Below are 72,089 nucleotides of genomic sequence, written 5' to 3'. Positions count from 1 at the left end.
CGAAAAGCTGGCAGTTAAGTAGATTAATTCGGGCACTTCATGCATGGGAAACCCCAGTTTCATGAGTTTTGTGTCAAACAGATCTTTTTATAGCACCTTTTTTGTTATGTAGAACTCACTTTTCGTTTTCCACTGGTATGCACAGGTGTAGGTGATAATATCGAACCCGTTGATACATCATCATCATCATCATTTTCAGCTGTAATAACCGCGTGCTTGTCGTACAGTGATTTTAGCTGCCGCAGTTTCGTTCATGATGTTTTGGGGGGGATAGGTACAGTGGGCCTTGTAGTACATTTTAGCTGCCGCAGTTTCGTTCATGATGTTTTGGGGGGGATAGGTACAGTGGGCTATCAAGTGGGGGGTTGGGAAAGGAAGGAGCATTGAAGGCAATAGTTTGGATGCACGAGCGCCATTGAGGGCGCGACTGGGCCATATTTGACAATGTCTCTAGCCATTGATGTGGCCCGTCTCGGGGTCCCCATCTAGGAAGACGGCAATGACCAGCGCAGCTGAGTTTGCTGGTAATTGCATTCATACTTCGCTGCCAAGTCATTGGTTGACCGCCTCTGGCTCTCTTCCACTCTTCACTTGGTGTCAGACATACGAGTTGTCACAAAACCATTCTGCCCAGTAAACGGTAGACTGTCTGCATAGTGCGTGTGTTCTCCAAAAATGCTGGTTCATTCAATGGCCAGTAAAATCCTGCCGTGCAGCTCAGAAAACAGAAACCCTAGACTGGATTAATACGGCAATAAAAAGAAACTAGGAGGCAATACTTCGCCCTGTAGGATCAAAATCGGCGTCAAGAAGACAAGTAAACGCAGGGGAAAGATGTAAGGGCACCAATGCTGTGTGGGGTGTCACTTCAAAACAGAATCACCTTTAGTAGCAAAAAACTGCCATCAGCGCACCACCGGGAATAATAAACTACTTACTTTGTCCTGTTCCAGACACAACAGACTTGCAAGGCTGGCATCGAAATAGGATAAACGCGTACATCCGTTTTTAAGCTCCTCGGAACCATGCGAGTGACTATTTCCTCACGTGATCACGCTGGTGGAGGACACTTTCCCCGGCCATCAATGTGCACAATGTTACTAGCCAACACAGTTGACATAAAGGCTCACTTACTTCGAACCGAATGAGCTCCAAGTACTGTGATGTCATGAATACAGATCTTGTCACAATATAATGCAACTTCCTTGTGCATGTTGAGGTCCGTGTCTAATTCACCAAAGGAATTTCAACTTGCTGGCCAATAGCTAGAGATTCGAGGCCTAGCAGAGTAATAACAATGAGTGTATTGCGTTATTTTGTCCTTGATAGGGAACTGACTGCAGGTAGCATGGACAGCGGCTGTAATATCATATGGGTTGTTGTGGATCATTGCTTCAGATCGCCAATATTTGAACCACGACTGACTGTGTATTTACACGGATAGAGTCGAGTGGAGGCGAGGTCACAAGTGACATCAACCTTCTATGCACGGGATTCACTTAAATACACGGTTGGAACAACTCCGAGGATGAAACAAAGGACTACGTAACAGGCAACTGTTGATTCGTAACAACCGTCAGTCAGCTGATACGCATTTGTGGCGTATAGGCAGGTAAATGAATCGGATGGTTCCACGTCGAATAACATATAACACGAATGAATATAAAGAATTGAGACAATAAAAACGGATATGCGAATGTCGGGTGGGAATAAAAAACACTCACTCGTGTCGCCAAGCGTCCAAACCCCCGTCGACCACGTTCAAGTAGGTCTGACAAATTCGAGCGTACGTGACTTGGAACTCGACTGATACAATCCTCGAAATCATCTTGATGAATCATTCCCAAATCGGAATTCAATTCGGCCAGTCGAGATTCAATGAACTAGAATGGTGGAATGGAAGGTACGGAAAAGATAAGGAAAAACCAACCTAAAAGCAAGCAACACCAGCTGAATTCTCTTACTCATCACTTCCACAAAGACGGTTTGTTGTCGACTGGGACACTGAAGGCATTACTATTTTGGTAACCAGATAGCTGAGTGTGTCGCTAGGTGCATTCCTGTGATAAAACTGACAGGGTCCTCACAATAAACTCGCTTGTGGTCAGTTATAGTCGAACGGAACGCAACATTTACGTGTTAGCCGCATAGTGGCATTACGGGGATGAATGAACCGCCATCCTCCACCTCAACATCATCATCAGATGTCAAATGTGGAAAGTCTGTGTTGGCTGTGCTAATAGGTTTGTGCACTTAGACAGATGAAGCGATTGAAAAGTTTACTCAAGTCAGAATTGGTAAACATTGTAATACTATACCCCAGGAGGGAAACCTCATGAATACAAGCCGCTCCTCGGGAAATTCAACAGTGAGCAATGCCCGTCAGAGGTCAGTGGCTAGAGCAGGAATTTACTGACCAGAAGATCCGTGGTTCGGATCTGACCTGTGCATCCCTGTCTATGCCTGGGCAACCTGGCAGTACCCCCACCCCCGTGCTTCCTTCGGGTGGCATGGCAGCTAGGTACCGAAAGGGTGCCACAGGTGAACGATTTAATCTGAATTTTGATACCCCGTCAAATTCCTGTGGAAATTCGTGTCAATGAAAAGACCGCTCACTACCTGTTTACAGTTCGCTACTATGTGAATCGTGAAGTGACTTCGTCCTTCACTCTGATTAAATACCATGACCACCAAAAAACGCAGAAAGAGGCCACGAGGGCGTATAACACTTGTGAACGACATGAAAAATAGTTCAAAAGTTGAGGTTAAGGCTTCTAAACTGTTTGGCACTTGTGTAACCGAATTGACTTCGAAAAACTAAAACTGCGGACGGGAATGTTACGATGCAGTAAATATTGGGCTTTATCTTACACTGCAACAAACATCGAGCTTAACTTTCTTTGCCAACGTTTTGGTGCCTTTCGTCATGTAACGGTTGGTCAACGTGGCATATCCGTGTGCCAAACACTGGAAGAGACAGATTGCAAGTGCGTCGATGCAGAGTTTTGATACACCGTAGTGTGCCATTATATGGTTGATAGGTGATGATGAAAGCTAGCTGTGTGAGATATCAGTCATGCAAATTTAACCTTGGAAATATGAGTATCAGTAACTCACATGACTTCAATGAATTCCCAATAAACAAACAAGTTCTCCTATTTACCTGATGAAACATTTGTGATTGAAGTAATTCACGTAGGTAAGCCTGACATTCACGACCGCGGGTTGCCATAAAAGCATTCGGATCGAAAGTCCAACTTGACGGTATTAATACGTGGGTAAATGTGCCACTCTTGGCCCCCCTGGTCATTGCCTCACGATAGCCGCCTGAAAAGATGAATATTTAGCATACAAACGGAGCACCGGATAAGACGGATTCATACCTGAGTATAATGTGAAGAATTTGTGCATTAAAAGCTCATGGTATGTGTGAGAGACGTACATAACCAAGAAGTTCGTGTCGATGGCTGGTTTCAGACTATCCCAGAAACAGCCTCAAGGACGATGGAGGATAAACGTTAGAAAATATACTGGTTGACCAAAACGCGGACACTTCTCCAAGAAGATTGCACGTTTCTAACCAAAAGTGATCTGTTTGGTAAAGCGTCCCCTCCCGATGGATTCTATTGTATAACGGCTGTCGCGGTGTACGAAGTGAGCCTAAAAGACTTTGTTGTCTATCATAAACCTTATATAATTCAGAAGACGACTCAGACGGTCACAGAGGTCATCAGAGAGCTAGTATTCTATGAAATTATATATCCGGTCCGATGTTCTTGAAGCATGTATAGTGCAAATACGCATACTGGTGGGAATGCTACAACTAAGAGCTTCCAGCAAAATAGGCTTCGACAAGATACCGGATGAGACTCATCCTTGGGAAATTCCCAACAGTCGGTCTTTGTGTGACATCCAACTTCAGGTTTCAGGGAACAAGAGTTTCAAGAGTACATTAACCCTAGACGAACTCATGTCCATGTCTGACACGTTTAAACTTAGACTGTATTGCGGCCAGGTCTCATTGAAACTACCAATGGAATGCAACGCTCATAGGATAATGAAAAGAAAAATTCTGAACATAATCGAATGTCGAACACACACAATGGACAACGTGATCCAGTCTTTTTTCTCGTGGGCAAGCCATGTCGACCATGTAGGAAAAAGGAAGAATCTATCGAACAACCTTTTCTAACATAACTGGCGCTACACTATGAAGCTTTTGGGTAAAACATACGGGAATAGTCCGCTGAATTACACGAGTTTATATGACTTTACTCCAATCAGCCACACCACCCTACGGTGTTTGGCCCTACATGCATCACGGCCTGTTTTACGGATACTGTATGTTCAACCTACGCTCAAGGGACGCGAATATCAGACAATCCATCAACTGTGTTTTACAGCAAACGCGGTAAAATCAGCCCAATCCTTGAATGCCAGCGCGAAGGTTTTACACATTTGTTATTGGCCAAGTCCGTCACGTGTTTATCAATTTGCTGCTCGAATGAACGGAGCAATTGATTGTCTTCATTCTTTACCATAAAGTTAGGATCATCCTAAGCTGCAAACTCGAAAAAAAAACTATGCTCAAGTAATACAGTATACAACACTTTATTTGGACTTGTGACTCTTGCCTACCACAGTGGTATTCCACATCCTGTCTTTTTCATATTAAAATATCTTCATTTCTGACCTCGGCTATAAGAACGTAATTTTTAATCTTGACACCGTTAGCTTGATCTACTTTCAAGTGCTTCTAAACCTTTCTATCTTCATAACACGAAAAAATGTGCTGCCTATCAGGAATGAACTGTTTGAACCACCTTGAATATTTGGACTCGAACCTGGTCACCACCAAAAGAAAACACGCTCTTTTATTACAAATGAGGATAGAACGGAATTGGGGACAAAATAAGAGACTAAAAATTTGGAAGCCACCAGAGTAGAAGGTGAGCATTTAGGCTCCCACAATGTGTACTGTAAAAGAGGAAGACGAGCAAAATCTGATGGGCTTTATTGTGTAGCAGTCACTCACTAGACCACACGTCACAAACAGTCAAACCACGCGACAACTCCTGTCCCACTTGCAACCTTAGCCGACAACATGTACACTACAATTTATGATTGATTTTCGTATACGCGGCTACCACCCGCGTCACGCGCCAGACTTACGAACTTCAATATATCAGGTCAGGTTTTCGTGCAAATATCAAACACGAAGGGATACCCCTCTCTTCATACTGCACAAAATAAATAAGCATACATCTCGACCCAACACACACACACGCTGGCGCACAGGACAGGAAGTAAACCGAGATCCACAATTCTCCATGGTTAACTACGGAACACGTGTAGCAGTCATATTGCAGAGAAAACACGTTCCCACGTCCGGAACTTCACTCAAGAGCTCTCAACAGTTTTCATTTTTTGGCTTATTCCACTTTTTGCATTGTATCCATATCTATCAAAATGCACTTAACTATTGAATTTATCATCATTCTGGTAAAACAGAATTTGTTTGTGCTTGTCACCTTCTGCAAATCAACCTAATTACGTTAAAACCAGAGCACTAACAAATGCTTTTGACTTCCCTTCTTACAACGTAGGGTCCCAGCTATTGTGACCATTGAAGGAACAAGACTAATCGTAAAAAGTTGTCACTGATATCATCGTGCACTTTGTCCCACAAACCACTCACGGCGCGGCTAGTATCATCAGCGGGAAAGTGCGGTAAATCGGACATGTAGCAAAACCCTATGCCCGTAGGAGCAATTTTTCAAGGTCGTTGGTTGCTCGTCAGCGAAATGAGCAAGCCAGTTACACCGCTGCCATGCTGTCCTGTGACATGCTCACCTCACATGTCAGTTGCTCGAGATTCAAACCCAATCAAAGGCTAAATACACTGACAGTGAGTTTAAATAAGGACTAAATTCGGGTCCAACGCTTCCTCTTATTCTCCATCGATTCACCAGGTCAGGACTGCTCCAGCGACCGTGATATGAGGGCGACTTATACTAACCCTACAATCACCTACAACCAAACAAAATGGGGGTAAAAACTGGTAGTTTGAATGTGTTTATTGAAAAGTTAATGGACTTATCAGGTGGAATTTGATCACTGTGTCCTCAAAACTCAGGTATTCTTTGATTTGATATATCTGTCTCAGGTCAGGGTTTCCTGGAGAAGACAGCACTCAGTAATATGTAAGCAGAAAGGTGCCAGGCATAAAGGCATTTGCTGTTTAAGAAAGTCGGCCAAATGAACCTCCGTTTCTCCTGCTCGGACCGACGGTCTTTCTACTCTGAACTCTTTTGTCCGTGAGTCAAACACTTCCAGACCTCCACTTGGATCTCGTTCCACTCGGAGCTGTGTAAATAGCCCCAACGACTGAAAGTATCATGAATACCAAAGGTTTTTCTTCAGAATCTGTGGCTTTGATAGTCAGTTTTCCTTTATCTGTTTCTGACGTATCCACTCTGCGACAAAATATTTTGCAACGTTGGCTTTGCAGAGCACATACTATGCTTCAAAGTCCGAGAAATTGTGAAGCTTTAAGAAAGAATAAGGTTCTATGGCAAGTTGAAAATAAATTGCCGTAGTCATCTTACATTATCGCAACGCCCACGCAAACCAAAGACTTCTGTCCTGTTCCGGCAAACTATAACAAGAGATTCAGGGGAGGAAGTTCTCAGCTCCGCACAGCAAAATTACAGTTTTACTACTTCCAGGTAGGTGGACTCTAATTTTTAAAACCCGAAAAATACGACACTTTATTTGTAATGGCAACTGTTTTACTTGGCTCGCCAAGTTTGGGGATCTTTTTTAGATAAGCCCCACCACTAAGGGCAAAAAGCGCATGTGCGAAAAGTTGAGCTACGCCAATTGTTGCCAGCTCCAATTCATTCTGCGCACACCTTGGCCTATTTTTGATGAAAACAATTCCTTATCCTACATCTAGGCTCATTTTGTGCACAAATTTTCTCTGTTCGGACGTAAAACCTTAAATGAACTTTCTGACGCTTTCAACTCTCCTTCATGACAAGGAGAAGGCAGTACGTTTTTTTTTCAAAGCCTCGGAGTGATCCATCAGCAACGCTTAAGCAACAGTTGCCACTAAATAACACTTTCAACTGTTTCTGACATTTGGAGGTGTAATACCCTACAGTGTCAGCAAGAAATCGGTCTTCGAAAGGGAACTTGGCTGCAGCGGTCTAGGATGGAGTTTAGGACAGTAATTCTATCCATTTATTGCCGGTCCAAAAACTTGACAAAAATCGAATTCTGCTCAGAAGAATTATCTATTAGCCACAGCAGAATAAACGCGAATGCGGCACAAACCAATCTTTAGTGAACAGTGAGTTCTTTTGGGGGCAAACATATCAAAGAACGGATCTTTTCATTCGAATTATTGATGACATGTCCCGATTTCACCCTCTTCAATCAAAATTTAAAGTACAGATTTCGTATCCTGCTTCTTCTAGTATTTTTGGGTGCTGGGGTTAATTTTTTGGCGCGGCTTATGTGGAAAAGATCCATGTTTGGTTCGATATATTGACTCGTACCTGTTGCTCTTATACCCCCTAATGAGTGTGCCGGCTGAAAGCTCCGTACAAACTAATGGTCTTATAACTTTTGTTTCACAAGGCACATTATCGGAAGTACTATGGAGCAAGAGTCTACTCAAACCGATCTTTCATTCGAATTATTGATGACATGTCCCGATTTCACCCTCTTCAATCAAAATTTAAAGTACAGATTTCGTATCCTGCTTCTTCTAGTATTTTTGGGTGCTGGGGTTAATTTTTTGGCGCGGCTTATGTGGAAAAGATCCATGTTTGGTTCGATATATTGACTCGTACCTGTTGCTCTTATACCCCCTAATGAGTGTGCCGGCTGAAAGCTCCGTACAAACTAATGGTCTTATAACTTTTGTTTCACAAGGCACATTATCGGAAGTACTATGGAGCAAGAGTCTACTCATGGGTTGTCCAATTCTTTTTATCAACGCTTCACGCATGGACACAGCTGGCGATCAACCTGTTTGGTTTATGTGTATGCAATGTCGTGAGTAATTCTTGTCCCTCAAGGGCGAAGAGCGGACCGCTCAAATCAGTCAAAGTAGAGTCACAAGAGTCAAGAACGCGAACCTCTTAACGATGATCCTTGTAAAAGCTACAACAGTATCATCTTCTGTTTTTCAAGGGAAGGCAATTTCGGAGACCACCAATCAAACAGGCCAAACGACGGTGGTGTATTCGGAGGCAGTTAACAATTGGCTGATTTCAGGGTCACGGAAGAGGTGGTAGAGTATGTGCTGCAACTGATGAAATGTCACGAACAAGTTTGCTATTGGTGGCCACTCAGCATTCCACGTCGATTGATACTTAAAAGACGGTCAGAAAAAGAAAACTAGATAATAGCAACAGGGAAAACCAAATTATTTGATGAACCTAGTACACACATTAAGGCCCACTCTATTGGCACACAAACTATGGGGATTTCCTTTAAATGCACTAACCTGTCCACCAATTTGGTTTTAACGGCATGCTCAAATGAATCACAATTGAATCCCTCATGTATGGCATTCTTCAACTGAATGTGCTATACAAGGACCAGCTCGAGATATCGCACTACACTTTCTCATAAGGATGCTGAAAACCCTTCGACAGCCCACGACTGGCTTCACCTTTCCTGGGATTCTTCATATGACGCAGTTCCCGAGTTGCCGTCGATGCCGTACAGTTCGAATCCAAGCGGCATACTTGGCCTACAGGAATTCCGGGAACTGGGCCTACCTACTGAGCCTCAAGAAGAGATAAACTAATCGGAGATTTCTTTGCAGACTTATAAGTTGCGTGTTACTTCTATGCAATGTATTGCGATACCTCAAATATTGTAACAGCTAAAACATGAGCCGGCCTGATGCATCACATACCGCTGAAGCGAATTATCATAAACGAGATATTCGGCTGGATTTCAGTTGAGTTCTCTGTCAGAACCAAATTCATGGGAGTATTTATTGAAGTGTTTCTGTTTTGGGTTCAAGGAGAACATAAGGTTGACGAATCGCGTCTACCTTATGAGCTCCAGGAAGAGGAAACCGGTCATGGGCTGTCGAAGTGTCTTCAGGAAATTAACGAGTCGGTCGATTACACAGATAGGAACTACCGCCCCCTTTCTGTGGGAACTACATTGACAAGACCGCATATAAGACCCACGTTTTCAGGATGACTGAATCGTCAATTCAGCAACTCCAGAAACTAAATGGCAGCATAGATCCAAATTTAACTAAATTTTAAGTAAACTATTTCGGAGGCTATTTCAACTGTGCAGTAGCTTCGGAACACTTCAGCATTCCAGGAGCCTGGATAACCTGACTTGAACAGGCGTATTTTCGAGGGTAAAGCTTCCTAGATAGATGCCCCTCGCTACTTCATCGAGTGCGAAGTTTTACGAAACAAACTAGGCTAGCTGTTTTCAAAAGCGCACTAGAGAAAAATGCCATTAAAATGCTTAAATAAGAGAGAAAGTGGAACGGTCACACTCTCACGATCGATGTTCACCGAAAAATAAGATACCATCCCCAAGATTCGAAGTTACCTGTATCTAATTTGCAAGATGCACGGATTGGTAAACTACATGGAAGTTAACAGGAGATGTAATTGAATCTTTCGTTTGTGGTATTCACCAGTTGCGTAAAAGGATGTTTCATGTTCCAGTCGGCACATTCTGGATGTAGGCGTAAATCTTCCTGACATAACACACATTACTGATGGCCCCAAGAACAGCAAAACCGGTGGTGGGCTTTTGCCTTGTTTCCATCGACCTAATGAGTAGTGTGTTACATCGGGCTGAAATGCAACATCTCAGTACAAAGAAATCAAATTGGCTACTTCGGACAGTCTCAAGGTTAGCTACCTATCAGCAGCTGAGGAAGAGCACGTCTATTGGAGTGTGCTCTTGGAGAGCCAGACTAAACTACCACGTGCTTCGTGTTTTAAAACAGGTGCACACAAACTGGGATCTCGTGGCAGCCTTTCTGTGCGGTTTAGGTAATGTGCTACTTAGAACTTTTCAGTAGGTGGTCACATATTTACAGCGTTTCTTGTTTGAAGGCTTGGGAATGTCATGTGTACAGACAGCCGCACATCCCATATTATTGATCAGCAGAACACTTCATGTTGTTCACAGCTGTGCCGACAGTTGCTATCCCCTCAGCACACAGGACCTGGTCAGCCCAGCAATGCAGCCAACAAAGTGAACAGACAAGCAGTATCATACCCTCAGGCGAAGGGAACTACAATTCAGTATCTTGAATCGGATCGATCAGATGGTGAATGCATTGAAACCAAGATGGTTAGCCCGGCACCTACCGGAAGAACAGTGACTTGTCGTGTTCCGACAACGGTGCCATAAAGCAGTAGTCTATATTGATAAGAAACCTCACGTTAGGCACCATCATACCTTAGTTGTTACCGATCCAATAAAATATAAAAAAAAACACACACTTAGATCACAGCGAAATACACTCATTTGCAAACCAATTTGATCTTTACTGCAGACTTACCTGAATCCAAGCTGAATTAGAACATCGTAAACGAGCATTTGGGTGTCTCCTGTGGAAACCATATTGGTATGCAAATGATCGTATTTCGCTATTCGATTTTTAGTGGAACATAAAATCAAAGGATACTTGGAGAACGTGACTACCTGATAAACCCCAAGAAAAGCGAAGCCGAAGATTTTTTAGCAACCTTATGAGTAGAGCGTTACGTCTGTAAATGGGGCCTTTTTAGGACAATGCGGTGAATCAGACACAGCTGACGCTTAAATTCCAAAAGAAACAAACATAAGGTCACCTAACCCGAGAAAAAATCATGTCCCAGTGAATATCTCCAGTTTTATTCCGTCTACCTCAAAACCGATATTAGCGGATGAATGCAACTTTCGATATCCACCCACTACCTTTGTGGTTTCAGAAGAGAAATCTACAAATACGTGCTTGGTTTTGCTCCATGGAGTAACTAAACATTTTGAAAAACAATAATAGTCCATTGACTTACAAATTTCCGTTGAACTGACCAAAATTAGATAACTCTGAGCAGCTACGGTTTTATGCACAACAGTTCCTATGCTGTTGTACCAAGGTTACTACAGTTTTCTGCGCAACTTGATCAGGCGGAACTTTTTTGACGGTCAAATTTCATTGGTCTTGTTGACGGTAACCTGATACTGTATAACACTGGCCACTTCCTTTCGGTATTTATGTCCAAAAAGAATGAATTGCTTGTTTATACAACAACATGAGACTGGGACTCACCGTCATCGTCACCGTTCTACTGTGTTTGGCAGAAACCTACACCAAACGAGGAACACTGAAGTAAGTAGTATTTGTTGAGCCAGCAGGGGGGATTCTACAAACATGTCGATTGTTAAAACAGTAAGTAACGCGTGGTCATTCGAACTAATCAGGTTGGCTTAATTTGACTCGGGCATGTAACTTTTCGACTCTAATTTGTCGACTTTGTCAAAATCTATTTTTCCGCAAAAACCACAGTCCACCACATTAGGTGCGGACAAGAACTTCCGTAATCTCTTTAACGTCATCCTCGAACAGTGCGCATAGAGTGCACAAAAAGGTTCGAATACTGCTCTTTCAGAAAACTGAATAAAAACCCAACCTAATCAATCATGTTTGTGTCTCCCAGGTCTAGTATGCTGGCATAAAATGCCCCAAAAAAACTTCACCAAAACGATGGTTCATATAGTGATTCTGGAATAATTCCTTAGCCTGGATTCAGTTATTGTGACTGACACAATGGGTGATACGATTTTCGGGGACCTGAAACGGTCGCACAAGTCCACTGTGTCAGGGTGAAATATTCCACCAGACAGGCGAAGCCCAGTTTTTTTTAATTCCTGGATAGGATCTTTATAACTTAATCACACATCTCGATAGACTATCGCGGTCCCCAGTTAGGATACGAATGGCATGAATCTAGTAGAATTTACCCCGGAGTTACCATTTTTCGGGTTGATTAATAAACTACCCGAACGCAGAGCTGACCAGAAACGTGGGTGGCTCCGTCCAGCGTTCACCGTCCGATTAAGAGACATGGAGTGGGTTATTTAGCAGCTTTTGCGACACACCGGAAAAATGCTTACCCGTAATGATTTTTGGAGCCGTCTTATGGTCCAATCAGTCCGCATGCATCTCTTTTAAGTGTGACTTGGTTTGTCGAAACCCTCACCAATTGTCAGACGTGGTCATTCAGAAACACTTTTATGTGCTTCTGAGCTTGAGCATATAGCTATGCGCTCAAAACGGATGATTAATGTCCATCATGGTAGATTTATTCACTCAGATGGGCGTGCAGTGCACCCTACCTCGGTTGTCCCTCAGAACGAAGGGACATCCCAAAATGACAGACTCAATAAGCATTTGTCGAACCTGATCAGAGGGCGCCCTCCAGCAAGGTGCCTGAATATCCTTCCAAAATGCTCGAGAGAGGCTTCTGACGCCATAGCTACTAGACATCTAGCCACGGGTCTATGTGCACGAAAAAACCCTCATGCAACTAGTCCAGCTGTTCTGATCACCTGTAAGCGATGTTACGATCAATGCACCGGTCTGTGGGTTCAGTTTGTCTGCTCGTCACCGCGCAGACCCTGACAATAACAGCGGCCTGAACAGTCCATCCACGTACTTCCACTTTAGCTTTGTTGGTACAGTTCTCATTCGATATATCTAAGCACGGTCACTAGCACGCCATTCGGGAAACATTTGGTAGCCTTGCTCGGCTTCTCTCAATGGCCCTGTGAATGGTATTTTAAGCTAATCGGGTTCGAAAAACAGTGTAACAGTACAACAAAGGAAAATCGCACTACAGCATGTCGTATTCTCACTGTCTATTCTGCCAGTGGGCCGGCATTTCATCATAAGTACCTCAGTCTGTCAACTCGTTAGGGGCCGTACGTAATTAATGATTTAGCTGAACCGACGCGTAATCTCGCTTTATTTGTAACTGTCCTACCCACCCATTTTCCTTTAGGAAACAAGTGCCAGTTTGGCCAGAAAAGTCGATTTTGAACCGATTTCGAATAGTTGATATGGTGTGAGCTACGGTCACCATCACGCTATTCTGCTTTGTGATGCAATGACTGTGTCACATCGATTGAGATGAGTTCCAGTTGCCTATGGGGTGTGAAAGAACTACAGACTTTGCTCACTTAGTCGGAAGCACAGTCTGCCGCAGCAAGCGCAGTCGTCATCACCATCCCGATGGTGTTTTTTACGTGATAGACCAAGAGTGAGGAGTGAATACGACTGAACCGGCTCCTCAACCCGAAACTCTGCTCACCAATCCAGCCGCTGGAGTTTACTCATTGTGGTCAGTCAGAATTGAAACTATACGCACCCGCACAAAACATAGTTTTCACAGTTACAATGCGAAAGTAAGACCACTACAACCATATGGTAGGATTCAGCATTCGTGAGCCGGCTGGGTCCAGACATCACCTCCTAGAACGTTCATCTAACTGGCCTCTTGTCCGTGGAACCCACCTGCCAGACAGAATTTCCGAACCACCAGAGTCAGGGAACATGTAACGAAACGAAGTACTTCCATGGATTGAATCAGTGAGATAAAAGCAAGCAAACAGGATAAAACCGTCCAAAGCGCTATCGAATAAATGGTCAGAGCGAATGCAGTGTGTTCAGAAAAGATTCAGCATGATTCTGAGACCGTCACAATTTTATTGGTCAAATCATAAGATGCAGGCATGCATTTTAGTTTGTTTTACACGTTTTGCGGAGCGCTCAGTATTCGTGTAATGGAATCGAACTGTCGAAAGTTATGACGCGTCCGTAATGGACTAAAACAATCAGGCAATTGACTTGAGAGTACCTGTCCAAACTTTTAAGCCCATTTAGGCATCCCCGGGGTCTCAGCGATGCTGGGACACTATCCCAAGGGACTTTTCAGCCAGAGGCATGGTTGCTTCAGTGAACAATGAAATTTGGTGAGATGCAAAAATACGAAAGTAGATTGGGACGGTTTTCGGTTTGAGCACATAAGCAACAAAATGCAATATTTTGGCGTAGAAATTTTTACTCCACTTGTAAAGCTTCTGCAGCTGAGAGCATTGTGTGAATAATAGGCATCGTTTTGCGGCGAATAAGAACAAAAAAGATGCATTCTTCCTAATACCACACCCTTCTCCTTGTCTTGTACTAAGTGACCTGGGAAGCACACTATTCCTAGGCAGTCTGTTGTGGGAACATTACAGTTTAGCGGTTTCCCTCAAGAGTAAAATTCCTGCACTTGTCATCTTTTATGTCAGTCTTTTACCGACCCTACTAAACTGCTCTGATAGTTAGGCATATAAATATATATATGCATGTATTATATACACAACATTTATTTTATCATATATAATATGTATAGATATGCCTCAATCTAAAATTCTCTTGCACCCCCAAATAAAACAGCGCCATAATATCACAAATCCAAAACTCTGGTGACGTGGTAGTCCAGTTCCTTCGCCTAAAAACTTTTCGACTGATGATTTCTCGGTCTTATCCTCCACGTCATAGTTCAGTTTTCATTATGGTGAGTGTTGATCTGATCAATTTGTGCATTAAAGTTCCAGGACATTGGCAAGAGATATGAGAGCCGAAACTTGCGACCGATTGCGAAGCCGTACCGAGGTGAGTCTACCGCCCGAGTTGCCATATAGTTTATTCAAAGAAAACAGGAAGTAGAACGATTTACTTCTAGAAGTAATCTACCTGGCTATGTTGAAGGATCCGTGACTGTAAATTTACCTCATCTACTTTATAGGCCCAAGATAGCCGCACCACCCTGACATTTCCAAGTGTTGAATGTTTCAGGGCATTGTGACGAGAAAAGCAAGTGTCCAGTGCAGTCGTTTCGTAGGTCCATTAAGATTTACCTTCATTCTCATCCTCATTTCTACGTGTCTATATTCAACATTTGGGAAACTTTGAGTAGTGTACTACAAAATATATATCTCGAATATCGTAGCGACTGAAACATAAGGCGGCCTGATGCAACACATTCAGTTGCCTGGATACATCCAAACCGAGAGATTCAGCTGGATTCCAGGTGAGTCTCTCGAAAAACCAAACTAGTTTGCAAATGAAGAGTATATTCGCTAACTTTGAGATCTCCCTACAAATTCAAACATCATCGAGCAAATGGATGAGGAGCGAAAATCGATAAGAAATTCCCTGACACATCACTAATGGTTTCATCCTGTATGTGATAAGCAAGTCAGGTAATATACGCATCAGACACTGTCATCCTCGCTTCTTTTTAACCTGATATCATGGTCCGTTGGCTTCTAACCACCCTGAAGCTACGACAAAGTAAATTGTACTTGGGATTCTGGTATTCATAAGAGGGGCCTTATGCGCAGCATGCTTTTTCCGACCTAGGTAGAGCACAGCTAAACAAGTTTCAAACCGACTTATTGAGTGCAGTCACTCTCTTATGCGGTGAATAATAGTAAATGCTGAGTTAAGTCGAGCCCGAGCAAAAGACATGCGTAATCAACACCATCACGTCTAACCGCAGGATTTTATACTTCAAAACTACCTGCTTTCCCATACGGATCTTGTCAACTCTGATGTTATTCCAAGCACAGTTCACACCGTGATCCCTTCGATTGGTCGACATATCGATTAGTCGTATAAAACTGCCTCGTGATTGGACATATTCGCCCTTCGCATGATTGGTTCGTTTTCCTATCGATCTGTGTCATGATTCTGTACCCCGCGCAATCAAAAGACACTTCCGTCTGTGGCATTTAGAAAGCACTTTGAGGGTCTGGTAATCTGCAGTGGGGCATGTCATAAGAAGATTACATCATAAAACTTTGAGTAGACTCTATGAAAGACTCCATAATTTACCATAATTTAAGTGACAAGTACAGCCGTCGCACTAAGACCACCTTTCCTTATTGCAGAGCTGGTGGCACGTAATCAGTTTTCATTCCCAATGACATAACATACGTAATCTGATCAACTGAAGTAATTTTTTCTGGCGGACCTTCACTGGTCGAGTCAGTACACAGAGTTCGCAAGCCTTTCGCATTCTAAATTATTTCGTCAGTCACAGACACAGTATAAATAGCGGGTATGGTACCAGCGAAACATCTACATCGAGCGACACATTATTCTGAGGGAAAGGGTACTTTGCACTCAGTCGACGGCTAGACGGACAGCTTAAAACAATAGTTTTGGTGAAGGAAATTCAGGTTACTGTAACCTTATCAACATCATTCCAAAGTTTCGGGATTCGACTGCACAACAGCATGGTGACAGTACGAATTGGGCTGACCAGTGTAGCGGACATTTCCATACCAGCTCGCCTGTATCAGAGGTACGTTTTAATAGCGGTGACCTGAAGTTCATTCTAGAACTCGATGGCATTGATCCGTAGTGCTGCAGGGTGCAACTGGTTCGAAATATATGTTCGACGAAGAGATCGACAACCAAAAATCTGCATTTACTTGCCACTAGAAATTCAGATTTCCTCAAACCCTTGAAAGAAGGTTTGTGAGCGCAAGGTCCTGATGACACAATACTGTGTTGTTTGTGACAAGGATCGTGAAATTTTACGAAGTTTATTACCCTACATCGATCCTCGTTCAAGTCCGGACCTACAAATCCGATATGTCAGGACGACATCAAAGGACACGTTACCGAACGAAACACATACAAAGCGCGGCCTAAGAAGCTTCTAGAATGCCAAAAACGAAAGCCGTTATTATTGACTGGTGATGAAAGGGAGGACGCACTTCAGAACGTTTACAAGCTATAAGACGCGCGGAAATCTCAGAGTATTTGAAAAGCGAGCATTGTCAAGCGCCCTCCTGAACTTTCCTGTGCGATCTTTGAATATTGAACAATAATACACAAGTACTAAAAAGCGGTTCCATCACTTCTGTACCAACCTTCTATCAGGTGTTGGACGGTGCTTTTACACCTGACCAGACACTACTCACGTTTCATCAGTAGCATAAACAATTACAGTACTACTTTCTATTGCCAGACCGTATCACTGGAAGAAGATAAGCCATTTAATCGCTGATGGGAGGAACACCAGATAAAGGTCTGTTGTTTTCACCATTTACTCTAGAAGCTGGAGAAACTAGCCAAACTGCTTGCCCGAAAGAGTAGGAGGGGCACGAATGTGCTATTTGAACCCGAATTGCTGGAAATTAGTCGAACAAACTCACTTTCGTACTGGTTGGTGAGCTGTCAAAGAACTTTCGGCAAGCCTGTGAGGAGTTTATTACGCCTGTTTGATTCGAGTTAGTTTGGCAGCTACGGACAAAGTTCGAATGCTTTGGAGACTCCGATGGTCAGAAGCTAGCAGTTTTCGTACATTCATGTTTCTGTTTCACAACACAGTATGGGCCACATGGCTGTAGTGAATACTCTGCCCTTGAAAGACGAATTGACTTCACGCTGGCGCCATAGGAATCGGGGGTTGGCAAAAACAATCTGGTCTCCAACTAGCCATAGAACTCTCTCATAAACCAACCTAGGCTGGTCAGTCTTCAAGCATGAGACGTGGGTTTCAGGCTTCAGGCCTGCAAACTCTGTCACCAAATGCCTCTTCAGGTTCGGGTATTTTACTTTGAGCTACTCACGGTGGTTTCAGAACAGCTAAAGATTACTCTCACCGAATCAGTCTGACGATATGCGCCTAAAAAACTCCAGTACTCCGCTATGGGTGCTTTTACAACTTATTTTACAACAACCAGGAAGATGTGTCTTTAGACAAGGGTTTAGGCCATGTTGTCGTCGTCCGACGGATGCCGTGAACTTCACGACCAGGTACTGAAAGGGATTCTTCTCGCACAAATATTTTACCTTTTTATTCGGACCTGTCCTCAGGTCACCTTTGTGCCCACAAACAGACCAAGAAGTGATTCACGCATCGCAAGTTTATCATGACTCGTTACGAACGGAATCTTTTTTGTCGTTCCACTTTCCTCGGTTGAAAGACTATTGCTGTTCAAACAGTCATGAAATTCCAATCCAGGTAGAGGCAGCGCTTCTCATTTTCACTCAGATATGACCGATATTCTAGGTAAGTTGGCACTTTAACCCACAAACAGACTAGATCGATTTTAGACTTCAGGCGGTAAGAACTCGTTCAGGTAGGTCGTGCAACGAGCGGGTACTTAGCTCTTGACCTTGATACTACTTTGTTGATGTCACGTGTGTACACTGTGCAAACATTCAGTTGCTCACCTATTCAGAAATTTATGTTCCTCGTTATTTTCGAGCACGATTAGCCTGTTGAGGAGCTACTGAAAAGCTTCCAGTTCACCGCTGGCCGTTGCTGAAGACAATATCTCCCGCGTTCTCAGAAGTGATGTATTTGCACCACTAATATGTACCGAAGCCATACTTCTGTACTTCGCTAGGAATGTCGTTTTAACTATTTTCCCCTGATTTTCCCTTTCAGACCATCTGTTCCTTGAGCACTTTGGGAAATTTACCAGATTACGGATTGGACGAGTTGAAATTTCCTCAGGGACATGACCTGTTCAGAGTTGCTGTTTAACGAAAGTCTCCGAAGCTTGCATATTTATCCGCTGAATACTCATTCCATTCCACTTTGAATTGATCGTTTGTGCCTGAAATAAAAATTCAATTCGCAGAGTCTCATGTGACTTCTATCCGAAAACGGCACAAGTACAGTCCGATAACCTTGTCAAAAAAACAGGTGAAACAGACATGAGGCTGCGTTCCGAAGTTTGCTTTTCAAACCACTACAAAGTACCTATTTTCATCAAATGAATGTTGTAACAAGTGTTGACTTGTGACGACAACTCCAGTGAGATGGGGTGGCCTGTACTGGTGAGCGACTTTATAGATTGGTTGGTTATTCAATTCGACTAACTCAACAACTCTAGTATTTGTGAGAAGCTCAACGGTCATTTTAAAAACCGAGATGGTTTTCTTGATCAATACATCTCAGATCTGTATGGCACTGCGCAGAATTCACGTGTATAGCCTGGAAAGGTCACGGATATACGAGTGAAGAAAGGGAAAAAAGGGAAGGACTGGTCAACGGAATTATGCCATCATGTAAAACGTTTGAGGGGAACCACTTCTGGGCCAACTCATCCCAAAGTCCGCGTCAGTATTCGGAAACACAAGGTTTTCCGTCAAAGTGCTGAACTTTGGTCTTATCCGCAATCGATAGTCTGCTGTACCATGCCAGTGCTGACTGGTTTAGAGGTTCTCATTTCGTGACCAATGAGGCATGCTCCTCTTCTATGGCCTGACTGGTCTCGCCCGAAGGTGACGTGTTACACTTTAGAAATGTGTACTCCATGCACCGTTTTCTCTGAGGACCAACTTTACGTAAAACCAACACACGATACCCGGCAAGAGCATACGGGTGTGTGCACACAAAATCTTGGCATTTTATCATTCGAATGGAATTCGACAGTGCAGCTGGACCATAAAGTCAGGTATCAATTAGCTACCGTATTACGCTACATGAATACAATGCCTTCTTCTTCGGATTCTTCTTCTTTGAGTAGTCGTTTCCTGATTGAGTGACAGGTTGATGTAGACACGTTTTTTTCCAACGGATTAGGTATGCTTCTCAGTTTCATAGACTGCATGGGCTTTAGCATAAACTGGTTCCCAAATCTGCTCTGCCTAATTGTGTATCCCGAACATTTTGTTTCCTCTTGTGGGTACCCGGGGAGCCATGTTGTTGTTATTGCCTCATCATCATCATCATCATCATCATCATCATCATCCACAGCATGACATCAGTGTTCAACACCGATGCATCACTGCCGCAAGGGAAAGTACCTGGAGAACGGAATATACCGGCCCGTCTAAGTTTTATTCCAGCGCATGGCCTCATTAGTATTCTCTATGATGTCATTATCGAGAGTCAACTTGATGTTAGTGTGAACCAAACTGTTACTGTTGGCACGTCGATTGGGTTGATGCTGTCACTGCCAAATTATCCACTAATTGTTAACGACCATACAGTGAGACTTGTTCTGTTTCAAGTTCATTCATGAATGGATCTGTCAGGAGGGAATCCGACCGCAATTCTCCATTGCTATCGACAGACTTCACCATTGAATCCAAAATGAACTTCTGTGCGCAAATCAATAAGTTGTTTTAGGTACAGGTTAGGAATACCGACGCACTCAAGAAATTCAGAAGTGCAGGCGATTGTTTTGGTGAGTGGTACATTGGTAAACAAGGAAAGAGCTTCAATTCAGGACGTTATCGACTTCCAGATCTTTCGGCTGCCTAATGAACAGAAAATATCCTTCAGTATGAAAGTTGAAACTTTTCTTGCGGTCGGCTTCAATGCCTTGCTCAGATGAATCTCTCGTTTACTGTATCCGTTGTCTTCGCAAAACTTGACAGCCCCAAAGCACCTAGAAGAAAGTAGATATCTTTTCAGGTTAATTGATAGCTGGCATCATTCTAGAGAATCCTTACACAAAGTTAACTAACGGCTTCCTGCAGGACAGCCTATCTCGTATCGTTTTTCAATGGTGTCCATACATATCCAGCCATCAACACCTAGACAGATATCGTGGTGAAAGACTGACCTTCAGAGATGAATCAACACTCAGCGAAAGCGAAAAGTCGAACGCTTCTAGTCAAGCATGGTTCATTTGTGGATCCAGTTCCCAGGCAGATCGCTGAGTTATCCTGGGGCGTTACCCCTGGTTCACACACAACCGGTTGGTCCATTACATTAAGCTTGTTCTTACGAAAATTTAGTTACAAAGTTCACGTGAGTTGAGTCAGTGTGTATATTAAACTGCGTATAAACACACAAAACAGTACGAATAGGTCCTGATAACAAAGCAACCAGAGTTTTAGTCGACTTCACGAGGTCATTGGAGAAACCCAGCCGAGGCAGTACCACCAGGCTGTACCTTTTCACCCTTATCCTTTTGTTGTTGCTTCGGGCGGACGCGTCGACAGAGTCCAATAAGACTCAGTAAAATTGCCCAAGAACCGATGTATCCCAGAGTGATCATCATGACATAGTTTGTCCAGTCTACAAAGTCCAGCCATGTCTCTTCCTCCACAGGGACATCTTGAAAGCATCCACTATTCTCCACACATTGTCGAACCTGAAAAAGATTTAAGGTTTAAATGACAAAGGTTAGTGGAACAGCGATCCTTAAAGCTAGAATACAAATGCAACCAATGGTATACATTGAATGCATCACTTCGTATGTTTGGTTGATGATTCGGTGAGGTGAGAACCACGAAAGTAATGGTCAAAGCAGTAGTAGTAGCAACCGTACCAAGAGCATAAACTTGACTCTACCGGAATCGCCATATTAGTTTGTGTGATATCTATATTGTCCTAGGAATGCCAATAAGGGTCATGTGGAACTCTATAGCGTCCTTTTTCACAGAGATCGCGCCAGTGATCGTTCAAAGCAGAGGCTCACACCCGCCGGATTTCGACTTCTTCAATAAGCGTCCTTGTTCACAGAGATCGCGCCGGTGATCGTTCAAAGCAGAGGCGCACACCCGCCGGATTTCGACTTCTTCAATATTCCGAGGTATTGAAAACTCACAGTAAAACATTTCCCTCTTGTTCCGGTGATAAAAGTTTGTCGAAACATTCTCTGAAGAACGGTCGCTTCTGGAGCACATTCACTGCGGTGACCTTCCTTACATTTCTTTCGAAAAACCACCGTGTCACTATAAAGTGAAGGGGACTGACTCAGACAAATGCGCCATTAGAAACGGCTTGATGTCTTAGGAAAATCATCACGGTGTGGCTATTCCGAAAGATGGGAAGGGTGTTATCATGAGGACTGCGTCTGCGACCGGCAACCCTTGTCTGTAGTCGCATGTAATTCGCCGTGAGTAAATTCACAGAGAATAAGTTTTCGTCACTGCATCTACACACTGCATTTGGACTACGCGGATGCAATGTGGATACTGAGGTCATTCGTGTCGTACTGAAAAGTCATGACTGACACATTGACGGAGAAGAAAAGAACTACTGGTTCGTCTGTAGGCTTGCTACACGTCGCTTGTATTTTTTGTTTAAATGTGCCTGAAATTATCATTACCAGAGTTAAACATCTAACAAGACGGTGGGAAACTGTACTTCCATTCACAGTATGGGACAACCTCAGACCCAATGAGAGGCGTAGGATGAAAACAAAATGTAACATTCTAATTAGTACTAACAATCATGATCAAAGATAATTGAAATGTAAAATACTACTTGAACATACCTCTTCTACAGGTCCGATACAGTCTCCCTCATTTTCCGACATACACATTCGCAACCGCCGGCGATGTCGTACTGGTCCACAGACGGGCTCACAATTGCTCCATTCCGACCAGTGTGACCAAGTTCCGGTGGTTTGATCACACAGACTGCCCGTATATCCTTCATCGCAGTCGCATGCGCTTTTCAGGAGGTCCTTCCGGTATACAGGGGTTAGGAATAGAATAGAGTTTATCCAGATTTGAACGGAATATAGTGAAGGTTTTGGCACTTGGTTTTTGTAAAGCATCAGTGAAAACGGTATAATGTACTGGCTGCTTGAGGGTCCGTCGCTCCCTGAACAGACGGATTCGAACGATAAGCAAAGACCCGTCGTCAAAGGAAGTAGCCCTACTTAGCTTTAACTAGACAGAATACGATAATGGTTTCAGAAATAGAGAAAATAAGGAATCAATAAGACAGCACTTGGTCTTCATAAGATAAGCTCATAAAACTATAGTCCTCTCCAGTGCTTGGGTTATCCACACCTTATATCTGTCATCTACCTTAAGGGGGCAAGTCTGTTCCCCGTAATATTTCAACCCACCCTGAACGATTCAACTTCCAATGAGTAATGTTTTCATACCGGCAACTCGGTCCTCACATCACCATTCTCCATTTTAAGATATGTCCTATAAATACGCATGGCTGTTTTATAGAGTAAGGCTTTTCTGGAGCCCGGAAACGAAGTCTTTGATGACCAATGACTGGGGTAGATAATTTCACTAGCTGATGATCGGAAGCCTCAATTTCACTGTGAACATTTGACATATTTCGCTGTGTCTTCCCATGGAAATAAGTTCCATTACACAATTTGATTCCTCAAAATTTTCAGACAGCTTTGAAATAATGGATGAAGGCCCACATAACACTGGCTTGAGAAGTCTAGCCTTCCTGCAGAAGTGTGCCGACGTCCTCACTAAACCAGTGAATATTCTCTTTAGCTAGTGTCTTTCTGCTCAGAAACTTGTCGGTCGCAGCAGGATGGCAAGGATAACACGAAGGCCAAAGGAATGAAAAGCTTGACTTGAACCCAAAGCGTGCGCTTTTATCTTTCCAAAGCCACTACAGAATGAGTGCCTAAGAACCCCTCTCCTATTGCTTGCTTATCAACAGTTGCCCGTGCTTTCAGATTTCAACCAGATTGTCTAACTGGGCGTTGAGTTGTGTGACTATCACCTGAACCTTTTCCCTGCGCCCTCTATTTTTCCCACCTCAGCACTGTCCAGAACAATCTCTGTTGTTTTCTGTACTTTCATTGCCAACGTTGATATTACTCTCCATGACAATGACATCCTCTGGACGAAAAATCTGTTTGGACAAAAAGCCGTGTCACGACAGAATGTGTATTCGGACGCCTATTGCACCATTTAACGGGAATATAAATGAGCTTAGTCAGACATTTGTGGGTTTACCGTTGGTTGTTTCCCACTTCAGTCAGTATCAATTCTGGTTTGAGAATATTAGGCACTGATGGTCTGAAGAGAAACACATAAGATTCAGAAGTTCTTGGAAGCCTAGGAGTTTTGTTTCTTCTGTCTTACACAAATGACCTCCTACCTGAAGTAAAAGCATTCACTGAAAGGAAAAATAATGGTCCTAGAGGCTGTATCTTATGAAAAGGGTAACTTTTATTTGATCTGCGATGAGTGTTCTGTGTTAGTAGCTAATGAATGTTTGTGGAGGAGCTTCAAACGGAGTTTCAGTAAACGAACTCAGGAACATCAGCCCAACTTGATTCAGAACCATTCGAATCAGACCTATAACCAACGTTGTCTTCCAATACCTGTTAAACTATCCGTGATCTGCTTAAGCATAGGCCACATAAAATGATCCATCAAACTGCATTTTCTGAGTGTAATGCACTCATTACATCATTATGGTCAAGACGTCATTGGTTCGAATCAAGTCCAGGTATTTCCATTGATGCTGCACCAACCTGACATTAGTTCAAAGTTCTAGTTTCATTGGAATTAAATGGGAGCTTTGGACCAAAGTACAAATGAATTAGCGAGGGAAATTGGCATCTCAGAATGTTTGCGACTAGCTAGCAACAGGTCTCGTCCTCATCCAACCTTTTCCCTTCTTTTGAATTTAAGGCCTTAAATTCTTTATGTAGACTTTTTGTCCGTACGGTCATGAAACGCTAATGCCAATACTGATTTTTCTGTCTCTTACGAGGATGCTGAATGGTTCACTATTTAACTACCTTCATATCTTATGCAGAACAGCGAGCCTGTCCATTTGGTGAGGTTCCCGCTACACTGGCACTGCAGCTGAACAGTTCTCGGAGTTAATTTTCAGTCTGCCCCCAACAATCCAGCATAAAAAAGTGTTTGCATGGACATGATAAAATTGTGAGTAGTTTCGGAGGCAAATTCGAGTTAATTAGACCTCGGTTTTACAATACATCCAGAGTAATGGAAAGAATGCAAAACTGTCAACGTACGCACAACAACTTGACCTACGGGTGATGTGACGCACTGTCCATGTACACAAATTCGCTTATCACAACTATCCAGTGGCTTCAGACAGTTATCGTAGGGTAGTGCAACATCTCGTACATAGGCCGGACTGCATACGCACGTGTAGGTTGTAGTGTTGGGGATTGAAAAACACAGATTCCTTGCGTCTAATGTAGCCCCACAAGCTTCGTAACCAGATGGAACCACGGGACCAACGTTCAGGCCTCTGGCATCGGGGGCTTTACCCAGCACGCAGGCATCGTACTTCTGGCTACAGTCGAAGCCCATAAACCCGTCTTTGCAGCGGCATATTGCAGTGGCTTAGAAAAAGAGAAGACGAAAAAATATGTATTAGTCGGATATGTAAGGCACGGGGTGGAAATCAATCAGTTAGAAGAAGAGACTGCAACATCTTCCTAGCGGACAAAGATGACAGTCCACAGCTCATTTCATGATATAATGTACAGGCATAACTGACAATAATAATCGCCTACCAGTAAAACCCTTTCGGCGCATAGCTGCTTTGCCGTCCTGAGGACGCATGGGGGCTAAGCTACTATCAGGCTGCCCAAGCCTAGTTGGAAGCAGTCGAGGCGCCGGGGTTGGATTCGAACCTCGGACCTTCAGGCCAGTTAGTTCTTAAGCGCTGCGAAAGCTCCAGCTTTATAGTAGGGATAGATTGCTTGAATTTTACGGTGGGGTTACGAGTTTCCTCCTATTTGAGAGCTCGAAATGACCCAGTTCGAAATATTGTAATTTTCGTTGTTCACACAAAAAGAATCGAGAGAAAATGGTTACTGACCAACAAATCAGTTACGTGAAAGCTAACCAGTGCCAGTGAACTAATTTGGAGTGTGCTCTTTCTCCAGAAGGCAACTATTAGGAATCCAGGAACGACTGAAAAATTGTTCTTTAAAAACACTTCTAGAAGAGTTTACATATATATAGAGGTGCAGAATTCTCATAATTAGGTTTACTTTTTTGTAGGACCACTGTACTTTGCGTAGATAGTTTAAAGTAGTAATCTTGAAGTAAAATGAACTATTCTGCACACATTTGAACAAACAACCTTGGGGCGCTATTCTAACCACCACTACCTGAGGCTACTACGGAAAGGGAACTTCCCTGGACTCAATAGAACATAAACAAATATTCGACCTCTTGTTTTCTAAGGGTTCCGGTCAGTTTCAGAATGTCCTTTCAGCAAGTTGCCGCAGAGAGGACAAAATTATCTGTGTAGAAAGAACAGCAGGGAGCCGCGATGTAACGGAAATCAAGGTGAACTTGTGAAGATTTCCTATTTCTATTCCATTCCAGGATGCACTTTCTTGTTCAGAAGAGTTCAGATGTATTTCTGATTTTTGTGTGTGAATTCACCGCACTTGTCTGTTAGTAAGACCCCTAAACAGAGATATGCGCACAGAGACGGTATATTCTTGAAGCTGAGTAACCATATATGTCAGGTGCCTGCTTGACGACAACGTCGATTAAAAAACTTTACCCTAATGATCAGCTACTCACGAGTAGTTCAACTTTTGCTCATTTTTTGAAGAGGGCCTGGTCTTAGTGTGAAAGCGTGAAATCCAGCTTATCTCAATTGCCTCATCATGAATTGGGGAGATCATCCGTCCGTATCAGTATTGCACAGATTACGCCTTTCCGATTGGTTTGAAAACTGAATATTTAGTAAAACTCAGAACAGCTGAAATTGTAGTTGGCCTGAATAAGTGACCTAGATGGAACACTACATAATACGATACACATCTACCATATGACCACTCACCCGATGTACGATTCACAATGCAGCCCATCGTGTTATTTTCGTGACATATTTTTCCACAATTGTCATCGATTGAGCACAACATCGTGCTGTTTTCCCACTCGTATCCCTGGGTAGGAAAATGGTCAAGGGACAGGGCAATGAGAATATGCCAGTGTTGTCACAGACGTTGCATGAACCGACTATCTCTCTAATTCAGAACAGTGGAGAGTTTATTCCAGAGTGATGGTGCCCAAATTTCCACCGACTTTCAAAAACCGATCCGTTGTCTTTATCATACTGCTTTGTTGTAGCGCACATAATTGTGCAGCAGATGGAAATAAGCTTCATCAGATCTTTCGTAGGGTGGGAATCATAAAATTCGATAAATTCGATATTGTGACGAGAATTTAGGTCCAACTACTGAATAGACTTTCAGCTTTCGACTAAGGCACAACGGCTGTGTAAAAGACAGCATCTAAAGGTTAGTTGCATTGTGGCCCTAAACAGGTCTTTTTTAGTTTCACCAATAGATGAGGGAATGAGCGGGTTTTTTTAGTTTCACCAATAGATGAGGGAATTGCTGCGTCCCGTCTTTGTGTCCTCACCCAGAATGATGGCAATGACCAGTGCAGATGAGTTTGCTGGTAGTGATTTTTACACTTCGTTGCCAAGTCATTGTTTGACCTCAGCGGGTCTGCCAGAACAAACTATTCACTGGATCCNGACGGTATATTCTTGAAGCTGAGTAACCATATATGTCAGGTGCCTGCTTGACGACAACGTCGATTAAAAAACTTTACCCTAATGATCAGCTACTCACGAGTAGTTCAACTTTTGCTCATTTTTTGAAGAGGGCCTGGTCTTAGTGTGAAAGCGTGAAATCCAGCTTATCTCAATTGCCTCATCATGAATTGGGGAGATCATCCGTCCGTATCAGTATTGCACAGATTACGCCTTTCCGATTGGTTTGAAAACTGAATATTTAGTAAAACTCAGAACAGCTGAAATTGTAGTTGGCCTGAATAAGTGACCTAGATGGAACACTACATAATACGATACACATCTACCATATGACCACTCACCCGATGTACGATTCACAATGCAGCCCATCGTATTATTTTCGTGACATATTTTTCCACAATTGTCATCGATTGAGCACAACATCGTGCTGTTTTCCCACTCGTATCCCTGGGTAGGAAAATGGTCAAGGGACAGGGCAATGAGAATATGCCAGTGTTGTCACAGACGTTGCATGAACCGACTATCTCTCTAATTCAGAACAGTGGAGAGTTTATTCCAGAGTGATGGTGCCCAAATTTCCACCGACTTTCAAAAACCGATCCGTTGTCTTTATCATACTGCTTTGTTGTAGCGCACATAATTGTGCAGCAGATGGAAATAAGCTTCATCAGATCTTTCGTAGGGTGGGAATCATAAAATTCGATAAATTCGATATTGTGACGAGAATTTAGGTCCAACTACTGAATAGACTTTCAGCTTTCGACTAAGGCACAACGGCTGTGTAAAAGACAGCATCTAAAGGTTAGTTGCATTGTGGCCCTGAGCGGGTTTTTTTAGTTTCACCAATAGATGAGGGAATTGCTGCGTCCCGTCTTTGTGTCCTCACCCAGAATGATGGCAATGACCAGTGCAGATGAGTTTGCTGGTAGTGATTTTTACACTTTGTTGCCAAGTCATTGTTTGACCTCAGCGGGTCTGCCAGAACAAACTATTCACTGGATCCGACCGACATAACAATGAGGTCTAAGCATGCGTCACTTTCCTGCGACATGGTCTAGATTGCCGGATCAAGTTTTAACCAAATTTGTTGCTGTCAGAGTGAGAATATCTCAACTTTTGAGTGGTATCGAGGAAAATACCTGTTAGAAATGTGGAACCATGACCTGACCACAACCGGCTGTTCTCACCTGGTTCAGACCCCTACTATATTTTGAATGTAGCTACATTTTGTTCTGCAACCTGCGTTTTGGGAGCAGCCAGTTATTTGCTCAGACGGGCATTCAAGTGTTGCAGAAGCAGTTTTCTCAAAAATAACCAGGTTCTCTAAATAGGGGTACACAGAAACTGAGATGTACGATCTTTGAAATCATGCGAGTGTTAGTTCTGTTATGCAAAACTGGATAATATGTTTGGTTCGGACGTTCTGTCTTGATGTCCTCAGTGAGTCCACTCATGAGATTTAGATCTCAAATTGCGCACACATACCCATCCCTGGTCGCACAGACTTTCAACAAAAAATAAAATCCTAGCAAGCCACGCATTACTTCGAATATCAAATAAAGCATATTACCCCTCAACAGATCGCCGCTAACAAGACACCCACAGTAAAATTCGTACAATTTCCCAATAAAAATGACTTTCCCTGTTGCTTAGTGGGTTCATGTATCGACTTTGCCTGCAGCATTTTCTACCCTTTTCCTTCCTAAATTTCACCAGAGGTTGCTGGATTCAAAGACGGCCACCCACACATTCAATCCATTTTTGCTTATTTTCGAAGTGAAGTGAACTTTTCAAGTATAATTCGTTTTTTTCCTGAATCCCGCTGAGGTCTAACCCCGGAAGACTCATAAGCTTAGGGTCAAAGTTGTGTTTTGGGTCTCGAACTTTTCCATATAGAAACCTAGTAACGCTTTTATCAAGACGAAATTCTCAAGGTGACCGGAGTATTCCGACAGAAGCCTGAAGTTTACAGTCCCAAGGAGGTGATCAATACCTCAAGTTTTATTCCACAGCGAGACATTTAGGAACATTCTGGGACAGCTTAACTTTGTATGTAATCATGTTTAGAATCCTTTTGGACCATCTTGTGTATTTAATGGAGAAATTCCGCAAAAATGCTAATTCGTTCTAATTCGAACACATACGTAAAGATGAAATCAATGCTAACATGACTGAAATGAGTAGATGAAATTTATACCATCGGGTAACCAGAAGGATTGGGTTAACAAATAAAAGCTTTCCTCATCGATTTGACACACTTTATTGTCTTTTATCGCTTATTTTACTACGACAGCAGAGCGTGAACATATCTCAAAGAGGTTAGTCAATAAACTAAGATCCCCTACTAAACCGACATAGAGGACAACCTACCTGCTCACATTTGCAGGTGAAATCGTTCATATGAAATCCATAGCTTTCACAGGACCCAGGAATGGCTGCGTCGATTGATCTACACGGACGCCGACCACATGGATTTGGACAGAGAATCTTTAATGCAAGAAACATAAATCTATCAAGCTTTTACATAGGAAGGATATTCATTTTAATGCACACTATGCCCTGCCAAACGTTCAACTGAAGAACAATAATTTAAAGTAATTCATACTTTCTGAAACGTTCTTCACGCCAATAATTTAGTCGGGTTACAAACCAGGTTAGAATGAAGTCAACTCCTGGATGAAAACGAGCTACAGTACAATAAGTTTGTGCACACAAATAGATGGGACCTTTATTCTTAACCTGATAAATTTTTACCCCATTGATACGAAAGGTCGTGGGCTGTCGAAGAGTTTTCAGCAACCTTGTGAGTAGCTTCCGTCATGAAAATATACTGCGATATCTCGAATATCGTGCCAACTGAAACATGAGGCGGCCTGTGTGCAGCACATTCAGTTGTAAAATATCATAAGCAAGAGATCAAGTTGAGTCACTCGTGGAAACCAAATTGATTTGCAAATTAGTGTATTTCTGGAAAACAGCCCAATTCGGGTTCAAGCAGAACATAAGGTTGACGAAAACTCGGGGACTGCGCCTACCTGATGAGCCCCAAGACGGACGAAAACCGGTCGTGGCTACAGAAGAGTTTTCAGCAACCTTGTGAGTAGCTTCCTCTAGCAAAAAGTTCCTTTCTTATTGTGACCTCAGTTCTAAAGTAACGACTAAAATGGCATGTTTGTTGTGTGTGATCTCTACGTTTCTCATTGTTGTGGTCGCTTCCCAAGGGTTTTTAGCAGTAAATGGACTCCAGCTAGCAGACCATGTACACTGAAGTCGGTTTTGCCGCCACAATTTCGAGCGTTTCAAAAAATGGTCCATTTTGAACAAGAGCTTAAAACCCCAGTATGCCTCTCCACCTAGATCTGAAATAAAGTATTAGTCAGCAATATATCTGCGGCAAGAAAATCCTAAAAGAAGAGGCAGTTTCTATTCTACTTGATCCAACGTAAACAAAATGATGTAGTTGCCTGCTTGATGTGGTCTATCCTCTCAATGTAGCATGGTTTGAACCTACGATGGATTTATGCAATAGAAACAGAGACTACTGGATCCTATCAAACTCATATGAATGGTAAGGCGTATATAGTCGTGGAAAGCCTTGCTCGCACTAGAGTTTCTCACTTACACCGCCTAAGCGCTATTTTAAACGGTCTCAAAGCTCAATTCTATGTCCACCTGACTCAAGTAGAACAAAGATAATCGGTTTGAAAGGTTTCTCAGAGTAACGCGTACTAACAGAACCTACACTTAGGCAAAACAGATATGGGGTTTTGTTTCTATGCGATACTATTAATGTACAAAACTGACATCAATGGTACACACTCGTCGACAGCAAATGGTCCAGTTGGATTACAACGTTACAAACAATGTGGGTGAAACAGCGCTTGAGGTGGTCACGGGTACACGCAGATGGCCATAAAAGATGTGGTGGCCTCAAGGTCAAATGAGCAAAGTGAGTCAAACAAACAAATACCGGTTTGTGTAACCGCTGAACACATAATTAGAATGGGAACCACAAACAGGAGTGGTGACACGTGAAGAATTTACAATAATTGAGCAAAGACTGATACATCACCTGTACGATTCTTCATGTTGAATCCGTGGTTGGCGCGATTGCCGTGCTCTACCCGAGCCCAGCTTCCTTCTGAAGCGCTCCGTCAACCCCAACAAAAACGATCCGAGCTCAGTGCTCTCAGAATAAAGTACAAATCTATTCTATTCCGTCCAGTAAACATACCTGCCGAATATTCTTCCTGAGAACACTGCCGGCCGTCCTAAAACGTAAGGTCCAACCCCAACACGATCCGAGCTCAGTGCTCTCAGAATAAAGTACACGCCTGTTCTATTCCGTCCAGTAAACATACCTGCCGAATATTCTTCCTTCCAACACTGCCGGCCGTCCTAAAACGTAAGGTCCGCCCCAGGCCATCTGGGTCCACCTCACAGACGCGTGTTGCAGGAGAATTTCACATTGGCGGCAAACCTCTTGAAGTGTTGAATCCAACTTGGCACCGTAGTATTCCTCTACTAATTTGCTTACTCCGACCGAGTATTTTCGATCACATGTTTTGCTCCATTCACCTTATTCCGTCCGACAATGGTATGTTGGCATGCAGTGTGTGTGTCACTGACCTACTTAACCACGCGTGCTCGTGCCCCATTAGCTGCGCCTGCTCTGACCTGCCCTGTCTTGATTTCCGAGTAATCTCAACCTCAATCAGAATCACGAGACTGATCAACTCAGTAAAGATCGCAGTCCACATTACCGAGTCAACATTCCGTTCGCCGGTTTTCGGCTCGCGGGCGCTGCGCTATGCCGGTCAGTGACAGACTTGCGCACACGTCGATTACACACCCGTGGCCAATTGAGGTTTGGCTTACGTTAGTACCGCAGACTTCCGACTCGATTCTTCCTTTTGATATTCGGAATCGCCAAACCTACACGTGACTCTAATTTCTGTTTCGGGAACCGCAACTCGGAGGGAGTTGCTAAGGTCGGTGATATCTGACAGCAGTGGAGCTAGAGACGATTATTCAAAGGTCGTTCGGATTTAATAAATGTTGTACCAAGTCGCTCACCAGTCAATCAGTCTGAAACGAAGGAATGCGCTGTACTGGCCTAATAATGCGTTCTCACATGGCAGGACTGTAGACGGCTGCTAGTTAGTTAAAGTGCCACCGTATCTCAGAGGTTAAATGTCGGCTCAATATTTCACTACGACTCATTCGTTTCCTAGTATCTCAAAGTTCCGACAGCCCTCCAGTAACACTTGTTGTAACTGTGGGCATCGGCTGAGTTTCCCCTTCTGCTAACAGGTCGCATGAAGCACCACTTTTTCTGTGGGCACCCCCACACTTAGTATCAAGCTGCCCGAATCACTTCATTCTCCCTAACTTAAAGGGATACCAGCCCGTTTCTTAATAACACGGTTTCAACAGCTTTCAAAGCACATTGAAGCCAACAATCATTTTTGAAAATTACTGTTACATCCAACATCAACATAAATGAGTGCGTCTCAGGTCAAGGAAAATGCCTTTTGGCTTCAAAGAAATGCTGTTGAAGCATTAATTAATATTTCAAGGACTATTTTTTCACCACCATCATCTTCATCACTGGCAGCAACAATATAAGATAACACTGGTGCTCCACTGCCATACTGCCATGTCAATTTATTTGAATAAATCCTTGTAATGGAAACGAGAAAGAAATGGGGTGGGAAGGGGAACGTAGGGCTAGCTTACAACGAACATCCGAGCAATTCACACTTCCTACACTCAGCCGGACAATCTAGATAGAAACTGGTGGCATGAACGCCACGTACATCGGTCACCCGCCATATCACTCAGCCAAGCACAGAGAGGGGCAGTGGGTGAAACAGCGCTTGAGGTGGTCACGGGTACACGCAGATGGCCATAAAAGGTGTAGTGGCCTCAAGGTCAAATGAGCAAAGTGAGTCAAACAAACAAATACCGGTTTGTGTAACCGCTGAACACATAATTAGAATGGGAACCACAAACAGGAGTGGTGACACGTGAAGAATTTACAATAATTGAGCAAAGACTGATACATCACCTGTACGATTCTTCATGTTGAATCCGTGGTTGGCGCGATTGCCGTGCTCTACCCGAGCCCAGCTTCCTTCTGAAGCGCTCCGTCAACCCCAACAAAAACGATCCGAGCTCAGTGCTCTCAGAATAAAGTACACGCCTGTTCTATTCCGCCCAGTAAACACACCTGCCGAATATTCTTCCTGAGAACACTGCCGGCCGTCCTAAAACGTAAGGTCCGCCCCAGGCCATCTGGGTCCACCTCACAGACGCGTGTTGCAGGAGAATTTCACATTGGCGGCAAACCTCTTGAAGTGTTGAATCCAACTTGGCACCGTAGTATTCCTCTACTAATTTGCTTACTCCGACCGAGTATTTTCGATCACATGTTTTGCTCCATTCACCTTATTCCGTCCGACAATGGTATGTTGGCATGCAGTGTGTGTGTCACTGACCTACTTAACCACGCGTGCTCGTGCCCCATTAGCTGCGCCTGCTCTGACCTGCCCTATCTTGATTTCCGAGTAATCTCAACCTCAATCAGAATCACGAGACTGATCAACTCAGTAAAGATCGCAGTCCACATTACCGAGTCAACATTCTGTTCGCCGGTTTTCGGCTCGCTGGCGCTGCGCTATGCCGGTCAGTGACAGACTTGCGCACACGTCGATTACCTATTCATTTGCTTACTCCGACCGAGTATTTTCGACCACATGTTTTGCTCCATTCACCTTGCTCCGTCCGACGATGGTATGTTGGCATGCTGTGCGTGTGTCACTAACCTACTTAACCATGCGTGCTCGTGCCCCATTAGCTGCGCCTGCTCTGACCTGCCCTGTCTTGATTTCCGAGTAACCTCAACCTCAATCAGAATCACGAGACCGATCAACTCAGTAAAGATCGCAGTCCACATTACCGAGTCAACATTCGGTTCGCCGGTTTTCGGCTCGCGGGCGCTGCGCTATGCCGGTCGGTGACAGACTTGCGCACACGTCGATTCCACACTCGTGGCCAATTGAGGTTTGGCTTACGTTAGTACCGCAGACTTCCGACTCGATTCTTCCTTTTGATATTCGGAATCGCCAAACCTACACGTGACTCTAATTTCTGTTTCGGGAACCGCAACTCGGAGGGAGTTGCTAAGGTCGGTGATATCTGACAGCAGTGGAGCTAGAGACGATTATTCAAAGGTCGTTCGGATTTAATAAATGTTGTACCAAGTCGCTCACCAGTCAATCAGTCTGAAACGAAGGAATGCGCTGTACTGGCCTAATAATGCGTTCTCACATGGCAGGACTGTAGACGGCTGCTAGTTAGTTAAAGTGCCACCGTATCTCAGAGGTTTAATGTCGGTTCAATATTTCACTACGACTCATTCGTTTCCTAGTATCTCAAAGTTCCGACAGCCCTCCAGTAACACTTGTTGTAACTGTGGGCATCGGCTGAGTTTCCCCTTCTGCTAACAGGTCGCATGAAGCACCACTTTTTCTGTGGGCACCCCCACACTTAGTATCAAGCTGCCCGAATCACTTCATTCTCCCTAACTTAAAGGGATACCAGCCCGTTTCTTAATAACACGGTTTCAACAGCTTTCAAAGCACATTGAAGCCAACAATCATTTTTGAAAATTACTGTTACATCCAACATCAACATAAATGAGTGCGTCTCAGGTCAAGGAAAATGCCTTTTGGCTTCAAAGAAATGCTGTTGAAGCATTAATTAATATTTCAAGGACTATTTTTTCACCACCATCATCTTCATCACTGGCAGCAACAATATAAGATAACACTGGTGCTCCACTGCCATACTGCCATGTCAATTTATTTGAATAAATCCTTGTAATGGAAACGAGAAAGAAATGGGGTGGGAAGGGGAACGTAGGGCTAGCTTACAACGAACATCCGAGCAATTCACACTTCCTACACTCAGCCGGACAATCTAGATAGAAACTGGTGGCATGAACGCCACGTACATCGGTCACCCGCCATATCACACAGCCAAGCACAGAGAGGGTCACGTGGACCCCACCCTGTACGGCGAGCAGCACATTGCGGGCTCGTTAGTGGGGTTCGGCAGCACTTCATCGAGTAGTGATGGATAAACTCTTCCGTCCTCACACTACACAGGTACAAAGTTCACCAAGCAAACAAGACCATCACTACAGATCGGATTCCAAACTTATTCGCTGGATGGTAGAAAACTTTGTAATGGAATTCACCAAAGCCGTTCCCAAGACATGATGGTAAATTAACTTGCTTCGCTGTCCTTGTCACCTGTTTTGGCGCGGTGAATGGAACAAACAGTTCGTACAGTAAGGTGCTTTTGACCATGTTATCGCGACCGAACTTTGCGGCAATGTGGGGTTTGTGATGAAATCATGACTCATAGTCATGTAGTGATGTGCCACTGTGAGCCTTCCATCCCAGAGATGGACAACAAAATAGTTTGGATTCATGTGCGGTACATAGGTGGTGTATACCAATATATACCATACTGAACAAGTGTAAATGAGATTTGAGGACTGGAGACCAAACATCATGGAAGGAAAGGTCATTCTTGAACAAGACTAGGTTGTATTCTAAAGGGCCAATCTACACTGAAACTCAAATGCTACTAAAAACGCAAGTGAAACCACTGGTCATCAGACTAGGACCATGGGGTGACAACTTTAGATCAGCTCTCAGGATCAGCGAATTGAGCAAGATAGCATGCAACCCAGGCGGCCGAGGTCTATGTGACCGTAGACTGTGTGCACGCTCCTCATCTTATGAAACTTCCAGACAGCCAGGCTTGTTTGATGCTGAAGCTGTTGGTATTCACTCACAGATAATTTATGGATGATATCATACCAGAACTCCCGGAGGTCACTATCGTCATAATTAACGAACTATTTAATTTTGTGATCAACACGGATGTGCAGAAGACACAATTGCGACTCACCGTTCCGTTGGAACTGCTGTACGTACACTAATGTGGGTACGATCCACTAGTGCTTCAACTGATGTGAACAGGATACCTGGGTGATTCAACTTGGTTGATCTTTTACCATATTTTCAGGCTACATCCCCTAAGTCAATCTGGCAGCTACGTTTTACGCGTTCCTTTGTGGTTCACTAGCAAAGACAGGTACCTCGGCACTAACGGCTCCTTTGGCTCCTTTGTAGCAAAGACAGGTACCTCGGCACTAACGGGTAGACAACTATCCGGAAGAACACGATTTCAGGTTCGAACTGTTAGACAGCCGTTCAGGAAAGGTTGGGTAAAAATCGTTGGATTTTGTCACTGCTCAGCAACAATTGAAATGACGACTTTGCTATTGACTCACCTCTAAATGTAAACCCTCCGCATTCTCTGGTTTGAACATGTGACACACGTGATAAATGTAGATCAGGCTCATCTGATCGATCGAAGTGAACGGATAACAGGAACCTTGTGTAATCGGTACTGGATAACAGTCCTTCTCGACATATTGTCTGTGATCTTTGATAAGAATATCCAGCAACTCCTCTCTATAGCCATTTGGCTGATAGAGCGCAACGAAAAGATGCCAGGAACAGCGTGGCAGTTCAGGTTCGTTGCAACTCTGAATCATCGCGTTATAGTCCAGAGTAACTAGACGGACATTGTGAGATTGTAGATACATATCTGTTTATAACAGAAAACAAAACGGAATAAACTGAAGTACAAGTTCACCCAATGAAAATACCTGAATTCTGAAGAGTACACTTCAATTTCAATGAAGAAATTTTGGTCGCAGTATAGTCTTTTAAGAAACCGCTGATAGTTTTTTCAAGTAGATCAGTGATACTGATAATGATCATTCAGATGTAACGAGCACTCTTCTAATGCCCAGAAGCCGCACCATCCTAAGGGAGCACGAGGGCTGAAATACTGCCAGGTTTCCCAAGTCAAGGTCAGAACAATCAAGATACATAGGTTGGGTTCGAACCCCAGATCATTCAGTCAGCGACTTCGCGACTTACTCAGTGGTTTATCAAGAGCACTTCAAGTAGAATAGTTGCTGCCAGGTTTCCCAAGTCAAGGTAAGAGCAATCAAGATGCATAGGTCGGGTTCGAACCCCAGATCGTTCAGTCAGCGACTTCGCGCCTTACTCAGTGATTTATCAAGAGCACTTCAAGTAGAATAGTTAACTGTCTTTTTTAGACTGAAAGTTTGGTTAATACATTGAATCATACATCAATATGACAACCCAAATGACAGGTGTAATTTAGACGTTCAAACCAAACAAGAACTAGCAAGTTCGTGTGCCGAGATGTTAGCGTGCATGCTGTTTGTGAGGATTAGGAATGGCCGTAAATGTGGTGCTCCCCAGTCTAACGAACCGTCAGCTCAAATACCAGCGTGCTAAGCAGTCACAGGTTTTAAGCTTCTCCTTCACTCTAATGTAACTACTTCTCTGGCACTATGAACTATTGAATGTACTGACTGCCGTAGCCGTTACAGGCGAGGGGGCTCATGGTGAGAAGCAGTGACATCGCTAGTCCTCTGATATGATATTGGATCGATTTGGATCGAATTCTAACCTCAAGATTCCAGGAAGATACAAACGCACCTTGCCACATCAGAGATAACCTGGATGATCTCAGGCAGTGGAAGATTGTGGATCAGTATGACAACATGAGCTTGAATAACAAGGATAGGTTGTTGGTGTTGACTTCATCCACGCTAATCTACTAGTTCAGTTGCATTTGTGATATATTCTGTGTTGGTTGAATGACCTGTCAGCTTCCCGTGTGTATCCATGAACGCTGACCTAACTGCCTACCTTAAAGTGGTATGTGATCACTCGGAAGCCATACAGAAGACGGTCTTCGGCCTACAAAAATGTTCAGATAATCGCGCCACTGTAAAGTCCGTTTGGTGCTTAGCTGCCGTACAACCCGAAGAAAGCACGAGGGTTGTAATATTATCAGGCTGTCCAGGTCTTGGCAGGAGCCGTCAAAATGTTGAAGTTGGGTTCGTACCACACCAGCATTAGTGTTGTTGAAGCCTCTGCCTCCAAGCCATCGAAGGCATTTCAGTATTTCAAGAATTGTAGTTTTCAAGCTTGATTTCAACAACGTGCATGGTTCGTGCCAAGTTACGAAGCGTTGAACACAAGCAGCAGTGCGCGAGTCGCGCAGGTTGTAAGTTTTCAATAGTCATTCGGGGAAAAACATGGTGGCGGTACATGTTTCATTAAGACAGGGATTACTTATCGCGGGGATAAACAAACACTGTATCTTTGGATATTTCTACGTAGGTAGATATCGGAGAAACGAGGATAGAAGTTGACATGGGACAGGAAGAAGCGTCTCTGTTTAATTTACCAACATCATTGCTTGACCTGAGCCTACCATCAGAAAGTTGCCTCAGCACAACTCAGAACGATTGCAAACTGAATCGCATTCAGACGTCCATTGTCAGCCTTGTTAAAGGGGGATGTTTCACTCGGTTTCTTTGACCGCTCTAACGAGGGTTCTTCTTTGGTCGCTGAAGAGGACCTCGCTTAAGTGGTGGAAATTTTTTCAGTTTCACTGAGCATGGCTTCATCTGAATATTGAGCCTCAAAATAAAAACTGAACTAATCTCTTAAATGATCACAAAATACAATGGAATAAGAACAACTTGACATCACGAGTCGGTTTGGGTGGTGGCCTTTCGGGTTTGGTGGAAAACACACTTCCGTGGTGCAGACTTGGAGGAACCGTATGAGCCAAGCAATTTCTCTTATCATAGATTTTGGGAACCTGAAGCCACCGACGAGACAGTGGTAGTTGAGATTACATGACTGAAATAGACTCCTTTTAAGGACACCAAACTCTACCTAAGGTCCTCTCAGACCTTAACCAGAGGAAACTTGTTGATTGCCTGTTGTATAACTTCCAGGATAGCTTGTATGAGTTGCTGAAATACACAAACCGTTGCGCTAGATTGAGGTATAGTTTCTCTGTCAAAAGATCACCACAGTCTGACTACTGGTCATGGCATGGAATCCTAGCTCATAAAACGTAAAACGAATACTTCTAACCCTAATTAGTGAAAAAAATTAGTAGACGAACATGTTTATTCCCAAGATGGCTTTGACTTGGTTTCATGGTTCCCCAAAAGTGAAAAGCAGGTAAAGGTGGTTCATGTGTAAGCATTCGACGTTCGTGGACTGAAGATAATGGACAGATAATGTGTGAGTTGCTTCACCTGTAGTGCAACTTGTGATGTCACGGTATTTCATGATTTGGTGGCCTTTGTTCTGTCCACTGAACTTGGCGATTAGAAAACATCCCTCACATTTTATTGAATTTTGTGCGAATTCTTCTACACGTCTATACGGTTGCTTTTACTGCGCTCATGGCATCGAAGGGCCTGTTTCAGCTACTTGGCACCACATCTACACAGGTGTGTAGAAGTCTGTCGCTCAAACAACGTGCTCGTTAATTAGCAGGTAGGATCGATGCACCATCATGATGAAATAGAGTTTCACTGACTTTCTGTCCATATAAAGGTGGAAAGATTTGATCATCCAGTAAGCACACTCACTATGAATTTTCGGTCTAGTATGATCAGAGGATGCATACCTGTCGCGGAGACGTTGCCATAAGTGCAAAGGTACTGGAAACATGTTAACCTTCGCTCTCAAGACGGTTCACAGGTAATCTGGGTCCAACGGACGGTCCATAGTACACTTTCACTTACAACTAAACTTTATCTTCCCTTATGTTCAACTTGAGCTCAAATGATTGTGTGCCGCACGTAATTCTCACTGTTCTCCTGTGTATCGTGTGTGGATGACCTTGCAGCATGTGCACGATACTCAAATGCATGGTGATGAATCTATCGCTACACGGGATGCTTGTTACTCGGCTATGTACAGACTTCCCCATAACCTTATCCAAATGAGCAGACCATGGGAATTGTTCACCAACACAATCGACCAATCAACTTTCGTTGCACTGTATGCTTATCCGGTATCCTGTACCCCTCTGAAAATACATACCACCTCTACTCACCAATGAGAGCAGCTGTCCTTCAGTTGTGATAAACAATTTTTTTTGGCTAATATTTTGACCAAAACGCACCAGTGAGTTCTCATCAAGATCGAAAACCCGTCGAGTGTTGCTTTGAGATATTAGCACTTGAGTCCACTGATATGTCCAGTTGGGGCGAAGGGCTTTGGAATATAGGCACCTCAGTATGATTGTGATAAACTAGCCCCAGGTGGTTTTCCTGCCAGATTATCTTTTCCCACCTCAACGGTAATTCACTGAACTTTGTGGTCTCACGACGGTGGAGCATCAGTATCAATTTAGACGTTACTGCTTATGATAACGGTGATGAGCACAGCTCAAAGTCGGAATCAAACAGCTTCGCGAGATAATTCTTAGCAAGTAGCACGAAGCTTAAGGAGAGCTGCGAGGACTATGGCTTTAGTAGTTGTAGGTGGCTGCGAAATTTGTAGAATTCACATCATTCCCACTTGAACAGTCCTCCTTCTGCCTTGGTGCAATCGATCTGGTGAGTATACACCAAAAGGTAGGAAGCACTGGAGTTCCGCTCTTATTCGAGCTCATTAGCAGTGCATGTTCTTGTCCTTGAACCCCGGACAACTGAGATGCGAGACGAGCGCGTGAGCACCTAGCCATTACTCCACTAGCAAACACAGGACACAACTGAATTATAACGTCTTAAAAGGACTTATTCACGTTCCGATAATGTGATTAGTTTACTCAATGCCAAGGATATTCACCGCCGATGAGCTTTTATAGTAATAAGCTTTATTAAACTCCACTCCCTCTCATTTGACACAGTACAAGGGAGTACTGCTCAAAGGGGAGTAGTTGTTTACAGGTTTGAGGGCTAGCTCACTTGGGCCAACAATACCGAGAACAGCTGACTTCAGGATCTCATTTTCATCTGCCACAAACGCGTTCACCGAATTCTAAGTCTTAAATGAATGGGCCTGAAGAAAATCATAAAAGGGAGCCTTAACGGCGTTTCATTATACACCTGTATCTGTTAAAGGTAGTAATGTGGCATTTAAATACTTGTTCGCATAGCCTCATTTTGTTGTGGATAAGATTTTCTTGGAACTGGTCTGGATGCTAGGTAGTATAGGGGACACCAGCACTGCCACTAAAAATCAAATCACGAGTTGCACATCATCTCATTATGTATACAGACGAGAAAAAACGGAACGAAAAAACGAAACCCCTAGATTTTATACCATCAAGTTATCACTATACCATACGTAATCTGAACAGAAACAAAAAACAACTCACAATTTGCGTGAGTCTCCCATCTGAGAAGCAACTCGAACAGCCAGTGAACAGGTAATGTTAACCGTGCGAATGGTACCATATTCTGTTGAATATAAATTAGTGAGACTACTGCTCAGTTACTCACGAAAGAGCGATACAGACTTCGACTAGTGGCCGGGGATCACGGATTCGAATCCCCTAGACTGAAGACATATGTACTGCTGCTATTGAGGAAATAGCGAACAGACTTCGACTAGTGGCCGGGGATCACGGATTCGAATCCCGTAGACTGAAGACATATGTACTGCTGCTATTGAGCATGGATTGTTCTCACTGTTAAAACCCCCTCACAATGCGATCCGAAACCTGATAAATCAAAATCACGTTGCTAGATTGTTCGACCAAATGTTGGAGGTGTAAGCACCTCTGATATTTGTGGTAGGCCAGCCTTAGGTCTCCCCTTCCTCCGCTTTTCTTTCTTCCTTCCCTTCATTACTGAAGTAAATTGCACAGCAGTGAAGCCCCATTATTCGCTCTTGATGTTGATGTCATTGATGACATTGCATTATCGTAGAGCCACCTGAACTTCGAGCTTTCAATAGAGTTTTGCTCAATGAAGTCAAATTGCATTAGGCGAACATGTATGAAAAAGAAAGATACAGGTAACCTTATAAATAATTCACGTATTGCTGGCTAAAGGTAGTGACCTTGTTCTGCATGGAATATCTGTCACCTTACCTTCCACAGACCCGAAACACCACAGATGGAACCACATTGTAATAGGAATGATTGAACTGCCGTATATTCCTGGTGGGAATCCATATTTGTATGAACGATATGCTGGGTTTTCCATTCGGTCAAACCATCTGAAGCCGAATGCATGCCACCGTGAATCCGGTTTGTAGAACTTGCGCTCTAACATGTTCTCCAAGTCATCAAAACCAACCCCACCACCACCGTACGGTTGACATAACAGGAGACTCACAACGAGCCAAACAGCGTGCATTTTGCCCTGGGCTGCAGCAAGCTACCTCCACTTCGCCTGTCCCAAAATCCCACTGAGAGTATTGACCAAAATTATCGATCACCGTTCGATTGATGCAGTCAAATCACCTGATGTCGGCAGTGGGCCATCTATATTACACGTCATTTGTCGATATTTACTATCCTTCCTAATTTTAAGATTGACGACTTACCTAGATCAGAATGGTTGAAATTTCTTCACTCCAGCGAGCACTGTGAACTCAGTAAAACGGATTTCGATCAGAATCAAAGCAATTCCCATCGTAGGTTTGAAGAGCAAGACACGCTTTTAGAGCATAGCGGACATTTGGCTGTTGACCAGGTGGTAATTGATCTTTTCACCCGGTTTGACAATTGGCTTGCAAACGTTTCGACACCATGCGAGTTGACACCCTTCCGACCACACACTGACGACGTCACCTCGCGTGGTAACAAAACGTTTGCAAGCAAACTGTCAAACTCGAAGAACAGATCAACAGACAATTGACCCACTTGAGCCACTAATATTCAGACACAATGCCTATGGCCAATATTTACCTCGCTTGATTGAGTCAGAGCACTGAAACCGTACGAGGGTAAGTGTGATGCAAGTACGAGTCGACTAGGCGGCAGATCTATTCTCTAAGGTACGCCAGCCAAATAACGTGACGTGCGTTGATCGGCGACCCCCAGTGACAACCGTGTGTATGGTGTCCTCTTTGGTCCACGCATAGTCACTTGCAGTAGTAGTGCGATTATCCCATCGGAGACTGTCAACTGTTACCAACGTCTTCACAGCTTCTGAAAACGGATAGCCAAATAACGTGACGTGCGTTGATCGGCGACCCCCAGTGACAACCGTGTGTATGGTGTCCTCTTTGGTCCACGCATAGTCACTTGCAGTAGTAGTGCGATTATCCCATCGGAGACTGTCAACTGTTACCAACGTCTTCACAGCTTCTGAAAACGGATGCGGATGGAATCAATCTAACAACCAAACTTCTAAAGCCCGCACATCTCAAAATGTCACGGTAGATCAACAGACCGCATGAGATACCAGTGTCTGATGCATTTTAGTCGGGGGTTGTCTTCATTCGAAAGAACACAGCTTATCTTAGACTTTACAATGAGGGCTTGACTGAAGAATGTGGGCTTCAGAATAGATCTCATATCTAAAAATCCTAACAAAAACACAACGATAAATTCAACTAGATTATAGACTGACAGCAAATCGAATGATATTACTGTCGCCGCAAGATAGTAAACTACCCATATAAGACACGATCCTTGCCAGTCATTATCAGAGAAGATAAAACTGCTCATAATTCACGGGTGAATTACAAAAGTCAGAACCTGGGCAAACAAACTTAACGTAGAACACCTCTTGGGACTCGTTTCGCCGATAGCTGAGACCATTACCATTGGCAAGTGACGATCCGCAGCAAACCTTTACGTAGAAATACTTCCGACCTGCGTTCCTTGACTTAAAGCTGAGCGCCAAAAGGTTCCTTACCTTCATCGCCAGTTAGGAAATTCTGTAAGGTCAACGGTGGAAACTGTTCGCTGTACGATTGCCATGAAACTGATCGATTTTTGGAACCGAACAGAGCACCTCATCCATGCTGCAGACTATACTGAAACACTACTTTGTTCAGATGAAATTCATCTCGTAAAAGATTATTCTCCGGTCGTACTCAGACCGATCACTGACCGCACTTTGAAGACACAACACTGTTGTAACCAAGGTAAATTGTTTTGAATGTATGTGAACAACTTCGAGGGGAGGACCACCCAACTGCGAGTGATAGTTCTTCGAATAAAAGTGACAAACTTGTGCTTCCGAAAACTACCCGGAAAAACGTTCCCCCAAGGGCCTGTGCAGTCTCGAGGTCAGCCTAAGAGTTCGAGGAGACTAATTAAACGACACATACTACTTGGTTCCATCTGAACGGAGGGCGCCGAATAAAATTATGATGGACTCGTATCACTTCCTCAGCTTCCATCAACTAATTTCTGGTGTTATTCTAAGCATTTTATAGTACATACCGCCAGTTAGTTCACCGATCAATCTGAAAACAGATGTGGTATTTGTTCAAGGTTGGAAAAATTTGCCCCAGCAGATCACTGCGTTCAAAGAATCATTGACTGGTATTTCCACTGATGTGTCATACTTTTGTATCCTCAGGCGCGTCACCGTCTTTTTTCCATAAGCGACTGCTGTTGCAAAGAATATGCTCTTTCTGCCACTCGAAACAATCCCAGAAAAGTTCATAACCCCAAACTACGTTCACCTATATCTACAGCTACAGTAGTGGATGGATACTTCAGCTGTAGCACCCTTCCGGTGCCCAACTGTCATGCCACCAGAAGGAAACACAAGAGCTGGCATACTACCAGGTTGCCCAAGCCTACACAGAGGAAGTAGAGAGGGAGAGGTCGGTTTCGAACCACGGACCTTCCGATCAGTGGATTCGCGCTCTAACCACTTGGGCCATCTTGCCCCCATGGGGAGTGTTCACCAAAAGACATGTCTGATTCTACGTTCCAGCGGGGCAGATTGGAGGGAGATTGCTGCAATCGACCATAATCCAGCTTCCTCAAGACAACTCGATTGACTTTGTCACCTGAGCAAATCAGTTTAAGCCTGGAGCTTTGTTCTTAAAATTGCCCTGAGGGGACGGGCATCATATGCGAAAAGTGCAGTCTGTGACAAAGGCTGCCTGTAACACTTCAATTGCCCTTCTTTCTCCAATATTCAATGACATGCAGCATATCCGTCTGTATTCCGCACATAACACCGTAACGACCGACAGGTGTTTGACATGGTGCCACCCCACAGAAGTTTACATTCTGCTGAAGTCAATAGTGAAATAATCGTGAGAAAAAGATTATATTTTACAATACATTGTAATCGGCGCAATAACCATTGTTAAGGCAAAATAACCCAAGGCTACTCGTTATTAGCAGCTATCTCCGCAGGGAAGCGTATGTCATGCTTGAGCAGTAAAGCATAGACGGCATCTCGTTGCATATTCCAGGAGTTATTCGATTTGTACGTTCATCAAAATAGCGGGCAAAACTTCCAGCATAGAATACCAACTTTTGGTGGGCTTACGATGTAAGAGGAAGTCACAACAAAGCGATAATCTGAAGGATAGATCTATTTCAGCGTTCACTAATTTTATGTAACCTTGTAAATAGGCTGGCTGGTTCTCAAGAGATTCAGACTAGCTGTTGTAGCTTCTACAGAACTGTTATTCAACCGGTTTGGGGGAGTGATACGGTGATGCAGGCGTGATTGTCTGAGCGCAAGCGATACAATAGAACATCGATCAATATAGCTGAGCTAATTACGACGTGGAAGTAATAGGAAAATAGCATACGTTGCCTGATCACATGATCACCACATAACACTAGCATAGTTCATCATCGACAGCTCATCAGTGTTAAAAACGGTCCTGTTTGAACAAAAGAGTTCTGAAGACCGTCCAGCGTTCTTTTCATTATCTCATCGATAACTGAGTGCAAATAGAGAGGAAGCAAGTTCTTGTGGATAGAACTACTGGACTGAACATGGTATTCTGCGGACCAGAATCACTGAGGTTAATTTAGTGGGAACATTTTGTTGTTGGAGATTACCTGACTAACCAAAATTGTCTACCTGGGCCCTCGAAAGACAGCGGTGTGGTTTCAGCTCCAGCCCATAACACGGGACGTCAGAGACTACAGATTAAACTGACGCAAATGTATACTGGTAGAAACGAACAGGATGAAAACACCTCGGATGGTTCGACCGCATACCCCATCTCACCATCCGTTCCCACAGCCGCCAGCCGCCCGCCAAGAAAAAGTAAACTGAGTATGAAAATGAAGATCACTTTAAAGTTGACAAACGAGTAGTCTTTTTACATTTTTACACATGAAAACATGAGTAGAATCCATCAGGATGGTTGGACTGAAGCGGCACTTTCGACTGACATACGCTCGGTGATAAACGGGTGTTGAAGGGCCTCGTTCAGGGGTAGTCGACGCGCAGGATCCAGCACAAGCATCTTTTCCAGTAGGTCCTTAAATTGAGTGACTTTTCGAAGGATCGGCTCACTCATTTTTGTGTCCGCCGAAAGCTCCGTCATCAAATCACGCGTTGGTTGCAGATTACGGATAACCGTTACCTTTTCCTGAAAAGAATATGGTGGAAGAATGACTACCCGCCCCTAGATAGGAAGGTAAAGGTAAAATACAGCAGAACTATTCTGAAGGGTGAAATTTTAGTTGCTGCCTTTGTCTCTTCCAGATTTTTGCGGGTGGGAGATGATCGTCTTGTGATTCAGGTATCGCACATAGCCATTTGAGGTGGATGTGAGAACGGAGATTCCTTAGGAAATCTAACTGATTGAGCCTCATGCAACGGGTCCCCTGGCAGCTCCAATATTTCGATACCCTAGTGAATAACTCAGAGCGGTTCTGAGTACAGGAATGCAGAATACATAGAGGAGAGTGGATCATTACGTCGAAACCTTATGAATAAACCACATAAATCATTATCGTATGACTCGGCCTTCTATCCTGATCCAATCTTCATGCTAAGACGTCTTAGCATTGTTTATGAGATGTCTCGATAGGATAGCCCGAGAAGAATCATAGTGTCTCGATAGAAATATGGGGATGATCTGATGCTAAGAGTAACCCAGTTGTGACATAGAACTCGTAAAGTTGCACTTCCGGTACATTATGGACTCAAATCAAGTTATTCGCGTAATCCCTAGCAGACTGACCTCACCGTCAGTCCACGTGAAAGGAGGAACTTATCTGCGAACAGCCACCATGTGACTTTAGCGCGATTGACCGCAATTAACCCAACAAAATAGAAAAACAGGTCGGCTTGCAACAAGGTTTGAAAGACGATTTTTCCTGGTCGTCCCAGCTGATGAGATTCCAGTCACATATTCAAGCCTAATGAGTTATATAGGTGCTTTAAACTGCCCTAATTAGGCTTTTTTTAATCGTAAAAAAATCGTCCAGCTGTAGCACCCTTTCGGTGCCTAACTGGCATGCCACCAGGAGCAAGCACGAGGGCTGGGATACTATCAGGTTGCCCAAGCCCAGACAGGGGAAGTCGAGAGGCAGAGGTCGGGTTTGAAGCACAGACCTTCCGGCCAGTAAATTCGCGCTCTACCCACTTGGTCCATCTCGCCCCACCCCACCCCCTCCCGTTTTTTTTGTGATGTTTCCAGGGCGAAACCGTTTGTGGGCTGCCGATGGATTTTAGCAACCTTATGAGTAGTACATCACTTTGACTAACTTTGCCGTCATTCACAACCGTTGCAGCGTATCTAGCTTCTGTCCAGAAAAAAACACCCTTGTTAAATTCTAGGGGTCTGTTGAAAACGGCTTCCTTCGGAGTCCGTACTCTGTGTAAAGTAGGGCAACAAGTAGCTCGAGCTCAGGTCTTGATGTCCCTTTAGATTGATATATGTTGTGTCTGCGAAACACACACAAGACCCCTTTTGGGTTCTACGTCTCATACCGATCCAAATGGACAGAGGTCTCGCACTCTACTACTCCTCGGGTATCTGGCGTCCCCGATGCAATGGCATCTACGGTGTGGGGATTGTGCTCAACCGCACAGCTGACTGGGGTTTGCTGTACCGGGTCCCGGTAAACAGTTATCTTTGCGCTGTTAGGTTGGCTGATTCAATGAAGACCAGTGCTTGTAGTTAGTTGCGCGAGTAGTTGAAGTTGTATCTACACAACCCGTGTTCGAACATCAGCATATGGATGTGATAATAGACGAAAAAATCAGAGGTCCTAATGCGCATTTTTATTCCACCATCCTCATCATCATTGACAACAATACGCAGGCAATACATATTTGTACTTGTGTCCATACCACCCACAAGGCAGTTGACCTGGAGTGAATGCCCTAGCAGTCTTGCATACATTTGGCTGCCCTGGCCGTAAACTAACAAACGCAAAGCCATGATACACTGTCACTGTCAGTCATGTGATACCATCATGCAGGTTGCCTGATTTGGTTCATGTGAGGGGGTACAACAGACAAGCACTCTACTGCTGAAGTTTCCGTTCTCACAAACAGGTATTCCTTCTCCTCAACCCAGCTCATTGATATTGTTCTCACAACAGTCCAAGCAGTGGAAAAGACTATCCCGATAGCCTTACCATTCTTAGTGGTGACTCTGTGCGTCTGTTAACAGTAATGTCCTACGACACCTCGAAACCGTAAACTAAATCTTCAATGTCCAAACTATGAAGCAAGCAGGACAAAAAACGAACTTGTTCGTGAGTTGGATTTTATGTGCAATGACAGATTTTTCAGAAACAACCGCTGCAGCTGGACTGACTGCCCCATAACTTCGTTCAAGATTCCGACTGCGCAAAACCAACTGGGTCTGGATATTCCGGTATCGGTACTGCGCTAAGCCATCTAGTGGGGGTACTCCCATCAGATTCGACACCTGCTGATAACCACTGCTATGCAGCCCGACTGCGAAGTGTGTGAAAGAATTTCAAGAAAGAGAGGTTCATCAATCGTTGGCTATTATGAATGCTTGTGCCAAGGCTGCGAGTCTGCCAAAGACAGGATCTATGATGCTCTGGATGTTATTTTATAAAATCTCAAGAGTTCAGGTATCGTCGTCGTCTTTAGCTTCATAAAAGGCAGTTGGGTAGGTTCAGTGTTGTTGGGCCTAACTGGGCGATGGATTTGGGTCGGAAAAGAGGAATGGGAACAATGAATAACGGCTACAGGAGATTTGTGCTCACAGACTTCTAGAACTGTGACAATCATTTGGCTGTAGGATGGTAGTACACAGCCAAACAGTAATGGAACCATCCAGCACTATGCCAAAACTACCATTGGAGCCTCATTAACTAATCGTGGTTGCCACGGCATGGTAACAAGGGGGTGCGGTGGAAAATGTTTTCCATTTTGTCCACATATGTATATTTGTTTACAATGACGAAGCACTAGGGTTCAGGACATCAGCCGGTACAAAGCTAACAGCAGAGTTCACCACAACTGCAAATACGATAGTCTCACCGAAAACAGGATTTTGCGGGTTTAAGGCTTTAGAGCATCTCGAATGGAGCAATGGCCCTTTGGAAAAGTATCCCTCAAACGACTGAAACAGTTCTAAGGAACTGGAACTCACCCTTTGCGTGACTTTATCAATTTCGTGGTAGAGGAAGTTGCATTGCTCATCGAAGTGCTGCGCTCGAAACATGCCACGCCGAATAACTCGATTAGGCACTCGTCCACGAACCTCCATCATCAACCGAAGCATTTCGTTGTTTGTCTTGCCCGGAAACAAGATATGCCCGGTGTGCAACTCAAAAAGTGTGACAGCGGCTGACCACAAATCCACATTGTAATCATAGGGTACACCTAGGACTGGAGAGAATGATAGATCGTCGAGATTTAGCAGGTGGGGGAAGTGTTCGGCAGACGGGCGGTAGCTAACAGTGGTGCGGAGCTCAGGACAGGGGGCGACAACAAAAAGCAGTATCCCAGCTGCCACCGTGACAGTCTAAAGCAGAAGTTCGCAAATGGAAAACCTAACTGGTGTCGTATCAGACTGGGGGTTATTAGGGTCACGGTGAGTCTATTTTGATGGGCCGAAAAGTGGGCTTTGGAACTGTCGCTCAATTACTGTATTAACTCTCAGTAGGTATTTTTCAGGATAATTAAAATTACTTCAGAAGAACTATCTAATAAGGGTGACTTGTCTGGAGTAAAGTTAGTCACAAGCGAGCTAGATTCCACAGATTTTTTGGAGACATTTTTTCCGATAGGTTAGCTGATTTCGTTTAAGTTATCAGCACCGGCGCATCAATTACGAACCAACTAATGGCATAATCTATCATACAAATAGTTTCGAGGTATTTTCCTCATGTACTGTGCCACTTATAAGGTTAATAAGGCTCGTCGACAACCCGCTACCAACTACCAACTGTAACATAAGTGGAGGCTGGCGCCATCTCAGTTGGCAGATGAGCGCACAAGTCCATCCTATGTCCACTTTGATGTTCAAGGGGGAAATAAGGTATATGGAAATCCTGAAACCGATCAGCCCCAAAAGAGGCAAAACCGCTAAGGGGTTATGGCGAGTTCTACGAAATCCATCATTCAACATGGTCACCTGATTACACACCGGGAACAGGACTCAAACGAGTATACAGCAAAGCGTAATACAAGCACAGTCAATTGAGTAGGTTCATGTGTCTGACATGAGATGCTGGGTTAAATGAGAGTTTGAAAAAAAAACCTCTTGAGGCTTAGTGTGTGTTTGGCGTGACGATCTCCAAAATATTCTAAATGCATCAGGATAAAAAAATGGTCCAGTTGTAGCGCCTTTTTGGTAACTAATTGCTATGTCACCCGAAGGAAGCACTGAGATCGAGATACTGCCAAGTCACCCAAGTCCAGACAGAAGCCGGGGTTGGGTTCGAACCACGGACCTTCCGGGTCAGTACGGTCTCGTCTTAACCACTAAGTCATCTCGAGCACATACGCATCAGTGTCACGCCATGACGTCAAAGCACCCCCAACAATTGAAGCAGAGAACGTGAAACAACTAAACGACTAGGTGCTTGCCACACCTGACCACCAGATAAAGTAAACCAGCGCAAACAATAACAACACTGGTGGAAGGGAACAAATCAATATAAGAGACATTAACATCACGGGTGCATCATAAGCATGATTACCATGGCGATCAGCCGTAGCGGGTGTACCACTCGAGAGCGGCCGGAGCTGATACCGCCGTGCACAACGATGGACGACGTGTTTTCGGTTAGTTCCGTCTCTCGATTCGGGACAAAGACAGTGGTGGTGGTGATGATGCTATTCGGGTGTCAATCGTTGGATGACACGACCCAAGGATAAAAGTGGTAGACAGTAGTTAGTATAAAAATCAGCGAAAGCACTGGATACAGCATAGAATGTGGAACATACGGAAAACGCCACAACACGCGTTTTCAAAAATCAGCATCCACAATTATAGCACATAAAGAGAGACTTACTTATTTCCGGAGCCCGATAAAATCGCGAGACGAGATAAGGTGTAATTTCATTATCTTGAATGGTTGAGGCTGAACCAAAATCCGAAAGTTTGAGCAGAATCTTGTTTTCATTAACCAGAATGTTGTCTGGTTTGATATCCGCGTGCAGAATACCACATTTGCGCATCAACTTTAGAGCCAATAGTATCTGTTGTGTGTATGAACGAACTGCTGCAATATGAAGCCCGATATTCCGCCCGTACTTTTTGAGCACTTCGCGTAGGTTCATGCTCATCAACTCGAAGACCATACACAAGTGGTTTTTGTGAAAGAAATGTCGATACAATCGGAGACAATGGTACCGATCGTGAGGATCGGCGTCGTTGAGCTTTTTCAGCACCTCTAACTCCTTTAAACCTGACTTGTGCCTAGAAAAATGATACACAAAGTCGAAGTGGAAAGGTGTGGGGAGATTAGATGAGTGATAAGCAAGGTGGTGCATCGAGCTGAAAGGAATCAGTTGGCAGAAGAACAGACGGGCAGAAACTCCATTTGGTATCTATAGCGCAAGATGACAGACCATGCCGAATACAGACTGACTACTGCTGAAATAGGCAAAAAGCACCAATGTCCTCAAAATGTGAGCGACAAAAGTCCAGCTGTCTAACTCACGGTGATCTTTGGTTGGTGTTACTGAGAGTTCCCTACAAAACAACAGCACGCTTGCGAAGTGGTTTCTACGACCAGAGGGTATCCAACGGTCAGAGGTATTTTTTGTTGCCGATATCTTCGACAAGTAATCGAAGCCGGCGAACTTCAGAACGGGTCTAATGACGAGATCGAATGCATTGTCGTGACATATCACACTTATATTAGCTTCTTCAACGATATATACAGTAGTCTGAGATGTCTAAACAGACCTTGGACCCCTCCGCCACGCTAAGAATGGCATTGTCGCTTTGAAAGATAACCAAACAACACTTGGATAGATAAATTCAAGGGCGTCATGGGGCAACTTAGTCTCCGTGTGGTCTCATGAGTTTGTCACTAGAACCAGCAGTGGGTTGGGATCGATCCAAAAAGGACAACTGACCACTGTTGTGAATAATTTCTGCCCCAAGAGAAGGTTGATCTGAAGTAGGCTTGTACTGGGGATCAGCAACTGCGCTGGGTTAGACGCAGGTTACTGGCGCCCGGTGTCAGTTAGATACATGGAAGCAGCCGATAGACTGAGGGGTGGCGCTCGCAACGATGCTAGCAACAGTACAAACTGCAGCACACACAAACCTCCAGGCAGGCCCCGGCATCCGCTTTTCCCATTCAGTACGGGGTATTCAGATGTCTAGCAAAATAATCAATCGTGGGAGGCCACCCGAAAATGGTAGATGTGGGCAACGAACCGATGCGCTAAGCCCCGGGGCCCATTGGCCGCACTGTGATCTTAGCTGCAAGACCTTTGCGTGTCTACTTCCATATTTTCGCAGCTCACCGAATTTCATTGTCCACTGAAGCAATCATAATTCCGGCGGAAAAAGTCTGGTGGAATACTTCCCTAGCGTTGTTGAGACCCCGGGATGCCTAGATAGGGCTCAAAAGTTCGGGCTTGTACTCATAACTCAATTAGTCTTTTGGTCCATCAGAGACACGTCGTAGCTTTCGAAAATTCAATTCCATTGTGCGAATACTGAGCACCGCCATACACACGGAAGGAACCAAGTTTGAAATGGTGCCAATTTGTCAAAGCCTTGAACAGGAGCAATCAATAGTCAGGAATGGGCTTAGATCACGAAACTCTTGATGAGTAGCTCAAAGCTTAATAAGCTCAACGCTATTTGGATTTCAAACGCACGAATGTGAGCAGGCACTGGGCATTACATTTGACAGTAGAAGTATAAATAGGCAATTGCTGTATGCCTATAAAAAGGTTCAACAAGCGGAAATACGTTTGCTTGGAGATGGGGCATTAAATTGCCGATGTAAATAGCTTTGTGGAAAATAGCCCCACGAAGTACAGAAAAAAAGTAAACCATACTATGTACAACTTACATAACTTCATTGTTCCGGATAATTTTTATGGCCACCTCAAGATTACCACGGGCACTATCACGAGCCCGAACAACGTTGGAGAACACTCCGAACCCGGTGTATCCATACACAGCGTAGCGTTTGTCCAAGACCTCTCCGATGCGAACACCTAAGACAAACGAGACGAATTTCAGAATTTTAGTCAATACATGTCATAAGAACAGAAAAAATATAGGATTGGTTTCAATGCAGTGGGATATTGTCACTAGTTATTAGTCAGATAGATGTCCATGTGCTCTCCGTGAAACGCAACGGCACAAAACTAACATCGGCGGTGGTTCTTAGTGCGCCGATTTGGTTGCAAAGATATTCCTTTATGGACACCATGTGTTGGTAGATCTTAAGCGAGGAAACATGCTCGCCACAGATAAACAGCAATGCCTCAAGGTCGGTCGAAAAAGTCGAGCACATCTGCCGGCCGTCCAGTATATATTATCAAGGGAAATAGTCGAGGACATCAAAAGTCAGGTAGTACCGAGACCTAGACGGACACGTACAAGAAGAGAGAGGAGGTAGTCACTTTGTGGACCTTTGTCGCTAACTTTAACGTTATATGCAGCTTAACCAAATACACTTGTAGCTTTTTCATCCCCAGGTATGATTCATCAGATGTTTCTAAAAAAAAACTCAACCTGTGTGAAGATGATACCCGCCTTGATAAACGCAACCCGTCGCATCCTGGAAAATTTGATAAGAACACGTACTTCAGAGTAAGTGTATCAAGTTCACCTGTGGTCAGCAGCAATAACTTTTCCTAAGAAAAGCTGTCGCACCCAGCTCCTTCGGCATCAATCGTCAAGATGTTAAAAGAAGGGACTTGTACCGGAAGAGTGAATTTTAGGCAGCAAGACAACGTAGTCTGAGAGCATAGATAGCTTACGCTGAGTACACATGCCAGAAACGTATTGTTCATTAGTTATTGACTTACAGTTGCCCTATTTGGGAGAATAACCGTCAGTAAAGATGATTTCTGGTCGACTCATTCGGCGAGTTCCTCTAGGGGAACACCAATCCTTTAAGAACAGACCACAGACAGAAAATAAGGTGTGAGGGAGCGGATTTAATTGAAGGTGATCTCCTTCCACATCCTGGTAAACATTAATGCTGTCGTCAACGTTCCTCCTGCAGGTTACACTGGGAACCCAACAAGAAAAGGATAATATGAGGGACCATAATTCGGGGATCCCTGAAGATGGGTGCGACTTCAGACTCAACAGGTGATCATATATTTCCGGTAGGTTTAAATCCCAACAAATCCCAACATGCAAACATTCAACTCGGAATGTTAATGAAGAAGCATATTTTGGAAAGTGGACGAATTTCGGAAAATAGGTGATCATTAGCGGTCTGACCGGGACCATTAAGCGTGCCTAAACACCTAAATCTTGAGGTCATCAACCATGATAACGAGCTACATCGGTAGGATCGTTCTGGCACTGATTCAGCTGTTCATGCCATAACAAAGGCTGAGGAAAAAAGGAAACGGTGGAACAAAGCGGCTATCCACACAGACAACCACACGATCACAAGTATGCGTTTCCTTATTTATGTCCTTGTATCTGATTTTCAATGACGTGATGCAAAAGCACACAATTATCGATTGATGTCTTGTACGGTCTCTAAAAATTGAGTGGATGAGATGAAGAACGATGCTAAGCCCATAAACAAGGAACGAAAGCAAAACGTGTACACGAGTACACAATGAACTACTCAACCAGTGAGTATATGACCAAGTCTTAACGGAAGAGGCTCACGTTAAAGTTAGATCTGTCGAACGATACCACAGGAGAACAGTCCCTTTAAAGAGGAATCCCAACTCCGGGTGAAGTAACCATACAATCATCCAAATACATTGGGTGATCGTGGGGACGATAAGCACCGACAGGCTGTCGATCCTTTGCGATTGTAAACCATCAGCATCTGCAGGCAGATACCTTAGCAATGGGTTGTAAGCACTGTTTCATAGACCAAGTGGTAGGATTGCCACGTATCGTTGATACCGCCTGATTGACCGTGGGACAGTTACCAGGACGAAGCAACCGCAAAAAAGCAACAAGTACCTTTGATGAAACGACATTTCAAGACGAAGATCGGTACCCTATTTGGAGGCGTCCGGAGGAGAAATCTGCGATGTTAACGACTGAGCAACCCGTGACGCTGTGGCTACCCTCGTCTTTAGGTTAGGGTTCAAAATCGTCTCGGTACCCTCCCGTCACTTCTGAATTCCCGATTTCTAGTAGCATGTTTGCCCCCACTTCACATATAACACGACCGTGATTGGTAGGAGAGGGTGAAATGACAAAAGCCTACAGAACTTGCCTCCATCCCATATTGCGATTCGATACATGATGTGAACACGCCAGATCAGTGAACTATAAGCTACACTCACATTAGACAATCTAGATTGAAAAAATTGAATGAAAGTGGTCAAGTGGCTAAAGCAGAATCGCCCACGAACCATTATTCTATATAAGGCTCTGGTGCTAACGTACACTGCCGATCACCTGTCGGACTAAACGACATTGTTCAAGGTCCCGATTGTGATGTCATGTCATACCGATGGTTGTGTCATCAGCACAATGAGTACTGACTCGTAGGTGAACTAATCTATAGTTCTCGATCGCTAAAACAAAATAGGCCGCAGCTGAAACTCCCTGAGGAGGGCAACGAACACTATTCGTAAGAACACGAGGCGAAGTCATCACCAACAAAATCAGCTGCACGTGAACTAATCTATAGTTCTTGGTCGTCAAAACAAAGTAGGCAGGAGCTGAAACTACCTGAGGAGGGCAACGAACAGTATTCGTAAGAACACGAAGCGAAGTCATCACCAACAAAATCAGCTGCAATATTTGTTACCATTTGCTCGGATGAGGACCGCGAGACAGGGCACATCAACAGTTAGGTATTCGCTAAACATGGTCCATTCGCATGCTGAATGATGCGTTTGCATCCAAGCCACCTCCTTCAATGTGTAGGTCCCCCTCTCAATCTCTCCACTGCTTCCTCGTAAACAATTTTTGCTACTGCATTCAGTTGGCAGAGTATGCTTTCTAGGTTGGTGTCCTTGTGACCCTCCTGCGTTTGGCTAGAGACATTACAAGAAATGGCAGCTGATCGATGTCAGTGGCGTTCGTGTTGTCAGTTTATCTCCAGATTGTCTGAATGAGCGCCCGAATAGGATAGGATAGCGCTTGCGATGGGAGAGCACCAGGTCCTTTCTCTCACCCACTCTTCCCTCCTCCTTTCATTTTAAGGAATTAAATATAATTAGATGAACTTTATGGTTGTACGACAGTGATGCATCAGTGTCAACACTGAGGTAGCTATCTTTGATGATGATGATGATGATGATGATGACTGTTTTCAGTCCGTAGCTATCCAGTTCTATTTCTCAGATTATCAAAAAACGAAGTTGCATCAGCTAAAACCACATGTAAACGGTGTACAGTTGATGGTCATGATGATGATGGGGCGAAAATTTCGCAGCGTACTTTAATCGGTCGATCTGGATGAGCCGATGACAGCCCTGAAAGGATGGACCGAACCAAAATACATCTGCGACAGTTGAGCTTTTCCGCCCATTTGGAGCAAGCGGTTTCCTCTAAATGTTCGCCCACTGGGGAGGGTTATTAAAAATGCACGCCAGGACTTTATGTTATTAAAATGCACGTCAGGAACTTTATAGCATTTGATCCATATTTATTCTCGATGACCTCGTATTCTACTCTGCATGGTGCGTCAAACTTGTGAACTTGTCCAAGTGCTGACATTAGACAACGGATTGTATTGTTACAGATATCGATTGTCACATTTATTCTCGATGACCTCGTAGTCCACTCTGCATGGTGCGTCACAAACTTGTGAACTTGTCCACGTGCTGACATTAGACAACTGATTGTATTGTTACAGATATCGATTGTCACATTAACTTACACAGTATCAGTTCCGATGCACTGTAAGTAGGGGAGCGCTGGAAAGTATATTACTGAGTTTACTGGACGTCAAATCAAAAGTAAGGTCCGTTATATAAAGGGATAACAGCTTAATAAGTATAACAAACATGACTTCCCATTGGTCCAAAGAATATGCTTCAGCATATCCAATGATCTGGTCATTGGTTGAGAATGCATAACAAGCAGCGGGGCTCCGGAAATGTGCGCTATGCTGTAGACGCTCTAGGTGATTCGAATCAATATACTATCCACCGTGAAACGAACTTCCAAATGGATTCCCGGATTTCATTCAGTAAAGCGAAATCAACCCATTCTGAAGAGCCAAAAAGCATCGTCCCTGTATGGAGTCAGCGGAAGTGAGCGTTTCATGAATATCCATGGGATTCAAAACATATGCCTTTCCCTCTTATGCATATGACCGTAATGACGGATGGGAGGGTTACAGAAGACAAGGATATCAATCTTGAAGGCTCAGGCTGATCGCATACGGTCTACGAAACCTGTCAGTGACACCAGCTGACAACCTGCATTGGCGGCACAGTTGTAAGTGGGCTAAGGCGACAAATTACTGAACGGAAGGTCCGCGGTTCGAACCCCACTTCTGAATCTCGACTGTTCCTATCTAGGCTTGGACAACCTGACAGTATCTCGGCCCTTCTACCTACTTAGGGTGGCATGGCAGCCGGATACTGAGTGTTACAAATGAATGATGCAGTATTTTCAGAGTATTAGAGCTGAAAGATACGATACTTATAGAGTATCCAAGCCTAAACAGAAATGGCCCTCCAAACGAAGCCCCTGGCTCGAAAGTCTGACCGCAAGATAGCGGTACACTACTGCCCGGTTTTACGGCACCAGTAGACTTTATGGTAGAGAATGGTGTTTCGAGTAGTGCTCACAAGTGGCGTGTTTTCATCAAAAAATCAGTCGATCGGCAGGCCTTCGACCTCAGGGAACGGGCAAAACATGATTTCGTCGAGGTTGCGATATTTATGAAGGAATTTGCCGCAGTAACGAGAGGAATGCCTAAACCAGCCTTCAATGATAAGATCAACAAACAACCAGGTGAATGCACAACTGGGTCTCCCTTGAAAACGAGATCCGGTAGACTATACAGCATTGTGAAAAAGCGTGAATGAATTCTCACAACACTGATAGCAAAATACACAGAGTACTTGGCAGGTATCAATAAGTTCTTCAGTCTAAGCTGTACTCAGTTGTAAACGACACTGTGAGGTCCAGTCAGAATTTGGCACAAACGGCCAAACGACTATTTTTCGCTGCATTTAAAGTACTGTGCGCTCACCTGAAAGAAGTTCATCATGGGAGCTTATCGTATGAGAGGTTTGACTGGGTGGATATGACTAGGTGTAACTCAACCCAAGACATAGCAGACATGGATACACAATCTCATCAAAGTGACCTGTCGACAGCACTATCGATCGTCCGCTGATTGTAAAACTGGTAGTGCACATTATTATGGCTGGTTTCTGGCAACCAATCCGCGTGAGTAGGTGGCACGTGCATTGAAAAACAGTGAACCTGTGTAGTTCACTTCCGAGATCAATAGTGATGCATTTCGCAAAGGCACACGTTTTGTGTGATCACGGCTTGATACAATCTGAGAAAACACGTCGCTCTATCAATCCACAACTACTAAGAGTTAGCACCAACCGGAAATTTTGACGAGCGTAAGAGTGGTTGAGAATTTCTGTCCCACCAACACAAGAGCATCCACCGATGAACTCCAGAAAACTTTGAAGAACTCCAACCTGAGTCTAACATGGGGGTCGCATCGTTAAGATACCGAAAAAGGCCGTCACTATATTATTGGCCCATTTTCAAATTCCAATTGTGGTTCTAAATAGCTGTTTGAATGTGACAACGGCTACAATATGGAAAGTTGCTCCAACAGCCGGGCAACTGAGGCCGTCTAATCTTCGATCAAATACAGCGAAGAGCATATGAAACAAATCACAAAATTGGGCGGACGGAAATCTCTGTTGATGGTGTTATCCAGCGATTGTACGAGGGCTATCCATGCACCCTGGGACAAAAGTCAGCTGTACCGAGGAGGTAGCACTGAACTTCAGTACCCGAACTCCATGGCGAATACAGGCTGTTTCGAAAATCAAGTTATCTTGTCATGGTCGTTACGGTCGTCAAAAATATTAAATCCGGTAGGTGGGAATGACTTTTCAGGCAAGGACAGACAAAAACTTACGATAGTATCCCTCAGCATCATCCCAGTTGTCGACCAGAGAATGATTTTCCGACGCCATTGCACCAGGTGCCATGGTACCAGGTGCATCATGCACACCAACCTCGACTTCGTCAGCGAACATATCGAACTTAGTAGCCTTTGGTGCAGTAGGTGGTTGCGCCAAGTCTGAATTCAAACAAATTCGCTTCCGTTCGTTGAGCAGTGCACGGGCCGCAGGTGCTTCCACTCCGGACAACCGTCCACTGGGCGAATCGGTATTATCGCCTTCTGATAACAAGAAATAATGAGAAAAACAATAGGACATTGATATTAGGCTTAGTTTGAACCCACGACCCATTGAACACTCCAAACATGCTACGCAGACAAACACGAGTAATCTCATCGTCAGTCTAAAACAGTTTGAGCTCTAACCGGCTTTCGAACCAAGACGATCCATTTCGGTGCCAAGTAACCTGGGCTGCTAGACTGCCTAAGACCAGATAAGAGCAATAAGAAGTAAAGGAGCGGATGGAATTCACGGAGCTGCTGACCTCAACGCTGAAGTTACTGAACGCAGGTTTCAGAGCAAGGTGACCTGATCAAGGCGATGAAAATGAGTTCCGCCTGAAGCAGTGAACCAAAAGACAACCAGGAAGCTACCAGTGTGCAAGGGAATGGGAAACCATAACCGAAATGAGGAAATTAGGAATACACTCTTTTACCGTTGCAGGCATCACAAAGAGACTGTGTGTGCAACCGGATTCACTGATTAACACCGAGGTTATACGCGATAGTACATCTGGAGGTCACACGACCAAACGCACCAGCGGTAAGTGACAAAGCACCAGGATTTGTCAACAAAGAAAACGGCCAACAAAAGTATCACTTTCGAAGTCCTTTATCCAATAGAATAAATCTGGTTATTTAAAATTTCGTGTTCATCTACATCGAAGTACGTAGACTCCATAGGATGTCTCGGTGGGGTGTACACAAGTCGAAAATGCAGCACGAGGACTACCAAGATTTTCCCGTTCGACGTCATCTACTTATCTCTATACTAGCAGTAGGTCAGTTATCAGCTGGAGTGTAAATCTGGTACCATCAAGAAAACCAGTCGCTTTGTGTATAAGAGAAACCTCATAGGAACCGGGAAACTGGCAGTGTCTGTCGTCGTTAAAGAGTTGCAATGAATTTCTGATATGGTGGACAGTGCTCATGCTTGACTGACAACGTACTGTCTAAAAACATATTGACCGAATCCAACAGGTGTAGCGCTAGAACGTAGTGAGGCCATTCTCCAAATCAAACTACCGAGGCGGAATAGTTGACACCTACCCGTAAAACACGATAGCTCTTCGGTTTTCTAGCATTGATCAACAAGTAGCTGAAAATCCAATATGAATGGGTATGGATTAAAGGCGGAGAAGCGAGAGATGGCTAGTGGTGATAATGTGCATGTTTAAGGACGGCTGAGGGCTGGTCGAAAACACTCACCTACGGTCGCGGCAGCCGAATGAAGAAGTTTGTCCTTCATGGCTTGTTCGAAATCAAACAACTCGGCGTCATTGTCAACCACCATCTCTGTCAAGCTCTCAGTATGTGGAATAGCGCTAGGCATGGGTGGGGTAGTCTGGCGTGCGGGAGACGATGGGCTCGCACTCTGCCCTGTTCTAGAGAGTTGCTAAGTGGGGAAAATTAGGTTACTGCGACGGAGTGAAATAACCTACTCACCTCCAAAAGACGCTGTCGCTCAAGACGACGTTTTTCGATTATTGATTCTTCATCTTCGTTTTCCTCAATCTTCACAGATAGCTCCCTGAAAAAGCTCGAAAACAAATTGTAACCAGTTCTTACTCAGAATCTGAACCAGATTTCTCGAAGTCTCCGGAGCGCTCACGTGACCTGTGATGTTTCTTCTTTTCCGAACGGCTACGTCTGTCCGATATTCTAGGTTCGTCACGTTCAGCACTCCTATCTTTTCGGAACTCTCGATACTGATTGTGCGCAGAAAGGTCCGAATGCATTCTAGATTCCCCATAATCTCGGTGCCTCCTGTGCTTATGCTTTGATTCACTGTGTCGGTGAGAGCGACTGCTGTGTTCGGTGAAAGAGGATTTTCTGGATTCCGAGTAGTCTACATATCGCTCATCTTCTCGGGGATTAGCATGATAATGACGGCGGTGCTTTTTGTGCTTGCTCGCATGTCCCGTATTCATTGCCACGACTAGGTCTCTGGAGAGAAAAGAGATGTTAAGTAATTCGGCGAAGAGGACAACGGAGAAATGACGGAAAGGATCACATATCTAACGACAGAAACCATCTCAACTCGGAATGCTTAGTGCCAAAATCGAAACTCCATATGCGAGGGCTATAAGAAGTTTGGAAAAATGGTTCTTAGGACAGTTACGGGGCTAGCAACAGACTAAAGCACAGGTTAACAAAGGTTGACAGTCAGGATTTTTGGACTTTTATAGTGATTCAACGAACCCTAAAACGGTCAGACCAGCGTCAAAAACTGAAGCATATAAGTTTTCCCGTCTGCTGGGTTAGTATGACTTAGTTGGGTTGATAACTGGTGAAAAAATAAAACCTTGGGAGTGGTTTTTTATAACCCAATGCTTCAACCACTGTAGGTGGCCTTCCCCAGAAGCTGAGAAGCTGTCTCATCCCTACTGGATGTTTCGAACCCAAAAACCCTCAAACAGATCAAAGAGACTTCCATGCAGCTATGGGCAACTTATCGGTAATGTGATTAAGTTGCCCTCAGGAAGGATATAGCGTCACTCGTGATTTGAGCATAATTATATCAAGCGAGCCAGTTTTGACTTGCCCTTCGACGGGCAATCCCCATCGGAAGATCTACATACAGTGGGATTTTTTCGATCAAATCAGCTAAACTTTGTAAGCAGTAGATATGACTTTGAATAACCAGGAAACGTAAGTTAAACAACTAAGGAAGAACAGTGCGCGATATTATCACACTGACTACATTATGCACGAGAGTGATAAATGAATACTAAGTAACCGATAGTGACGAATAGGTAAACGGCAGAAATAAGTGGTCACCCGTTAATTCGTACACAACGCATAATAAATAAAACCGACATGCACTCCAATTTTTAAAAACTACTGCAAACCGAGCTCGAAAAGTGGCCAGCTACAGGAGAGTGGCTTTCAGGATGAGTATTGACCATCAAGATAGTTCAGTGCTGAGGAGCCAACTTACTAACCAGAAGGTTCGTGGTTCGAACCCAATCTCTGCATCTTGACTACTCCTGTCTAGGCTTGAGCGACCCAGCAGTATTGGGTAAGCGGAACTGGTTCAGTGTGGAGGGAGATAAGGAATAAACTACAGCTTCCGCTGCGTTGGTAAAGGTTGGCCAGGATGGAAGTTGGCAAATGTCTTCAGAAGTTCTTCAAACACGTGCGCAAGGAGCTACGAACAGAATAGACGCACAGTAGTTCTCTCTCAAATATTATATCCGTACATGACGAGACCGTTTCGTCCGTCCAATTAGAATTCCGATGGATCAGTTGTTAACTCAGCAAGAGAAAATGTCCAGTTCGTAAAGGAGAAGTCTTTCGGTTCGCCGCTCCAGGCATTCAGCACTGTTGTTCAAAAGCCTACCCAAAAAACGACCGAATTCTTCATTCTTGGAATACGTCTTAATTTAGGACCGAATTCAATCACAATATTCTTCTTCTCGAAAAAACGTCAAACAACAGCAACTGCTGACTACGAAGTCCCAGTCAGACAAGTAACATTGCTCGAAACTCCGAGTTTGGGCCACCTTCAGATGTAAACAATGACCATTGGTGAACCACGCATAAACTGCTTGAGTTGGACGCCCAATCATACGCGCTTCACTTTCGGGTTTATGAAAGTGCCATAGCCTTAAATGGCCGATTAACGATACCGGGAAACTTTTCCGATTTTAGAAGAGAACTACCAAGTGGTCACACAAATTCCTCCTAGAATGGTATCAGCAGTGACCGGTATTTAGACCTAATGCATCATACGCTGGTGGGCTTTGTTAAAACACCATCATATCAGACGATGTAAAATACCGAAAACGATTATCTTGACTAAGAGACAATACTCCACAAGGACTTCCGCGTTTACGAGAATCACATAGCTGAATGCATGCTTTGTGCACCCTAACCTACGCATTCGTCCCCCTTACCGACACGGGTGATATTTTGATTAGAAAAACGGAACGTACATCGTCGGGTAAACTCGCGAGAACCGCTGAAAAATTAAGCATCCTTTCTTCGTATTTCAGGCGCAACAAGTCACTGAATCTCCTCAAATGGAGCTTATACGGAGTTAGATACCTTAGGAAGCCAGGCGCGACCGTCGACAGCAAATGCTGAACCATTACTGTATTATATCAATCTTCAGTACCATCCTTCGATACAAGTGGTTGAGGCACCAACTTACTAACCGGAAGATCCGTGTTTCGAACCCAACCTCTGCATCTCGACTGCTTTTGTCTACGTTTGGGCAAACTGGAAGCATCTCAGACCTCGAGCCCTCCTTCAGGTGACATGGCAGCTAGACACCGAAAATGTGTCACAGATGCATGCTTGTCGCTTGCTGTACCGTCCTTCAGTAGCCACACCCTAGGCCAGGTCGTTCGTCCAGATCTAACACTCCACCCACCGCTACCTTGTTAACAGAGCATGGGAAGGTACCTGGCATGTAGGTACCAAAGCGATTCTAAACCACATAAGAAACAGACACATCAGCAAATAGCGGTACAAACTGCAACTGCATTTGTTGCCTGCTCCGTATAGGCAAAAACTCCACATATATAAGTTCCTTATTTGATACGAGCGTCAAAGTTAGTGGTAAACTACTTCGGTTCCGATAAGCACTGCCTTAAACTAACCGACTACATCCCACTCGTGAGAACAACAAAGGAATCGACACAAGCTACTTACGCTTGACGACGGCTCACGTCATCGACTCCCTTAAATGTTCACCACCGCAGACTTACAACGGCACAGTACTGGAGCTGATCATCCCTCGTTTTGTTGGTCTCAGTTCCCGAAGACTTAGTGCAAGCGCATTCCAACCCCACAAATAGTAACATGGATTGACTCATCATCATTATCGCCATCTACAGCATGACATCAGTGTTCAACACCGATGTTTCACTGCCGTACAACCATGACAGAAAGATGGAGAGGTGGATTAGTTACCTCTCTCTCAAGTCTCAGCCATTTTACACCCATCCATTCTTAGAACCGTTCTTAAGAATGGCAGCAATCATCGTGCTATCAAGGGTTCAGCTGTGTCGACGCAACCATGGAGGCCGTCACTGGGAAGATAAGTTAATAAACAGGAGTTCCCGCATGTGTTATATTTAGGTATCACTATTCCTCTAAACAGCTCCCGATAGTCTCCTCTTCGTATAGTCCTAGATAAAACTTCAGGCAATCAGAATATCATCCTGCCCTAAGTGCTATAACGGGTCTTAACTAAGCCACATTTATACAACTTTCCTTCGGGATTGTCTCTTAAAACGACCCATCAAATGATTGAGTTAGTTCTGGATTATCAGATCCAGCTCAGTAGTGTCAACCGTGCAGAAAAGGTACAACACTGGTTTCAGCTGCTGCGGTCACGTTCATCGAAAATTAGGTATATGACGCGATAATAATCACAAATGGAACGAGATCACTCAGCAAGTCAATTGACATCAAGTGGTCACGTTTCGCTCATAAAATGTAAATTAGAACAGCTTCGCGTTCTAGACGAGAGCCATGAGTGCGCACGACTGGTTACTGGCAATGATTATCAGCGCTACTAACCAGTGGTGCGTTCAACATTTAATCATGGACGTACGATCCAATGTATAAGTATTATAAAAAGTAAAAGTGTACTTTGCCAGGCAACTGAAACATACCTGAGGTCACTCATTGATCCAGATTTTACCGGTAATAAAGGAGTTGCAGGTCTACAATGTAAAAATTTACTACGAAACATTGGGTATAAAAAGCAGTTTCAAAAGCGGCTCGTCGGAGTCGTCAAAACTCAGTGCATGACTCTTTGGTAGGTGTGGAAAACATGAACGGTGAAATTCGAAACAAAAAATGACAGACGAGAATAAACGTGATAAGGGAGTTAAGAATGGATTGGCAGAGAAGTTGAAAGCTTGGTGGTAATCGGTGGATGAAATGCTAACAGCATATACCTTGAATTGGTGGTTAGGTTTGGGTGTTGGAAGAATTGCACGGGCTATAGTGGACAGAAATTCGTTCCCCAAGGTTCATCCAGGTGAGGAAGTCCAGGAGGCAACCAAAGAACAGTAAGCTCCTGCACGGCGAATATCGAAATACGAAACAGTCCTCTGCGACAGGAGTGTGAGGGTAGTACATTTCCTCTAGACAGTCAACATTTCCATATTTATGGAGGCAGTGAAGCTGTCTTATCCCGAGGAAGGACTGATTGGAAAAGGTTGGCCCTAAAAGCCACATACTCCGACCACCCGGAAATTGAATGTGACCTCTGGCACGCTACTCAATACAAACTACTTTTAAAACCAGTGTGTTTGGTGCACGGAAGGCACCTGGAGTGATATAGTTAAGTCTTACTGCATCCTCACGTTAGTCGAGCCTCCCACACCTAAGTGGGTTGGACCATTGAATCATTAGCCCCGGGAAGGTTTCGACAAGGAATACTTATCACCCGTTGCGTGGAAGATCAGACCGTTGAGATGCAAACTAGCGGTATGAGGCCAAAACAAAACCCTGCCTTCTCCCACCGCCTTCTGGGTAGAAATTCTAAGTCAAGGGCCCCAGCTGATGCACCTGGTGTACCTCCACCAAGTCCATTTATCCAACCTGGGCAACCTGCGAAAGGAGCACAGCTAGTTTTCTTGATTTATCAGCCCCAACTCTAATTACTGCCTATCCCAACACAATCCCGCATGTTTTCGGCTCTATAAATTCAGTATCGATTTCTAGACCTCTGTCCAGAGAAACCTAATCATGCACCACTAATCCCAAAAAATCGCTCAAGGTAGCACCATTTGATATCCGCACTCTATATCAGACAGATCAACGGAACCCGTCAGCTCCTATTCTTTCCCGTTAAGAATCTAGCTGTGCTGTTTTCGAAACACATACAAGATCCTAATATGGAAAATCACCTGAACACGATCCAAAGCATTTCCGACTACTTGTGATTTATCCCAGTTCAGTTTATCAGCTATAAACCGTGTAAAACATGAACACTGGTTCCAGCTGCCACAGTTTCGATCACGGAGAAGTGGGAGTGTAAGACGTATAGTCAAGCCTTGGAGGTGATGGCATTCTCGTTTAGTCCTCGAACTGGGTAGCTACGTGCTGAAGTCAATAGGTTGACGCATGAGCGCGACTGACTGTACGGTCAGACTATTTCTGCTAGTGTCATTAAACATTGGTGAGTTAAGTCCCGGGGTCCTCATCCAGGGAAACGGCAGTTGTCGACTAAATTTACTGGTTAGTGTTATCACACTTCGTAACCAGGTCATAAACTGTTCATCTTTCGGTCGCTCCCACTCACCACAGGTCTGGGCGAAACGACCGCCACGAGGCAGGCGGTCTCCTGACATGCACTAGCCAGAGTAACCTATGGAGCGTGAGTAATTCACATATCACGAGAGTTCCTTCTTCCTAGGACCATCCAACATACCTCATCATTACCACACCGATGGTCCCACCAGACCCGACCAATGCTTCGGAGACATCAATGGTCGAATACTGACACCTTTCGTATATCCTCTGCACATAGAAGTCACATCTCTGATCTATGAAACAGTACGGATGGCACTGCCTCAATGTTACCTCCACCCTAGACAATCTGACGTCACGTCGGTGCCAAATGTGTCGGAGGTCGAAAAAGCTGCCTTGGTCTTCCCGATCCGACAAGTAATCTCATCATCATCGACAGTATGACATCAGTGTTCTACGCCGATGCTTCACTGCCGTAACCTCATCTCCAGCCAGTCCACCGGAACGTTCACAACTGCCAGTTAAACAAATTTATTTATAACGTCGATTGGCTCGTCTTCAAACATGAGGTTTGGGTTTGATCCCACCCAAGCTTGTAGCAGTCTCACAGAGTTTCCATACCAGGTTGGTCAATGGTCGGAGGTCTGACAAACAGTCTCTTGGTCCTCCAGGTTGGGGGTTGGAACGTGTGGCGACTTGCTCTGTAGAAATTTTAATTCATTTGCATTCCCCGCCAAACACCGCTACCTTGCGGTTAGGCTTTTGAGCCAAAGGATTTGGTTGAAGACCGCAATCGTTATCCTGTCTAGGTGTGGGCGCCCGGCAGTATTCCAGTACTCGTACAAACATGACATCCACAACTGACAATACTCTCATGCCACATCGGTCGTTGCGTGGTGCCATCGGCCGGGTCGCCTTACTTGCTGCATACAGCAGGGTGGGTAAGCGAAAACAGGCTACTGCCGACGCCTCCCTTCGTTCTCTTCCACATACTTTTTCTTTCTCCTCTCCCCACCCCATTAATAAGTTTCTCCTTGTAGGCCCAGCACTTAGGACTGATGACTCCGTTCGTCATGCATCGGTTTTGAACACAACATGGTGTCAAATGGGGCCGACATCTTCAGGTGTCTCAAAATCAATCTTCAAGCCTCGACACCCAGTCTACCTGGCGGCGTTCAGTGTCCACACTGTGAAGCAAGCAGGACAAGAAGCTGATCTTGCACTCACACTGGACTCGCTTGGCATTGATGTGTGCTGTGTGTGACTGAGCTAACCGCTCCGTCAGCCTCCACTCACTTCCGGCTACGCACTTCTAGTGATCCAGCGGCTACTGCGGTGGTGTGATGGTGTAGTGGTCGGTTTTATCCTAATTCACCAGGCGGAAATATCCTTGCTTGACTGGATACGTGCTGATAGTCGCCTCTGTGCAGTTCATCTTGCAACAAGCGAGAAGTCGATCAATGTCTGTTTATTGTCTGCTTACACCTCAACTGACTGTAACACTGACGCCGTCAAAGACAGGGTACACAACGCCCTGAATACAATACACAAGCGGGCAAAGTTAACGTATCTGAGACTCAGGAGGTCGATTCGCACCGATTAGACTCGGTATGTACGGACAATGGGGAACGATTGCTTCAGCTGCGTGCTGATCGCAGACTGTTTTTATGCAGTGCTAACTTCTGAAATAGCCGGAGACGTCTGGCCACATGGTGTCCTCCAACGGCACGCAGGCCATAAACTCAAATTAACCACATTGCCATCAGTTACCAATGGTGCGTATAGCTGACTGCCGGTCGGTTTGGAATTCCGACCACGCGCTAGTCCGAAGTCGTTTCTCCCTACGTTTTCTAGGACCGCGTGAAAAGCGCACAAATGGCTTGGCAAGTGAGGGGTTGGTAGATCCAGCTGTTAGACGAAATTACAAGAAGCGTCCTCTAGAATCTGTTCCAAATCCCCCACCATCAGATTTGAACTCACACTGGGACGAGGTTGCCACCGCCTTGCATAGTTCTGGGGGCGAGATGGCCGAAGTGGTTAGAGCGCGGATTACTAACCTGAAGGTCCGCGGTTCGAATCCGACCTCCGCCACTCGACTTCCCCTTGTCAATTCGCCGGCACTTGAAGGATCTGCGTGCGCTACCAGAATCTTTATCGCTGATATTGTTTTCTTAATATTTGTTAGATCCTGGTCCTGACGAGATCCGGTCTTCTATTGAAGCATACCCTTTAAGTTCGGAAGACTCCAGCCAATTCCGTTCAATATTGGGCTATAGGGAGGCTTTGCTGGCGGTGAACTGAATGGCCTTGCATCCACCCTCCCATTTATGAATGGAAGCGAACTGATAGACATGACCACTCCACGCAGTGGTCAGGTTCAAGCCTATTATTCCAGGCTAAACAAAAATATCGTATTGAAAGTCTCCACCGGCAGATGACTGCCACATGGTCTAGCTGATGCCAAGGCTGGTTTGCAGCCGATAGTCTCTATGTAATGCCTTGTGAGGGGTTGTGCTAAATATTTGTTATGGCTAGAAACAAATGATGTCCTGAGCACAACTGAAAAAGTAGCTTTCCGTTACGGATGTGGCGAACGTCATCCCCGATTCGACCGCCAGGATGGGCTTCTGGAAATTCATATGACATGCCAGGATCACGGTAATTGCTGACACAAACAACCCTGACATCCCTTCAAGGCTGTCGAATCAGATCTGCCGTCCGTTGGGGCGTATGCTTTAGCGTGTCAAAATGGTGCGTACAATTGTACGGCAGCAAAGCATCAGTGCTGAACACTGATGTGCTGTCGACGGTAATGACGGTGATGTGTCGAAATGCGTTGATCTTAATGGACTCAGTCAACCCAGCATCTCAAAGGCAGCTGTTTACTGGGGTCCTTTCTAGTAAATCGCATTCAACCCTGGGTTCAAACTTGACTCCCATACCACGGGTGCGACAAGTAGTTGCAACAAAATCGCCAGACTCTCAAAAATTAAAGTGCGAGATATCTTGTTCTTCCCTGAGCTTTTTGAGGTGCATGACTGAAAAAGAAAACTGTTTGGGCAGGAGGTGCCTGTTGACTTATCGCGTACGAATTACGGGCGCTGAAAGCTGCAAGGTGTAGTAGGTTCTTTGATAAGGGTTTATTTTGTTGGACAGAAGTTTTACTACAACATCCACATCATCATTGTCAGCTGTAGGAACCGCGTACTCGTCGTACAGTGGTTGTAGCTGCCGCAGTTTCGTTCACCGATGATTTGGGGGGGGGCTGCACATTGCAGGCGGGAGTTGACAAAATGGAACATAAATCAAGCACTGTCAGTGGGCTGTCAAGTGGGGGGTTGGAAAAGGAGCTATGAAATGAAGGCAATAGCTTGGATGTACGAGCGCCATTGAGGGCGCGACTGGGCCATGTCTGACAATGTCTCTAGCCATTGATGTGGCCCGTCTCGGGGTCCCCATCCAGGAAGACGGCAGTGACCAGCGCAAGCGGATGTTCAAGACAAGTTACCTAAGTGAAAGACAAGAACAAAGCTCTGGAGCCGAAGCCTAGTAAGGAAGGTTGTAGTCCACAAATACCTACATAGAAATCCACCAAAACGGCAGAGAGCGTACACAATGATCGCTGTCAGCGAAGAAATGAAACCGATTTTGAACACGCCGCGGATTTTCAGTTCCACTGGTACTCATGGATTCACGGATTCACGGGTTGATACAGAGGATCGAGGCTTTTGCCCAAGATTCCGGGGCCGATTTTGTTCTTGTCGTTCAGTGGCTGCCGTTCACCTGAAAGGCACGAGTGAAAAAAGGATGTAGCACTGCTCTGTATGTTCTCAGCGCGGGGCAGTGCGTTTTCCAGCACGAGAATTCGTATAAATAAGTGTCTAGTAGTGCTTTGAACTGGGTTCTAGAAAGACCGCGGACAACCGTCGGCTAAAGGTCGTTCCACGCAGCTACAACCCGAAATGAAACTGTTGGCTAAGCTTTGTGCAAACGGGGCATGAGTAAGAGGCGACGATACTCCAGGGGAGGGAGATCAAGCGCTGCGAGACGCGTTTCGCAATCAACAGATTTGAGGTCGGCAACCGTTCTGGTGGCGGCTCGCTGGACACGCTCAAGGCGACGATAAGGGGAGGGAGATCAAGCGCTGCGAGACGCGTTTCGCAATCAACAGATTTGAGGTCGGCAACCGTTCTGGTGGCGGCTCGCTCGCCACGCTCAATGAGAGGAACGTCTTTCGTACGTCCTGAGTAGACAACGTGGTTGGGCCAGCGGCTAGATGCACAATGTATTTTTCTGCAAAACCCCTGCAGCCGAAATAAAAAAGTTAACGTCAAAATGTTGCACTTCTTTGCATATATGCGTAGACTGAAAACCCCCCTCATCTGCCGACATTTTTTGCGATTTGTTTTATTCGATGTCATTTGAAAATTATTGGCGCACGTTCGGCTTTGAACTTCGTCTGCTATGGCTTCGGAGGTGGCTTTCGTTGAGAAATTTGTAGCTGTATCGTTTTCATTCTTCACGGCATTTGGGAAGACTTTAAATGAATACATGAAGGATAACTTTGTGATATTTGTGCGTTCATCCAGTAATCGAAGCACCAACACTATTTGCGTTACGAATGGGTGTACTACAAATGCAGCAGGCGCCCTCCAAGACAAACGGAAGGCCGTGGAATCCGAAGAAGCTAGTAAGCCGAGCGTAATTTCTAATAAAAAA

At 44.4% G+C, this 72,089-nt stretch overlaps 4 protein-coding genes across 4 annotated transcripts; 1 reads left to right on the top strand and 3 right to left on the bottom strand.

Annotated features, from left to right (window-relative positions):
- Positions 1–1,726: 1,726 nt before the first annotated feature.
- T265_15094 (hypothetical protein) lies at positions 1,727–3,327 on the bottom strand (the record flags this gene model as incomplete). Its single annotated transcript, XM_009176551.1, has 3 exons — positions 1,727–1,883; positions 2,418–2,555; positions 3,164–3,327. Coding segments are annotated over 3 exons (441 nt in total), but the record flags the coding sequence as incomplete, so codon positions are not given.
- Positions 3,328–11,303: 7,976 nt separating this feature from the next.
- Positions 11,304–18,681, top strand: T265_10235 (hypothetical protein; the record flags this gene model as incomplete). The annotated part of the gene is made up of 3 exons (XM_009176550.1): positions 11,304–11,380; positions 14,647–14,710; positions 18,507–18,681. 3 exons carry the CDS (start codon positions 11,304–11,306, stop codon positions 18,603–18,605), a joined length of 240 nt encoding a protein of 79 aa, XP_009174814.1.
- A 2,203-nt stretch (positions 18,682–20,884) lies between these two features.
- T265_10234 (hypothetical protein) lies at positions 20,885–42,645 on the bottom strand (the record flags this gene model as incomplete). Its single annotated transcript, XM_009176549.1, has 7 exons — positions 20,885–21,171; positions 22,300–22,491; positions 24,803–25,119; positions 26,583–26,688; positions 29,673–29,789; positions 36,673–36,992; positions 42,342–42,645. The coding sequence occupies 7 exons, from the start codon at positions 42,607–42,609 to the stop codon at positions 20,929–20,931; spliced, it is 1,563 nt and encodes a 520-aa protein (XP_009174813.1).
- A 3,846-nt stretch (positions 42,646–46,491) lies between these two features.
- On the bottom strand, positions 46,492–62,105 carry T265_15093 (hypothetical protein; the record flags this gene model as incomplete). The annotated part of the gene is made up of 9 exons (XM_009176548.1): positions 46,492–46,783; positions 49,778–50,152; positions 51,333–51,468; positions 51,644–52,054; positions 53,673–53,820; positions 59,892–60,158; positions 61,365–61,551; positions 61,602–61,686; positions 61,725–62,105. 9 exons carry the CDS (start codon positions 62,084–62,086, stop codon positions 46,547–46,549), a joined length of 2,208 nt encoding a protein of 735 aa, XP_009174812.1.
- Between the last annotated feature and the right edge of the window lie 9,984 nt (positions 62,106–72,089).

This window comes from Opisthorchis viverrini, assembly GCF_000715545.1.
Source record: "Opisthorchis viverrini unplaced genomic scaffold opera_v5_344, whole genome shotgun sequence".
Lineage (NCBI taxonomy): Eukaryota > Metazoa > Platyhelminthes > Trematoda > Opisthorchiida > Opisthorchiidae > Opisthorchis > Opisthorchis viverrini.
The sequence above is the reverse complement of the archived record's forward strand: the minus strand, read 5'-3'. Positions and strand labels throughout refer to the sequence as shown.